Source organism: Daucus carota, chromosome 4, assembly GCF_001625215.2.
Source record: "Daucus carota subsp. sativus chromosome 4, DH1 v3.0, whole genome shotgun sequence".
NCBI classification, from domain to species: Eukaryota; Viridiplantae; Streptophyta; class Magnoliopsida; order Apiales; family Apiaceae; genus Daucus; species Daucus carota.
Window position 1 is genome coordinate 1,520,994 of NC_030384.2, and position 72,089 is coordinate 1,593,082.

The 72,089-nt window shown below is 37.4% G+C and overlaps 3 protein-coding genes, 1 long non-coding RNA gene and 1 other non-coding gene across 5 annotated transcripts; 2 read left to right on the forward strand and 3 right to left on the reverse strand.

Moving 5' to 3' along the window:
• Positions 1 to 35,277: 35,277 nt before the first annotated feature.
• Positions 35,278 to 35,384, reverse strand: LOC135152472 (small nucleolar RNA R71). Its single transcript, XR_010291650.1, has one exon. It is a non-coding gene; the product is annotated as a small nucleolar RNA R71 (small nucleolar RNA).
• Positions 35,385 to 36,468: 1,084 nt separating this feature from the next.
• Positions 36,469 to 37,503, forward strand: LOC135152057 (uncharacterized). Its single transcript, XM_064091527.1, has one exon. The coding sequence runs from the start codon at positions 36,469 to 36,471 to the stop codon at positions 37,501 to 37,503; it is 1,035 nt and encodes a 344-aa protein (XP_063947597.1).
• A 9,455-nt stretch (positions 37,504 to 46,958) lies between these two features.
• On the reverse strand, positions 46,959 to 48,406 carry LOC135152058 (uncharacterized). The gene is made up of 2 exons (XM_064091529.1): positions 47,098 to 48,406; positions 46,959 to 47,002 (listed from the first exon to the last, which is right to left on the reverse strand). Exons 1-2 carry the CDS (start codon positions 48,404 to 48,406, stop codon positions 46,959 to 46,961), a joined length of 1,353 nt encoding a protein of 450 aa, XP_063947599.1.
• A 304-nt stretch (positions 48,407 to 48,710) lies between these two features.
• Positions 48,711 to 49,340, reverse strand: LOC135152003 (uncharacterized). Its single transcript, XR_010291058.1, has 2 exons — positions 49,294 to 49,340; positions 48,711 to 48,898 (listed from the first exon to the last, which is right to left on the reverse strand). It is a non-coding gene; the product is annotated as an uncharacterized LOC135152003 (long non-coding RNA).
• Positions 49,341 to 67,411: 18,071 nt separating this feature from the next.
• On the forward strand, positions 67,412 to 68,795 carry LOC135152059 (uncharacterized). The gene is made up of 3 exons (XM_064091530.1): positions 67,412 to 67,673; positions 67,760 to 67,904; positions 68,144 to 68,795. Exons 1-3 carry the CDS (start codon positions 67,412 to 67,414, stop codon positions 68,793 to 68,795), a joined length of 1,059 nt encoding a protein of 352 aa, XP_063947600.1.
• Positions 68,796 to 72,089: the final 3,294 nt, after the last annotated feature.

A 72,089-nucleotide genomic window follows, 5' to 3' on the forward strand; every position in this document is an offset into this window, starting at 1 on the left:
TGTTCACGAAAACTGGCTGGAACTAGAGGAATTAGTGGTGGCACGTCCTTCAACTAGTGCAACTTTCTGATGAATGATCCTGCCAGTTGAATCAAATTACTTGCCATATCCAAAAGTACGACCCTTGCTTTTAAAATGCAGCCAAAAGTTACTGTAGGTTAGTTGCCTCTCTCGACTTCAGTCAGCAGGGATTATTCCAGTCATGGGCCTGGACGCTTCCACTGTCAGCACCCAACAGCACTGACAACTCAACTGGCACCGCTGGCCTGAAAAGACAATTTGATTAACATTCTTGGAGACCCAACACTTGATGTGGTTCCACAAACTTAAAGAACTGATTTCTACAGGTGTAACAACAAGCCTCTGGACTAGACCTTGGTCAACTTGACTGAACTTCCTTCCGTAACAACAGCCTTAAGAAACCTAGTGTTTAGGGCTTTGGAACATAAGTCTCCTTCATAACACGAGGAGGACTAGCAAGTCTTTGGCCCTGGCATACGTTTTTGTGTGTGTGTTGTCGTGGGTGACGTCCTTCAATTTTTAGCATGCAAATTCTTAAAAATGGCAAATAGTATGAAAGCACAAAGCATACATTTACACACACACAAATTTATGGCATGCATCAAATACAGGAGGCAACAGGAATATCAGTCAAAGAGTAGACACTCACAATTCTACTCTAACATTATTAACAGATTGAAGTTCTCAGAGAATGGGCATATATTGTTCTGTTCGTCTAGTTCACAGTTATTAGGCTTGTTGAAGCTTAGTTTCTTTCAGAGTTGGACACCTAAACCAGCTTTAGGCAAACCTAGAATTGCCTTCACTTTGATTGTTTCAGGTTTGTCAGAATCTCTCTCTCTTCTCATTACTGCTCGTTCATTTTAGTTAGGCTTCCTGTTTTGAGTTCATAGTTAAATACAACGAGTTTGCTACAAGGTTCAGCTACTGAGGTATTAAACAAGGGTGAGGGAATCTTTCAAAACAAAAGGAATTCTCTCTCCTCAGCACTCTTCTTAAAGGGTAATGTTACTAGCCTTAACCGACAGATTTGTTATAGTCAAAGCCTATTCCAACAGTTCTCTTGATCTCTTGTTTATCATTAAGCTCTGTGGACGATAGTGAAGGCATAGCCTTAAAGGCTTTACACTTAACTTTCGTCTTCGATCACGTGAAGTCTTAAGGCAATCTCACCTTTTCTCTGAACTCTGACTCTACACTTTGTAATCCATAAATCCATATCAGTTGTTCAATTTTAGGTTTTAATACTTCCATCTCATTCTTTGTATAAGCATGATATCCCAAGACTAAAGTATCAATTTGTAAGATTGGCAAGCTTTTCAACCTTCTTAATATAGGCTCATCTCTTCAGTCCTAATTACATAACAGTTTTAGGGCTGTAGATCACCCTGAAACTTGCCAGCAGGAGGAGTGTGAAGATGACCAGCATTGCCATAAAGCAACATGTCCCTGAGCTGCTCCTCTTTCATCACTATCTGATCATCCCAGCTTTTGCCTTCTTCGCCAGATAAGATTCTTTTGAAAGCTTTGACCCCAAAGTACCCTGAGCTTTCTCACTGAAGGCAGCATACTCTGTTTCAGCCTCATCGTACGAATCCTTCTCTTCCCTGGAACGCTTGGGCCTGCTTGCACTCAGTTGCAAGTGTCCCGGTTTCACACACATTGAAACATTTAACTGTGCGTCGATCGCCACCATCCCAGTCTTGTACCGCCTTTGCTTGTAGAAGATTGAATAACCACCCGCCTTCTGAAACTTACGTAGCAAGTAGTTTGGTATTGGTAGGAAGGGGTTCTTCTCCCGGAATCTCATGTTTCCAAACTTCTTGCAACAGTGAAAGATTATATTCGAACATGTCTGAGCTCGCATTGTATGAGAACTCATCATCACCACTGTAAGAACAGTGCTAGCCCCATGCAGGTACAACAAATGTTCCTGAATGCTTAGAAGGAACAACAGACATCCTTCTTTTTCTTCCGTGTAGGTAATGCAACAACTGAGCTCTTGGTGGTTCTGTGTTTACCCCAGCCATATCTCTGCTTTGTCTTGAACCTGTTCAGTTCAACAATTTTTTTCGTTTTCCAAACTCCGATAGATCCTTTCCAGAGATATCTCTTCAGATCTATGCTTTCCCTGATTTGCAGTGATTCTGGTTTCCAGATGGTTCAGAAGGTTTAAGAGAAACCATAATTGACCTCTTTATTGTCGTGAGAATTTCCCATGCAGATTTAAGTTGTTAGCATATTATTAAGTCTGATGAAACATCTGAAAGCCCTTCTCCGGGATTTGAACCAAACGGTTCATACTGAGCCATCCAGTCTCTTTCTTGTTCTCTCTTACTTCTTCTTGAGCCTTCATTGATGATCGCTAGCGTATCCCAGATTTGCGTTCGATTCGGACAATTACAACAGTTATTGTACATGAACGGATCTAAGATTCAACTAAGATAGTTGGGAGATTCATCTAGTTCATCTAGTGTCACTCTCTTCATCCGGTGTACTCAGAAAGTTCTTTCGGAACATTTTATGAAGGCATAACACACCATCCTCTTCGGGCTATTATAAGCTCATCGAGTTAGAAACACCCTTGTTTCAATATCCCGATATATTTCCTGTTCGCAGTGCGGAGGGAATGTAACGTTGCCTCTTCCATAGGCCGAAGTGTTCCCCCCCCTTTGCTGAACGGTGGGATGTTATGCTACGTAATCTTTTTGGTTACTCATGTATAAGGATTTAAGTGAATAGTGGTTTGGATGATAGATTGTGGATTACAGAAGAGAAAATTTTAAATCAGAATTAAATTTGGGAATAAAATTAATTCGAATATAAAAATAGTTGAACGTTACAGAGTGGTTATAGAGTCTAATAGTGTATTTGTGATTGACACTCTGATAAACCAGTTGTAGGGTCACAGATACGAGTTGAAGAAGGGGGGTTTGATACAAATCGATCCAAATTATCGCGGAAGGAATCTGATTGAATGTAACTTGTTATCAATTACGAATTAATTAATATACAATGTTGAAGTCCGTTTAGATAATTAATTATGGTGTCTTTTAAAGGAGTTCGACAATCTAATCTTCTTCTATCCCAGATTGTCAACAATATATAATATACAGACAATGTGAAAACATGCATTCAAGATTCTCAAATAATTGTTTTATATACAGACTTGGACTTATCAACAATCAAACGTCAGCCACCATATCCATTGCCTCCACTCAATCCTGAAATTCCTGAAACCCCTAATGAGCCTGTTGTTACTTACAATCCAACCTCCATAATATTCAAGAAGAAGAAAGATTCTGAGGCTGCAGCTATACCACTTGAAGATATTGGAAATTCTCATCAAAGAGAATTACTCGAGCAGTTGGTGCTGTTAAGTGGTCTGTGGTTAAAGAAGAAAAAAGTGTGCTCAAGAAACTGATAGATCTTCTGGAGATAAGGAAAGCTGTAGAGACTGTTCACAACACTTCGAGAGTTCGTGCTCTTCCATCAAGGGTCATCATGAAAATTGAAGGAATGGAACTTAATATCACTTTCAAGAAAATTGAAGAAGATGGTCCACTTACAGACTTTGGAGAAGATGAAGAAGAATCTTGAGCAACCACCATCAGAGAATACATTAGAGCAAGTGGCACTGAGTACTATAACTGCCAGGATTGAAGAAATTGAAAACAAGCTCACTCAGAAGAAAGAAAAAGATGGTGCAAAGAGAAGAGCTGGGCAGTACCTGATCAATTCAAGAGCCAAGAAACAAAGAACAATTAGTTCAGTCTAGAGGAACAATGGCTACTTGTATTTACTTTTGAATTCTGGAAATTGTAAGATATAATCCAGATGGTACTTAGTATTATTTCCTGTTTTTAAATTAGTGTGCTTTTTCATTGTGTTAGTTGAGTTATCCTCTTAAAGGATTTGCTTGTCGAACTCTAACAAACAAATAGGGGGATGTTAGGTCCAGATACGATTGTAGAAGGGGGGGGAATACAATCGATACCAAATTATCGCGGAAGTGAATCTGATTGAATGTAACTTGTTAATCAGATTATAATTAATTAATATAACAATGTTTGAAGTCGTTATATAATTAATATGGTTCAGTTTTAATGTCCACTAAAGTTCGTAGAATAAATTCGACAGGGTATATTCTAGATTTAGTGATTAAAACAACCGGGTTATCAAGCACAGAAAACTGTGGATATAACGATCAAGCAAGTTACGAACAACTTGAAAGCTTTACAAATGCTTTGAATTACAAAGTGATGAACACTTAAAAATGAAGAAACTAAGCCATATATATAGGCAAAGCTTTGTACTTGTAAGACAAAGGAAAGACAAGACATTACAAGTGTTGGAAAGACAAAACAAGAAGGGCAAGAACAAAACTAGCTTGGGCAAGACAAATGTATGACAAGGGAAGACAATTCCAGATTGACTAACAAGCCTAAAACAAGCCAGAAAGACAATTTATATAAGGGCAAGACAATTCAGGAAGGGTAAGACAAAGCATCCACTCGGCAGGACAATTGAGATTGTCTTGGCTTGGAAGTGTCTGGCAGCCACATAAACTTTTCGGTTAGGACAATCTGTTTTGTCTTGCAGACATCCATTAACTTTCGAGTAAGACAAAGAATTGTCTTGGCAGTGGAGTTCATTAGCAAACGGTAAGACAAAACAGTTTGTCTTGCTGTTGCTCGGGTAGGACCATTGTATTGCCTTGCTGGAAGTTTAATCAAACGCCAGGCAATCCATTTGTCTTGGTAGTTTTGAATTACCCGGCCAGACAATCTTAGATTGTATGCTGAGTTAATCTAGGTGATTAAAAATATAATTTGTTTTTATATTTAATAGGAAATTATCCACTTAATTAAGTTAATTATATATATTCATAAATTAAATTACTTCGAGAGTGAATTAATTTAATAAATAAATTACATAATTAATATAATTATTTGAGAAGTGAAATAATAGTCCATTAAATATTTAAACACCCAATCTTCAGTAGAATAGCTTCCTGTCTTCTTTAACCTTTAATAACTTCTTCTTGATACGAACTACCACTTCTGCTTGACTTCAAATATTTAATTTGAATAACTGATACACAGATGTACTGTCTGGTTCATCTGTATCTAGTTAAATCAAATATTCTTTGTCAAATAAACATTAAGAATTTGGTTTGTTCGTCGAGTCTTCGTCTTGTAAGTACTTCTTCATTAAATGGAATCTTCTAATAAAATAAAGTATAGAAACTTTATATCTTCTGAACTCCTGGACGTGCCACAAAAGATTATTTGTGCACTGAGGCTTGAACATATTAATGAACTTCTTTCAGTGGTGTGCAGCAGCATCCTGGAATTTATCAGACATATAATTCCCATAAATCATTTGACGTTCTTCGTACGGATTCCGATGACTTGCTATTTACTAAGCTTTCTTATCTGAGTTGAGTTGTACCTCTTTAAATACAAATAGGCTGAACATATGCCTTTCAATCTCCCCCTATTTGTTTGTTAACATAACATGCAAATTTCCTAGAGGATAACTCAACTAACAGATTAGACAAAGATTTAAACAAAGGAATGTAAATAGCAAAGTTTATGGCTTTGCATTAAACATTAAACCCTGATCATTAATAGATTACAAAAGGATGTTCCTTGAACATATCTAACAAATATCCTAATCAATCTATTCACTCAGAACGAGTGACTTCTCCTTCTTCAGTATCAGAACAGTGAATGATTGGAGTAGAATGCTCATTCTGAGTAGGCTCTTCAGCTGCAGTGGATTCTCCATGCTTCTTTCTTTCACGAGCCAATGAAAGATGATATTGAACTTCTATGTCCACAGGGTCTTCGATGAAATCTGCTGGCTGAGATTGGTTGATATACTTCATCTTTCTGAAGTATTGTTGAATGTTTCTTCTTGTGCAGTAGTTCACAATCTCAGTATCAGCATTAGCTTTGGCTTTCGTAGCGAAGCCCTTGGTACGTAGAATAGTCGAAACAAGAACCATCTGATTAACATCATACTTAAGAAGATGTTTATAGTCCAGGTAGAAGGTTCCAAAGTTGCTCTCATGCACAGTAAGGATTTCTGACAACTTGTGGGCTGTTATGAATAGCACAATCCATAAGCCTGTCACGAAGGAGTTCATTCAGATTTGAGCTGCGTCTGATCTTGTTACGAATCACCCAGATTTCAGTTAGAGATAGAAACTTGAATAGACCAATTGAAACCCTGAATGTTCCGTTTCTCTGAGTAGAAATAATGATCTCCCATTCATTGAGAAGATTCTTGACACCAACAGTTATGTATTCTAACTCGAGAGCAAGAGCACGCATAAACATATCCTCATTAAGGTTAGCCTCTCTCAGGTCATAGATGAAAGATTTGAACTTACCATCATTGAAAGGTTCCCTTTGAGGTCCAGAGAAGATTTGTCTAGCAATATCCCACCTTTCACCAACTTTTCTGGAGATATCTTCTCTCTTCTCCTTGCACTTTGCATCCCATAGCTTCTGTTTCTCCAGCTTGACCAACTCATCAGTTGTCCTCTTCTCATCTACCAGTTTCTGTAATTCCTGAAGCCTTGCTTTGCTAGCTTCATGTTGAGCTTTAAACATCCTGACCCTTTCCAAGTGCTCAGGGTCCACAGAGTGATCTTCATTGAAGAGAAAGCTTTCCTCGAAATGACCTTCTTCTTCAGCTTCAAATAGGCAGCATCAAATGCATCATCATCATTAACATCTTCAGGAATGTTGTCATAATCCTGATTAGTGAAGATGTTCTCAGATTTAGGCATTTTGCCTTTAGACTTGTCATAACTTTTGTCAGCTGCTGAAGAATCTTTTCCACTTGGTCCATCTGCACCCTTATCACTCCTATCAGTATCTCCATCCTTATTACTCCTATCAGCAGCATCAGCATTGCTGTGATCATCTTTGTCTTCCTCATCTTCCTTATCCTTCTCCCCCTTAGTTGAGGGATCCTCTGGAGTAGACTGAGATGTAGACTGATTAATTTTCAAGTGTTGAACAACTTGAGCCAGTGTTTGCTCCAAGTTGTCAAGCTTTGTCATACAGAGCTCCTGGTTCTTGTCAAACTTGTCCATCCTAGAGTGAATACCCTTTACATGATCGTCCAATTCTTTTTCAGAGAAGTAAAGGAAGGATCAGCAACTTTCTCCTGTAGAGTTACCAGCTCTCCACTTTTGAATCTAGCATTCTCAGCATTCAACCTTTCAATTTCAGCTTTCAGAGCAGACATTTGTTCCTGTAACAGATCTGTGTTGGTGTGTGCACTCACGTCACGAAGACTCAAAGATTTGTCACTATCCTCGCGTGCATGTGTTTCGCTCGGTGTTTGCCTGATTTCACTCGTATTTCTCACACCGTCACCTGTACCTGTATAAACAACCATAGTTCCCTGAGATGGAACTGTAGGATGTGAAGGAACAAATTGTCCTTCTGATGCCTGTGAAGGCATATGTACTTGCAGGTTGCCAAGTAGATACTGATCCAAAAAGAAAGAGTGATCAGAAAAGTTTTCATATGACATGTTTCGAAAATCTGTGCTCTCTCTAAGTGAAGAATCATAAGACAAAGGTTCAGTGTTTACTAGCGTGAGTGCTAGTTGTGTGCTTGACTCTTTACAGGATACCGCGGTCGGACGGCCAATTTCAATAAATGCATTCTGTGGAGAGAATGAATCTAGAGACTGTATATTTACCATTTCAGTGTCCAAATCCTTTTGGGAGGAAATGGATGCGGCTGCAGTTGTCTCTGGTTCTGCCACCCTTTGCTTCTTATGAGACAGAGCTGCGGGTTCTCTCGGAATTGCACTCCCACTCCGTTTCCGGGCTACCTTTCGAACAACTGGTGTATGAGTAGTGTCGGTTGATGTGTTTGATGAAGAATCAAATTTTGAAATTGAAACGTCAGCTTGGTTATGAACCTGGGTGTTTTCAGGTTCATTGCTGGGAGTCTGGAAATCAAATCCAATGTCACAATCAAAATCTGCAATATCAATATTAAAGATATCAGTGAGATTAGAAAGTACCTGAGCTACCTGTAAGTCAGTCCTGAAGTCTTGTAGCTCTGGATTGATAGCAGAATCAGCAGGCAGGGGCTGAGAGGTAGATTGTGGTTGGGGAATGTTATGTGTATGTGCAGGTGAAGGTGTTGGTTCAGACTGAGAGGGAAAGATGGAGGCTTGTTGGTCAGGAAAGAAGTTGTAATGTGGAGGAGATTGGTTTTGAGATTGGTGAGGAGAGTTGTACGATGATTGGTGAGGAGAGTTGTAAGGAGGGTTGTAGGGAGAGTAATGTGAGGATTGGCTGGAGGATTTGTAGTCTTGGAGGAGTTGAAGTGGTTGAAGGTTTTGGGGAGGTGATTGTTGTTGCTGTTGGTCTTCTTGAATGTCTGGTTGAGCCTGTTGTTGTTGTTGAGGTTGATATTGTTGCTGTTGTAGAGGTTCAGGAACTTGAACAGGCTGAAATGGAGCACTGAATTGCTCTAACATGAAAGGAGTCACTACCAGTGGCACATTGTCATGCTTTTTCTTGTTTACCAGCCTGGTCTGGATCTTAGCACAAGTTCTCTGAATAGGAACAACAGGAGAATCGACGTACAAGTTCCTATCAGCTTCATTCATCTTGTCATTCAGAAATAACATCAGAATCCTCGGATAGAAGCATTCAACTTTTTCATTCTGATGAATTGATCGTTGTGTAACAGACCCCATCTTTCTGATAATCTCCCTCAGCAATATCTTCCCAAAGTTGACCCGTCTGTTATAAGCTATGCTTAATCCAGAGATTTGCAGCATCGAAGATATATTGCCAAAATTCTTTCGATTAGTGGGAGCAAACACCTTTGCCAGGGTGTCGAAGAAAACATCCCATTCAACCTTCAGATTTCCCTTTGACATCTTAGGGAGAAAGATCTGAGCTTGATAGTTAATATCCTGAAAGAATTGTCTGATTTCATCATCTGTAGGGTCTTGCTCAAAATTTTCCCTTGGAAATCCCAGGATTCTGTTCACATCATCAACAGTGATGACAATCCTCTTTCCGTTGGGTAGATCCCCTATCAGCTTGTAGTTTTCCAGTGTCATAGAGTTGACAACATTGGAATAGTAGTCGAACAGTGGTTGCACTTGGACTGGAATATCTGCTGACAGTGCAGTACTGGCTAGACATTGTCTCGAAAGAAATCTGACCCAAGTCCTGAATCTATCAGAGCAGTCATCAGGGTTCAGGCTTGCACAATAGTTGGTCTCAGCAATCACAAATTCTCCGGCCATATTTTATTATTAAAAATTGAATTAAGCGAGAATTTTTCAAATGAAATTTTAATTCTCAAATTTCTCGCAAATTTCAACTGATAATTAATAATCAATTGATTAATTAATTAATAATTCGAAATATTAGAATAATATCGAATTAAAATTTAATTAATTTTATATGGCACTAATCAACATAAATTCCAAAAAGCTATTAATAATCCACAAAAAGCCAAACAGCCCCTTAAGCTCCAAAAACCCAATTTCAATTAATCAACAAGCCAAACACAGCCTTAACTCCAACTAATTCCAAATCAGGCCAAGAACCCTAATTTCAGTTTGATTAAATCGGCCTTAAACAATCAAGCACAGGGTCGATTAAAACCAGCAACTCACAGCAAAATCACAGATTAAAGGTCAATTAACCACAGCAATTCGAGAGGATTAAGCGAAATGAGTCCGAGTTCTTGAGGAAAAAAATGGCAGAGCTTCGTCTTGTAAATAGGCGAAAACGACGTAGCCAGCAAGCTTTAGAGCCTGAAATCGACAGAAAACCAACAAGTTTTTGGCAAAACTTGAAAACCAGATCAGTTCGTGCGTGTATATCGTGTGTATAGAAGATGAAGAACTGGGCAAGACAATAGAAATTGTCTTGAAGAAGTGTGTGTGGTTAAGTAAGCAAGATAACCGGGGTTTGTCTTACAGACATCTCAATGTCTCGGGAAGACAATTTTAAATTGTCTTGCCGAGACTGAGATGAGCCATCAGCAAAAAAAGGTATAAAGGGACTCGGGTAAGACAATTCTTGATTGTCTTACCGAGCGTCCAAGAGAGGTAGTGCACGAAGGTGTAAGACAATTGGATTGTCTTACGGATTGACTCGGGCAAGACAATCAAACAATTGTCGCGCCGAGTCAGCCACACGCGTAAGAAAATTAAATTGTCTTACCGAACAGCCAACACACCACACATAGTAAGACACACGAATTGTCTTGCCGAAATTAGTAATTATATAATATAATAATATGATTTTTGATTGTTTTTCAAGATAAAACATTTTAGCAATTAAAATCAAAAATCTATAATAAAACAATACTATATATTACACAAATATTTTGTAAATTTCAAATTTAATTAAATATAAATACTTATGAATTTAACATTAATTCAATAAAATGAATTAACTTAAACTCAAATATTTATGCTTACTTATTTTTGAAAAATACAAAATAAATACAAATGATTATCTAAATGCTTAGAGAATATTACAGGGGAGTATATGAGCACTTAGAAAATTACAGATTAATATACAAGCATGCATAACTACTCAAAATATTATCAGATAATATACAGAAAGTCATGTAAAATCTAATAACACATATATAATTACACAGAAAATTCACAAAAATATATAAAAACATATAATACATATGAAAAATATATACAAGAGAACTATGTCATATTTAACATCCCTAACTCACAAACCAGCTTAGAGAAAGTGGATTCATCCAGTGGTTTAGTGAAGATGTCAGCAATTTGCTCAATCGTGGGTACAAAATGTAACACCACAGTACCATTCATGACATGTTCTCGAATGAAATGATACCTGATATCAATGTGCTTGGTTCTTGAATGTTGAACCAGATTGTTGGAAATGGCTATGGCACTTGTATTATCACAAAATATAGGAAATTTGTTTACTACAACACCATAATCATTCAGTTGATTCTTGCTCCACAAGATCTGAGCACAGCAGCTTCCAGCAGCTATATACCCAGCTTCAGCAGTAGAAGTGGACACGGAGTGCTGCTTCTTGCTATACCAGGAAACCAACCGACGTCCTAGAAATTGACAGCTTCCAGACGTACTCTTCCTATCAATCCTGCATCCTGCATAATCAGAATCTGTATAGCCGGTTAAGTCAAAACCAGTATTCTTAGGGTACCAAATACCTAATCCAGGTGTACCCTTAAGATATCTAAAGATTCTTTTGACGACTATAAGATGTGATTCTTTAGGATCAGCTTGGAACCTAGCACACAAACATGTTGCAAACATGATATCTGGTCTACTTGCAGTACGATAAGTAAGGAGCTAATCATACCTCGATAACTTGTGATATCAACTTTCTTACCAGATTTATCCTGGTCAAGCTTTGTGGCAGTGGCCATGGGTGTCTTTGCCGGTGAAGAGTCCTCTAGATTGTACTTTCGAATAAGATCTCTAACATACTTGGATTGGCAAATGAATATTCCATCTTCCTTTTGGCTTACTTGAAGACCAAGGAAGTAGTACAGCTCACCCATCATACTCATCTCATATGTACTCTGCATTAACTTAGCAAATCTCTTGCACAAGTTATCGTTAGTAGAACCAAATATTAATATCATCAACATATATTTGTACAAATATCATATCCTTATCATGCAATTTGTAAAAGAGAGTTTTGTTTATGACACCTCTAGTAAAATTGTTTACAATTAAAAACTCAGAGAGAGTGTCATACCATGTCCTTAGTGACTGCTTGAGTCCATAGACAGCTTTGAATAAGAAGTATATAAAATCAGCAAACTCTGGATTTTCAAAGCCAGGGAGTTGTTCCAGGTATACTTCTTCTTCCAGCTTTCCATTCAGAAATGCACTTTTCACATCCATTTGATAAACCTTGAAGTTGGAGTGTACAGCAAATGCAAGAAATATTCTGATGGCTTCAAGACGAGCAACTGGAGCATAGGTTTCATCGTAATCAATTTCTTCTTCTTGTGAATAACCTTTTGCAACCAGTCTGGCTTTGTTTCTCACAACAATGCCATCACCATCTAACTTGTTACGGAAGATCCATCTAGATCCAATTATAGATTTTCCTTTTGGCCTTGGAACCAGGGCCCAGACTTCTTGTCTCTCAAATTGATTGAGTTCTTCTTGCATGGCAAGAACCTAATCAGGATCAGCAAGTACTTCATCTATTTTCTTTAGTTCTAATTGTGATAGAAAACCAGAGAATAGACATTCATTTGTCGTAGCACTTCTAGTCTTGACACCAGCATCAGGATCTCCACTAATTAAATCAAAGGGATGATCTCTGCTCCAAATCCTTTCCCTTGGAAGTTGTGTCCTTGCTGATTCAGCAGTATTATCATTAAGCTGAAGTGTATGACTAGTTGATCCACCAGCTCCCCCTGAGTTATTGCCAGGTTGACTTGATGATCCACCACTAGCACTAGTGGAATCTCCAGTGTTTCCACCATTTCCTCCACCATTGCCTAGATCATCACCATCATTGTTGTCATCTCCTGTTGCAACCTCAGGTGGCATATCATCATCTGAATCAGAATCTGGATAGTTGTCAAACTTCAGAGACTCAGATGGATCAGCAGATTGTAGACTTGGAAGTTTAGTGTCATCAAATGTAACATTGACACTAACTTTCACTGACAGAGTATCAATTACAAAAACTCTATAAGCAATTTTGGTATAACCAACAAAGATTGCTTCATATGCCTTTGGTTCAAACTTACTTAAATTCTCTTCACCATCTTTAAGAACAAAGCATTTGGCCCCAAAGACATGAAGATGTTTGACATATGGTTTCTTGTTGTTATACAGTTGAAAGGGAGTTTTCATGTGATCCTTATTGATCAAAGTTCTACTGGGTGTAACAGGCAGTGCTCACAGCTTCAGCCCAAAAGTACAGAGGAAGCTTTGCTTCAGCAATCATTGTTCTAGCAGCTTCAATCAGTGTACGATTCTTCCTTTCGACGACTCCATTCTGTTGTGGAGTCCTTGGTGCTGAGTACTGTCTGTTGATTCCCTTGTCAGAGTAAAAGTTGATTAAGGTTTGATTCTTGAACTCGGTCCCATTATCTGACCTTATTGCTTTTACAGGAACACCCTTTTCCAATTCCACTAGCTTGATATGATCAATTACTGTCAGGGGAGTTTCATCCTTGGAAGCTAGGAAGTAAACCCAAGTAAACTTTGAGAAGTCATCCACAATGACCAAAGCATATCTTCCTCCATCAATTGACATAATATTCACTGGGCCAAATAAATCCATGTGCAACAGGTGCAATGGTTCAGTGATACTATTGATGGTCGTGCTTTTGTGAGATGCTCTCTTCGCTTTTCCTTTCTGACAAGCTTCACAGAGATCATCAGATGTAAATTCCAGGGAAGGCAAACCTCTCACCAAATCTCTCTTGACCAGAGAGTTTATAGTTTTGAAGTTGAGGTGTGAGAGTTTCTTATGCCATAACTGACTATCTTCAGCAGATGCTTTTGCATAGAAATAGTGAAATTCATTTCCTGGTCCAGTAGATAGATCAGCTACGAATATGTTGCCTTTCTTGATGCCACATAGTGAAGGACGTTTATCCTTGGTATGTTTGATTATACATATTTCCTTTTCAAAGTGAACATAATAACCCTTGTCACAAAACTGGCTGACACTAAGGAGATTATGTTGCAGTCCTTCAACTAGTGCAATTTCCTCTATGATGATCCTTCCAACTTTGTACTTGCCATATCCAACAGTACGACCCTTGCTATTATCAGCAAAAGTTACTGTAGGTCCAGTTGCCTCTCTCACTTCAGTCAGCAGGGATCTATTGCCAGTCATGTGCCTTGACGCTCCACTGTCAAGCACCCAAACAACTCGAACAACTCAACTGGCACCCTGCAAAAGACAAGTTGATTAAACATTCTTTGGGACCCACACTTGATTGGGTCCAGCAAACTTAAAGAACTGATTTCTATCAGGTGTAACAACAGAGCCTCTTGGACTGATACTTGGTTCAGACTTGACTGAACTTACTTCCTTAACAACAGCCTTATAAACCTTAGTTTTAGGCTTTGGAACATAAGTCTCCTTCATAACACGAGGAGGACTAACAGTCTTTGCCCTAGCATACTTTTTGTTTGTGTGTTGTCTTGGTGACGTGTCTTCATTTTTAGCATGCAAATTCTTAAAATATGCAAACATAGTATTGAAAGCACAAAGCATACAATTATCAACACCACAAAATTTATGGCATGCATCAAATACAGGAGCAACAGGAATATCAGTCACAATAGTAGGAACATCAACAGATTCTACTCTAACATTATTAACAGATTTGAAGTTCTCAGTAGAATGGCATATATTGTTTCTGTTCTTACTATTCACAAAGTTATTAGGCTTGTTGAACTTAGTTCTTTCAGAGTTGACACCTAAACCAGCTTTAGGCAACCTGAAATTGCCTTTCACTTTGATTGGTTTCAGGTTTGTCAGAATCTCATCTCTCTTCTCATTACTCTCTTTCATTTTAAGGTCTTCCTGTTTGAGTTCATATTTAATGACAACAGGAGTTTCTAACAGAGGTTCAGCTACTGAGGATTTAAACAAAGGGTGAGGGGAATCTTTCAAAACAAAAGGAATTCCTCTCTCCTCAGCACTCTTCTTAAAGGGAGTAATGTTACTAGCCTTACCTACAGATTTGTTATAGTCAAAGCCTATTCCAACAGTTCTCTTGATCTCTTGTTTATCATTAAGCTCTGTGACTATAGTGGAGGCATCCTTAAAGGCTTTACACTTAACTTTCTCTTCGTCTAGCTGAAGTCTTAAGGCAATCTCACCTTTCTCTAGAACTCTGACTCTAGCACTTTGTAATCCTAAATCCATAGTCAGTTGTTCAATTTTAGGTTTTAATACTTCCATCTCATTCATTTTATAAGCATGAATATCCAAGACTAAAGTATCAATTTTAAGATTGGCAGCTTTCAACTTCTTAATAGCATCATCTCTTTCAAGTCCTAATTACATAAACAGTTTAGGGCATGTAGGATCTACCTGAAAGCTTCCAGCAGGAGGAGGTGAAGATGATCCAGCATTAGCCATGAAAGCAACATTCCCTAGCTGCTCCTCTTCATCACTATCTGTATCATCCCAGCTTTTGCCTTCTGCCAGATAAGATTTACTTTTGAAGCTTTGACCTCCAGAAGTACCCTGATGCTTTCTCACTAAGGCATCATACTTCTGTTTCAGCTCATCGTACGAATCCTTTCTCTTTCCTTGAACCTTGGGCTGCTTGCACTCAGTTGCAAAGTGTCCCGGTTCACCACAGTTGAAACATTTAAACTTGCTTCGATCCACCATCCCAGTCTTGTATCCTCCTTTGCTTGTAGAAGATGAATAACCGCCCTTCTGAAACTTACTAGCAGTAGGTTTGTATTTGTAGGAAGGGTTCTTCCGGAATCTCATGTTTCCAAACTTCTTGGCAAACAGTGATAGAGATTGATATTCTAACAGTTCTAGCTCTTCCATTGTATAGAACTCATCATCACCACTGTAAGAAGCAGTCTGACCCATCTCAGGTACAACAAATTCCTGAATGGCCTTAGAAGGAACAACAACATCCTTCTTTTCTTCCGGTGTAGGTAATTCAACAACTAGAGCTCTTGAGTGGTTCTGTGTTTTACCCCATCCATATCTCTGCTTTGTCTGAACCTGTTCCAGTTCATCAGTTTTCAGAACTCCGTAGAGTCTTTCCAGAGATATCTCATTCAGATCTATGCTTTCCCTGATTGCAGTGATTCTGTGTTCCAGATGTTCAGGAAGGGTTAAGAGAAACTCATATTGACCTCTTTATTGTCGTAGTATTTCCCATGCAGATTTAAGTTGTTAATCAGATTATTAAGTCTGATGAATACATCTGAAATCCCTTCTCCGGGATTGGAACCAAACTGTTCATACTGAGCCATCAGTATCTCTTTCTTGTTCTCTCTTACTTCTTCTGAGCCTTCATTGATGATCTCTAGCGTATCCCAGATTTGCTTCGCATTCGTACAATTAACAACATTATTGTACATGACAGGATCTAAGGATTCAACTAAGATCAGTTGGAGAGTATCATCTAGGTTCATCTGTTCACTCTCTTCATCCGTGTACTCAGAAAGTTCTTTCGGAACAGTTTTATGAGGCATTAACACACCATCCTCTTCGTGTGCTATTATAAGCTTCATCGGAGTAGAAACACCCTTGTTCAATATCCCGATATATTTCCTGTTCGCAGTGCGGAGGAATAGTAACGTGTGCCTCTTCCATAGGCCGAAGTGTTCTTTGCTGAACGGTGGGATTTTAATGCTACTAATCTTTTGTGTACTCATTTTTAAGGATTTAAAGTGAATAGTGTTTGGATGAGATTTGGATTACAGAAAGAAAAATATTTTAAATCAGAATTAATTTTTGGAATAAAATTAATTCGAATAAAAAATATTTGAAACGTTACAGAGTGTGTATAGGATCTAATACGGTGTATTTGTATTAACAGCTCTGATACCAATTGTTAGGTCCAGATACGATTGTAGAAGGGGGGGTTGAATACAATCGATACCAAATTATCGCGGAAGTGAATCTGATTGAATGTAACTTGTTAATCAGATTATAATTAATTAATATAACAATGTTTGAAGTCGTTATATAATTAATATGGTTCAGTTTTAATGTCCACTAAAGTTCGTAGAATAAATTCGACAGGGTATATTCTAGATTTAATGATTAAAACAACCGGGTTATCAAAGCACAGAAAACTGTGGATATAACGATCAAGCAAGTTACGAACAACTTGAAAGCTTTACAAATGCTTTGAATTACAAAGTGATGAACACTTAGAAATGAAGAAACTAAGCCATATATATAGGCAAAGCTTTGTACTTGTAAGACAAAGGAAAGACAAGACAATTAAAAGTGTTGGAAAGACAAAACAAGAAGGGCAAGACAAACTAGCTTGGGCAAGACAAATGTATGACAAGGGAAGACAATTCCAGATTGCCTAACAAGCCTAAAACAAGCCAGGAAGACAATTTATATAAGGGGCAAGATAATTCAGGAAGGGTAAGACAAAGCATCCACTCGGCAGGACAATTGAGATTGTCTTGGCTTTGGAATTGTCTTGGCAGCCACATAAACTTTTCGGTAGGACAATCTGTTTTGTCTTGCAGACATCCACTAACGTTCGGTAAGACAAAGAATTGTCTTGGCAGTGGAGTTCATTAGCAAACGGTAAGACAAAACAGTTTGTCTTGTTGTTGCTCGGTAGGACAATTGTATTGCCTTGCTGGAAGTTTAATCAAACGGCCAGGCAATCCATTTGTCTTGGCAGTTTGAATTACTCGGCAAGACAATCTTAGATTGTCTTGCTGAGTTAATATAGGTGATTAAAAATGTAATTTGTTGTTTATATTTAATAGGAAATTATCCACTTAATTAAGTTAATTATATATATTCATAAATTAAATTAATTCGAGAGTGAATTAATTTAATAAATAAAATACATAATTAATATAATTATTTGAGAAGTGAAATAATAGTCCATTAAATATTTAAACACCCAATCTTCAGTAGAATAGCTTCCTGTCTTCTTTAAACTTTAATAACTTCTTCTTGATCTGACGAACGAACGAACTACCACTTCTGCTTGACTTCAAATATTTAATTTGAATAACTGATACACAGATGTACTGTCTGGTTCATCTGTATCTAGTTAAATCAAATATTGTTTGTCAAATAAACATTAAGAATTTAGTTTGTTCGTCGAGTCTTCGTCTTGTAAGTACTTCTTCATTAAATGGAATCTTCTGATAAAATAAAGTATAGAAACTTTATATCTTCTGAACTCCTGGACGTGCCACAAAAGATTATTTGTGCACTGAGGCTTGAACATATTAATGAACTTCTTTCAGTGGTATGCAGCAGCATCTTGGAATTTATCAGACATATAATTCCCATAAATCATTTGACGTTCTTCGTACGGATTCCGATGACTTGCTATTTACTGAGCTTTCTTATCTGAGTTGAGTTGTACCTCTTTAAATACAAATAGGCTGAACATATGCCTTTTAGGGGAGACTGTAAAGCATAATGTAACCTAAATGTAATTACGATAACTCAACACAACAAAAGGACAGGAAACAATACGTAAGTATAATACAGGAATCTACAGGTTGGAGATCCGATATGAACAGACAAAGACAATCAAGATATCTGAGACGAACATTCGTCCACTGGAAGAAGTTCATTAATATGTTCAAGCCTCAGTGATGAATAAAGCTCAATCAGTTTTTTTATCAAAGATTGCCTAACGATCAAGTATCAAAGACCAGAAGATTCCAGTATATCTATTTTGATTATTTATAATCAAATTTATTGAAGCAACATCTAACCCGGAATGATTGATCAAGTATATTATCAAGCAAAAGATTCAAGGAATTATTTCAGTTCGAGTCGTTCGTGAACCAGACCAGTGCACAGGACGTCAGGACGTACGAAAGTATTCAGTGGATTCGATCAACGGATTAATTGATCAAGTCAATCAAGCTATTCCAGTTACATCATCAAAGAATTGAATTTATATTTATATATATATATACACAATTAATTGGAAGTTACTTGAAACTATAATAATTCAAGTAATTCATAAAACAATTAATAATATTTATATATATACACATATCTATATTATAAATTTAAGTGTGTAAGTTTGACTTGAGTCAAACTTGCGCCTACAGGTACACTGTATGACACCTTGGCGCAAGTTCAACCTACTGGACTTATTTTCTAAGTCCCAGTACTCTCCATGCACTGTGTAGCGCAAGCTTTGACTAAAAGTCAAAACTTGAACTTACACTTAGAAACTTTCCTAAGTCACAGGGCACTCTGATGCACTGTATGGAGAATGGCGCAACCATGGTCAAGCGCAAGTCTTGACCTGGTCAATAGGCGCAAGGTTTGACTAATTTCCTCACTTGGAATTTATTCTAAGTCACTCTACATTGGACAGTGGAGAAATGGCGCAACCTTTGACCCGGCGCAAAGTTTGACTTCATCTATGTGCAATGGTGGCACAAGTTTAAACACTTGAATGTTTTCTATGTCATATACATACATACACAGTGGAGCAAGGTTTGACCCAGGCGCAACTATTGTCTCTCAAATGAGGCGCAAGTATATATATATATATATATATATATATATATATATATATATATATATATATATATATATATATATATATATATATATATATATATATACTTGGCGCAACTTTGGTTATTGAGTTAGTTTTTGGGCAATTTCTATTTAACTAACGACAGTTAAATATGAATTCGTCCAGGACGAACTCAATTCGTCCAGGACGAACTCGTTAACCATGGTTAGATGTTGGAAGCCTATAAATAGAGCTTTGTAGTTTCATTTGAAACTAACTACATACTTTGGAAGTGCACACACTATACACATTCTTGATACACTAGTCTCTGTGGGAATGAACTTAATTCAAATTCTATATTGCTTGTGACCATGCACGGTTGCGTGATTTTGTGCGAACAAGTTTTTGGCGCCGCTGTCGGGGACTCGGTGTTATATTTTAGTTTATGTGCTTGTCATTAGTGGTCGTTAAAGTTCACTGACTTGGATTCTTTTCTCACTTTTATTTCGTTTGTGTGTGTTTCAGGTATTTGAGTGACGTGTATGCGAACACGTTCTCAGGCCCGTAAAGAAGCATTGGCAAAAGCGGAAACAATAGTGAGTACTACTGAAAGGCATATGTTCAGCCTATTTGTATTTAAAGAGGTACAACTCAATTCAGATAAGAAAGCTCAGTAAATAGCAAGTCAACGGAATCCGTACGAAGAAAGTCAAATGATTTATGGGAATTATATGTCAGATAAATTCCAGGATGCTGCTGCACACCACTGAAAGAAGTTCATTAATATGTTCAAGCCTCAGTGCACAAATAATCTTTTGTAGCACGTCCAGGAGTTCAGAAGATATAAAGTTTCTATACTTTATTTTATCAGAAGATTCCATTTAATGAAGAAGTACTTACAAGACGAAGACTCGACGAACAAATCAAATTCTTAATGTTTATTTGACAAAGAATATTTGATTTAACTAGATACAGATGAACCAGACAGTGCATCTGTGTATCAGTTATTCAAATTGAATATTTGAAGTCAAGCAGAGTTGGTGGTTCGTTCGTTCGACTGATCAAGACGGAGTTATTAATGTTTAAAGAAGACGGGAAGCAATTCTACTGAAGAATGGGTGATTAAATATTTAATAGATTATTATTTCACTTCTCAAATAATTAAATTAATTATGTAATTTATTTGTTAAATTAATTCACTCTCGAATTAATTTAATTTATGAATTTATATGATTAAATTAATTAAGTGGATAATTTTCTATTTAAATATAATCTACAAATTACATTCAATCATCCACTCAAGCTCAGCAAGACAATCTGAGATTGTCTTACCGTTTTTCTGCTGAAAGGAATGAATGACTGCAAGACAATTAACATTGTCTTACCGAAGATTCAAGTAGCAGCAAGACAATCCCTTAGAGATTGTCCTACCGAAGTAATTGCCTTCAAGACAATTATTAATTGTCTGACCGATGGAAGGCTTCCAAGACAATTCTTAATTGTCTGACCGAATGGTACTCAGCAAGACAATTCTGGATTGTCTGCCCGATTATGCACAGCCAAGACAATCTTGATTGTCTGACCGAGGAAATGCCTGCAAGACAATTCCTGAGTCTTTCAAGACAATCTTTGATTGTCTGACCGAAGGTGCACTGCCAAGACAATTGGATTGTCTGGCCGAAAGAACAATCCTGCCAAGGCAATATAATTGTCTGACCGAGCTCTGAATTGTCTTGCTAGCTCTAAAATTGTCTTTCTGCTGTGTCTTGTGCTTGCAAGGCAATCTAAAATTGTCTTGCCCTTTCCACTTTGTCTTTGCTACTTACAATTGTCTTGTCTTTCAATTGTCTTACAAGTACAAATGCTTTGCCTATAAATATGGCATTGCATCCTTCATTTTTAGTGTTCATCACTTTGTAAATCAAAGCATTTGTAAAGCTTTCAAGTTGTTCGTAACTTGCTTGATCGTTATATCCACAGTTTTCTGTGCTTTGATAACCCGGTTGTTTTAATCACTAAATCTAGAATATACCCTGTCGAATTTATTCTACGAACTTTAGTGGACATTAAAACTGAACCATTTTAATTATATAACGACGTCAAACATTGTTATATTAATTAATTATAATCTGATTAACAAATCATATTCAATCAGATTCACTTCCGCGACGATTTGGTACTGATTGTATTCAACCCCCCCTTCTACAATCATATCTGGACCTAACAATTGGTATCAGAGCGGTTGATACCATTTTCCGTATCAGATCCTATACACACTCTGTAACGTTCAAATATTTTTTTTCGAATTAATTTTATTCCAAAAATTAATTTTGATTTAAAATATTTTTCTTTCAAAAATCCAAATCTCATCCAAACACTATTCACTTCAAATCCTTAAACATGAGTACACAAAAGATCAGTAGCATTAAAATCCCACCGTTCAGCAAGGAACACTTTGGCCTATGGAAAAGGCACATGTTCCTATTCCTCCGCACTGCGAACAGAAAATACATAGGGATTTTGGACAAAGGGGTTACTACTCCGATGAATGTCATATTAGCACACGAAGAGGATGGTGTGTTAATACCTCATCAGATCATTCCGAAAGAACTTTCTGAGTACACAGATGAAGAGAGTGAACAGATGAACTTAGATGACGCTCTTCAACTAATATTGGTGGAATCTCTAGATCCAGTAATGTACAATGCTGTTGTTAATTGTACGAACGCCAAGCAAATCTGGGATACATTAGAGATTATCAATGAAGGCTCAGAGGAAGTTAGGGAAAACAAGAAAGAGATACTGATGGCTCAGTATGAACAGTTTGGTTCCCATCCCGGTGAAGGGATTTCAGAAGTATTTATCAGACTTAATAATTTGATAAATAATTTAAATCTGAATGGGAAATTCTACGACAAGAAAGAGGTCAACATGAAGTTTCTCTTAACCCTTCCTGAACATCTGGAACACAGAATCACTGCCATCAGGGAAAGCAGAGATCTGAATGAGATTTCTCTGAAAAGACTCTACGGAGTTTTGAAAACTTATGAACTGGAGCAAGTTCAGAGTAAACAGAGATATGGCTGGGGTAAAACACAGAACCATTCGAGAGCTCTAGTTGTTGAGTCACCTGTACTGGAAGAAAAGAAGAAGGATGTTGTTGTTCCTTCTAAGTCTACTCAGGAATTTGTTGTACCTGAGATGGGTCAGACTGCTTCTTCCAGTGGTGACGAAGAGGTCTATACAATGGAAGAGCTTGAACAGTTAGAAGATCAATCTCTATCCCTGTTTGCCAAGAAGTTTGGAAACATGAGATTCCGGAAGAACCCTTCCTATAAATACAAACCTACTGTTAGTAAGTTTCAGAAGGGAGGCTATTCATCTTCAACAAGCAAAGGAGGATACAAGACTGGGATGGTGGACAGAAGTAAATTTAAATGTTTCAACTGTGGTGAACCTGGACACTTTGCAACTGAATGCAAGCAGCCCAAGGTTCAAGGAAAGAAAAAGGATTCGTATGATGAGCTGAAGCAGAAGTATGATGCCTTAGTAAGAAAGCATCATGGTACTTCTGGAAGTCAAAGCTTCAAGAGCAAATCATATCTAGCAGAAGGGAAAAGCTGGGATGATACAGATAGTGATGAAGAAGAGCAGATTGGGAATGTTGCTCTCATGGCTACTGCTGGATCATCTTCACCTCCTCCTGCTGGAAGCTTTCAGGTAGATCCTACATGCCCTAAACTGTTTATGCAATTAGGACTTGAAAGAGATGATGCTATTAAAAAGATGAAAGCTGCTAATCTTAAAATTGATACTTTAGTCTTAGAAATTCATGCTTATAAGATGAATGAGATGAAAGTATTAAAGCCTAAAATAGAACAATTGACTATGGATTTAGGATTACAATGTGCTAAAGTCAAAGTTCTAGAGAAAGGTGAGATTGCTTTAAGACTTCAGCTAGACGAAGAGAAAGTTAAGTGTAAAGCCTTTAAGGATGCCTCCACTATAGTCAAAGAACTTAATGATAAACAAGAGATCAAGAGAACTGTTGGAATAGGTTTTGACTATAACAAATCTGTAGGTAAGGCTAGTAACATTACTCCTTTCAAGAAGAGTGCTGAGGAAAGAGGGATTCCTTTTGTTTTGAAAGATTCCCTTAAACCTTTGTTTAAAACCTCAGAAGCTGAACCTCTTTTAGAGACTCCTGTTGTCATTAGATATGAACTAAAACAGGAAGACCTTAAAATGAAAGAGAGTAATGAGATGAGAGATGAGATTCTGACAAACCTGAAACCAATAAAAGTGAAAGGCAATGTTAGGTTGCCTAAAGCTGGTTTAGGTGTCAACTCTGAAAGAACTAAGTTCAACAAGCCTAATAACTTTGTGAATAGTAAGAACAGAAACAATAGATGCCATTCTACTGAGAATTTTAAAACTGTTAACAAAAGTAGAGTAGAATCTGTTGATGTTCCTATTATTATGACTGATACTCCTGTTGTTCCTGCGTTTGATGCATGTCATAAATATTGTAGTGTTGATAATTGTATGACTTGTGCTTTCCATTTGATGTCTGCTTATTTTAAAAATTTGCATGCTAAAAATGAAAACACATCGCCTAGACAACACACAAACAACAAGCATGCTAGATCAAAGACTACTAGTCCTACTCGTGTTAGGAAGGAGACTTATGTTCCAAAGCCTAAAACTAAGGTTTATAAGGCTGTTGTTAAGGAAGTAAGTTCAGTCAAGTCTGAACCAAGTATCAGTCCAAGAGGCTCTGTTGTTACACCTGATAGAAATCAGTTTTTTAAGTTTGCTGGACCCAATCAAGTGTGGGTCCCAAAGAATGTTTAATCTAATTGTCTTTTGCAGGGTGCCAGTGGAATTGTTCGTGTCACCTGGGTGCTTGACAGTGGAGCGTCAATGCACATGACTGGCAATAGATCCCTGCTGGAAGACATAAGAGAAGGAGCTGGCCCTACAGTCAGTTTTGCTGATAATAGCAAAGGTCGTACTGTGGGATATGGCAAGTGTAAAATTGGAAGGATCATCATAGAAGATATTGCAATAGTTGAAGGACTTCAACATAATCTCCTGAGTGTCAGTCAATTCTGTGACAAAGGTTATTATGTTCATTTTGAAAAGGAGATATGTATCATTAAACATATCAAGGATAAGCGTCCTTCACTATGTGGCATAAGGAAAGGCAATATATTCGTAGCTGATTTGTCTTCAGGACCAGGAAACGAAGTTCACTGTTTCTACGCCAAAGCGTCTGCTGAAGATAGTTGGTTATGGCATAAGAGGCTCTCACACCTCAACTTCAAAACCATGAACTCTCTAGTCAAGAGAGATCTAGTGAGAGGGTTGCCTTCCCTGGAATTCTCAACTGATGATCTTTGTGAAGCTTGTCAGAAAGGAAAAGCGAAGAGAGCATCTCACAAAGGCAAAACCATCAATACCATTACAGATCCACTTCATTTGTTGCATATGGATTTGTTTGGCCCTGTGAATGTTGCATCCATTGATGGAGGAAGATATGCCTTGGTTATTGTGGATGACTTCTCAAAATTTACATGGGTTTACTTCCTGGCTTCTAAGGATGAAACTCCCCTGACAGTAATTGATCATATCAAGTTGGTTGAGTTGGAAAAAGGTGTTCCTGTAAAAGCTGTAAGATCAGACAATGGAACTGAGTTCAAAAATCAAACTCTAATCAACTTTTACTCTGAAAAGGGAATTAGAAGGCAGTATTCAGCACCAAGGACTCCTCAGCAGAATGGAGTCGTCGAAAGAAAGAATCGTACACTGATCGAAGCTGCAAGGACTATGATTGCTGAAGCAAAGCTTCCTCTGTACTTTTGGGCTGAAGCTGTGTCTACTGCCTGCTATACCCAGAATAGAACTTTGATCAACAAGGATCATATGAAAACTCCATTTCATCTGTATAACAACAAGAAACCTTATGTCAAACATCTTCATGTCTTTGGAGCCAAGTGTTATGTTCTCAAGGATGGTGAAGAGAACTTGAACAAGTTTGAGCCAAAGGCATCTGAAGCAATTTTTGTTGGTTATACAAATAATGCTTATAGAGTTTTTCTAATTGATACTCTGTCAGTGAAGGTTAGTGTCAATGTTACATTTGATGACACTAAACTTCCAAGTCTACAATCTGCTGATCCATCTGAATCTCTGAAGTTTGACAACTATCCAGATTCTGATTCAGATGATGATATACCACCTGAGGTTGCAACAGGAGATGACAACAATGATGGTAATGATCCAGGCAATGGTGGAGGAAATGGTGGAAACACTGGAGATTCCACTAGTGCCAGTGGTGGATCATCAAGTCAACCTGGCAACAACTCAGGGGGAGCAGATGGATCAACTAGTCACACATTTCAGCTCAATGATAATACTGCTGAATCATCAAGGACACATCTTCCAAGGGAAAGGATTTGGAGCAGAGATCATCCCTTTGATTTAATTATTGGTGATCCTGATGTTGGTGTAAGGACTAGAAGTGCTACGACAAATGAATGTCTATTCTCTGGGTTTCTATCACAACTAAAACCAAAGAAAATAGAAGAAGCACTTGCTGATCCTGATTGGGTTCTTGCCATGCAAGAAGAACTCAATCAATTTGAGAGACAAGAAGTCTGGGCCCTGGTTCCAAGACCAAAAGGAAAATCTACCATTGGAGCTAGATGGGTCTTCCGTAACAAGTTAGATGGTGATGGCATTGTTGTAAGAAACAAAGCCAGACTGGTTGCAAAAGGTTATTCACAAGAAGAAGGAATTGATTAAGATGAAACCTATGCTCCAGTTGCTCGTCTTGAAGCCATCAGAATATTTCTTGCATTTGCTGCACACTCCAACTTCAAGGTATATCAAATGGATGTGAAAAGTGCATTTCTGAATGGAAAGCTAGAAGAAGAAGTATATCTGGAACAGCCCCCTGGCTTTGAAAATCCAGAGTTTGCTGATTTTGTATACTTCCTATTCAAAGCTGTCTATGGACTCAAGCAGTCACCAAGGACATGGTATGACACTCTCTCTGAGTTTTTAATTGAAAACAATTTTACTAGAGGTGTCATAGACAAAACTCTCTTTTACAAATTGCATGATAAGGATATGATATTTGTACAAATATATGTTGATGATATTATATTTGGTTCTACTAACGATAACTTATGCAAGAGATTTGCTAAGTTGATGCAGAGTAACTATGAGATGTGTATGATGGGTGAGCTGTCCTACTTCCTTGGTCTTCAAGTAAGCCAAAAGGAAGATGGAATATTCATTTGCCAATCCAAGTATGTCAGAGATCTTCTTCGAAAGTTCAATCTAGAAGACTCTTCACCGGCAAAGACACCCATGGCCACTGCCACAAAGCTTGACCAGGATAAATCTGGTAAGAAAGTTGATATCACAAGCTATCGAGGTATGATTGGCTCTCTACTTTATCTTACTGCAAGTAGACCAGATATCATGTTTGCAACATGTTTGTGTGCTAGGTTCCAAGCTGATCCTAAAGAATCACATCTTATAGCCGTCAAAAGAATCTTTAGATATCTTAAGGGTACACCTGGATTGGGTATATGGTACCCTAAGAATACTGGTTTTGACTTAACCGGCTATACAGATTCTGATTATGCAGGATGCAGGATTGATAGGAAGAGTACGTCTGGAAGCTGTCAATTTCTAGGACGTCGGTTGGTTTCCTGGTATAGCAAGAAGCAGCACTCCGTGTCTACTTCTACTGCTGAAGCTGAGTATATAGCTGTTGGAAGCTGCTGTGCTCAGATCTTGTGGATCAAGAACCAACTAAATGATTATGGTGTTGTAGTAAACAAAATTCCCATATTTTGTGATAATACAAGTGCCATAGCCATTTCCAACAATCCGGTTCAACATTCAAGAACCAAGCACATTGATATCAGGTATCATTTCATTCGCGAACATGTCATGATTGGTACAGTGGTGTTACATTTTGTACCCACGACTGAGCAAATTGCTGACATCTTCACAAAACCACTGGATGAATCCACTTTCTCTAAGCTGGTTTGTGAGTTAGGGATGTTAAATATGACATAGTTCTCTTGTATATATTTTTCATATGCATTATATGTTTTTATATATTTTTATATGATTTTCTGTATGTTATCTAATAATATTCTGAGTAATTATGCATGTTTGTATATTAGTCTGTAATTTTCTAAGTGCTCATACACTCCCCTGTAATATTCCCCAAGCATTTAGATAATTATTTGTAATTATTTTGTATTTTTCAAAATTAATTAAGCATAAATATTTGATTTTAAGTTAATTCATTTTTTTTTAATTAAAGTTAAAGTCATAAGTATTTATATTTAATTAAAGTTGAAATTTACAAAATATTTGTGTAATTTATAGTATTGTTTTTATTATAGATTTTTGATTTTAATTGCAAAAAGTTTTATCTTTTAAATTAATCAAAAATCGTATTATTATTATTATTATTTGTTTTCCTTTTAGACAATTACATTGTCTACTGATTGGCTCGGCAAGACAATCTCAAATTGTCTTGCTGAACCGGTTTCTCAGTTTATTTCTATTAAATCAAACAAAAAAAACTCGGCAAGACAATTATTTTGTCTTACCGAGCCTATCCCTTTATTCGCCTTTTTGTATCTAATTGTCTTACAGACACGTGACTTGTCTGCTTAGATAAATCTCGGCAAGACATTCTTACATTGTCTTACCGAGACTTAATTCACGTTTGTCTTGCTGTTTGTATATATTTGTCTCAAGACAATTCGAGCAAGACAATCTCGTTTGTCTTGCCCGTTGCCTTCATCTTCTCCATCACGCATATACACACACTACACACACACATTCGACCTCGTTTTTCAAGTTTTAGAGATAAAAACTTGCTCGGTTTCGTGTTTCAAGCCTTTGTTGCTTGCTGTGTTACTCGACTTTCGTTGAATTGTGTCGAAGCTCTGCCAAAATCGTACTGGGTTTGAGTGTTCTTGAGTTACTCGATCGTCTTGGCTGATTTGATTCTGGGTTTGATCGACTTACTGGACCATATATCTGTATTCGGCTGTTGAACCCGTAAATCGAAAGCATCCGTGGTTGATTTAGGGTTCTTGGAGTGATTTGGGGCTTTTCAAATTTAAGGGCTTGTTTGGCTGTTTATATTTGGAGTTATTTGGACTTAACTTTAAGGCTGCGTTTGGCGAAGTGGACTTCATTTCACTTAGTGCCATTTTAGTTAATTACCTTTTAATTCGATAATATTTTAATATTTCGAATTATTAATTAATTAATCAAGTTTAATTATTAGTTGAAATTTGCGAGATATTTGAGAATTCACATTTAATTTGAAAAATTCTCGCTTAATTCAATTTTTAATTATTAAAAATGGCCGGAGAGTTTGTGATTGCTGAGACTAACTACTGTGCCAGCCTCAACCCTGATGATTGCTCTGATAGATTCCGGACTTGGGTCAGATTCCTTTCGAGACAGAGTTTAGTCAGTACGGCACTGACTGCAGATATTCCGATTAAGCTGCAACCTCTTTTTGACTTCTACTAGGGGATCTGCCTAATAGGAAACGCATTGTAATCACTGTCGATGATGTGAACCGGATCTTAGGACTTCCAAGGGACAATTTTGAGCCAGATCCCTCAGAGGATGAATTGAAACAGTTCTTTCAGGATATTCACTATCAAGGTCAGATTTTTCTCCCGAAGATGTCAAAGGGAAATCTGAAAGCTGAATGGGATGTGTTCTTTGACACCCTTGCCAAGGTGTTTGCTCCCACTAATCGTAAGAACTTTGGGAATATATCTTCAATGCTGCAAATCTTTGGATTCAGCATAGCTTATAACCGTCGAATCAATTTTGGGAAGATATTGCTGAGGGAGATTATCAGAAAGATGGGGTCTGTTACACAGAGATCAATTCAGAGGAATGAGAAAGTTGAATGCTTCTACCCCAGGTTTCTGATGTTATTCATGAATGATAAAATGGATGATGCTGATAGGCACATGTACGTAGATTCTCCGGTTGTTCCTATTCAGAGGACTTGTGCCAAGATCCAAACTCGGCTGGTCAACAAGAAAAAGCATGACAATGTATCACTGGTGGTGACTCCATTCATGCTCGAGCAATTCAGTGTTCCTTTTCAGCCTGTACAAGTTCCAGAACCACTGCAACAGCAACAATATCAACCACAACAACAACAACAAGCTCAACAACAAGAACAACCGCAACAACCATCACCTCCTCAAAACTATCAACCACTTCAACTCCTCCAAGACTACCAATCATCCAGCCAATCCTCACATTACTCTCCCTACAACCCTCCTTACAATTCACCACAACAATCACCTCACCAATCATCATACAATTCTCCTCACCAATCTCAACACCAATCCCCTCCACAATACAACTTCTTCCCAGACCAACAAGCCTCCATTCTTCCCTCTCAATCTGAACCAACACCTTCACCTACACATACACATACCATTCCTCAACCACAATCAACCTCTCAGCCACTGCCTGCTGATTCTGCTATCAATCCTGGCCTACAGGACTTCAGGGCTGATTTACAGGTAGCTCAGGTACTTTCTAATCTCACTGATACCTTTAATATTGATATTGCAGATTATGATTGTGATATTGGATTTGATTTCCAGACTCCCAGCATTGAACCTGAAAACACCCAGGTTCATATCCAAGCTGATGTTTCCGCTTCAACTACTGATTCTTCATCAAACACTTCAAACAACACTACTTCAACCCCTGTTGTTAGAAAGGTAGCCCGGAAACGGAGTGGGAGTGCACTTTTACGAGATCCCGCAGCTCTGTCTCATAAGAAGCAAAGGGTGGCAGAACCAGAGACAACTGCAGCTGCATCCATTTCCTCCCAAAAGGATTTGGACACTGAAACGGTAAATATACAGTCTCTAGATTCATTCTCTCCACAGAATGCATTTATTGAAATTGGCCGTCCGACCGCGGTATCCTGTAAAGAGTCAGGCACACAACTAGCACTCACGCTAGTAAACACTGAACCTGTGTCTTTTGATTCTTCACTTAGAGAGAGCACAGAATTTCAAAACATGGTATATGAAAATCTTTCTGATCACTCTTTCTTTTTGGATCAGGATCTACTTGGCAACCTGCAAGTACATCCGCCTTCACAGGCATTCGGAGGACAATTTGTTTCTTCACCTCCTACAGTTCCATCTCAGGGAACTATGGTTGTATATACAGGTACTGGTGACGGTGTGATAAACACGAGTGAAATCAGGCAAACACCGAGCGAAACACATGCACGAGAGGATAGTGATAAATCTTTGAGTGTTCGTGAGGTGAGTGCACACACCAACACTGATCTGTTACAGGAACAAATGGCTGCTCTGAGAGCTGAGATAGAAAGGTTGAATGCTGAGAATGCCAGATTCAGAAGTGGAGAGCTGGTGACTCTACAAGAAAAGGTTGTTGATCCTTCACTTTCTTCTCTCAAACAGGAATTAGATGCTCATGTCAAGGGCATTCACTCTAGGATGGACAAATTTGATACAACTCAGGAGCTCTGTCTGACGAAGCTTGACAACTTGGAGCAAACTTTGGCTCAAGTTGTTCAACACTTAAAGATCAATCCGTCAACATCTCAGTCTACTCTAGAGGATCCCTCAACTAAGGGGGAGAAGGATAAGGATGACAAAGATAAGGATGACAGCAATGCTGATGCTGCTGATAGGGGTGTTAAGGGTGGTGATACTGATAGGAGTGATAAGGGTGGAGAAGGAGCAAGTAAAAAGGATTCTTCTGCAGCTAGCAAATCAAAAGGCAAAATGCCTGAAACTGAGAACATCTTCACTAATCAGGATTATGACAACATTCCTGAAGATGTTGATGATGATGATGCATTTGATTCTGCTTATTTTGAAGCTGAGGAAGAAGGTCGTTTCGAGGAAGGCTTTCTTTTCAATGAAGATCAGTCTGTGGACCCTGAGCACATGGAAAAGGTCAAGATGTTTAAAGCTCAACATGAAGCTAGCAAAGCAAAGCTTCAGGAACTGCAGAAACTGGTGGATGAAAAGAGGACAACTGATGAGTTGGTCAAGCTGGAGAAACAAAAACTTTGGGATGCTAAGTGCAAGGAAAAGAGAGAGGATATCTCCAGGAAAGTTGGTGAAAGCTGGGATATTGGAAGACAAATCCTCTCTGGACCTCAAAGGGAACCTTTCAATGATGGTAAGTTCAAATCCTTCATTTATGACCTGAGAGAGGCTAACCCTAATGAAGATATGTTTATGCGTGCTCTTGCTCTCGAGTTAGAATATATAACTATTGGTGTCAAGAATCTTCTCAATGAATGGGAGATCATTATTTCTACTCAGAGAAACGGAACATTCAGGGTTTCAATTGATTTATTCAAGTTTCTATCTCTAACTGAAATCTGGGTGATTCGTAACAAGATCAGACGCAGCTCGAATCTGAATGAACTCCTACGTGACAGACTTATGGATTGTGCTATTCATAACAGTCCACAAGTTGTCAGAAAGCCTTACTGTGTCAAGTTCATTCACGAGAGAAAGTTTGGAACCTTCTACCTGGACCACCAACATCTTCTTAAGTATGATGTTAGTCAGTTGGTTCTTGTATCAACAATCCTACGTACCAAGGGCTTCGCTACTAAGGCCAAAGCTGATGCTGATACTGAGATTGTAAACTACTGCACAAGGAGAAATATTCAACAATACTTCAGGAAGATGAAGTATATCAATCAATCTCAGCCAGCAGATTTCATCGAAGACCCTGTGGATATAGAGGTTCAATATTATCTTTCATTGGCTCGTGAAAGAAAGAAGCGTGGAGAATCCACTGCAGCTGAAGAGCCTACTCAGAATGAGCCTTCTACTCCAATTATTCACTGTTCAGATGCTGAAGAAGGAGAAGTCACTCGTTCTGAGTGACTAGATTGATTAGGATATTTGTTAGATATGTTCAAGGAACATCCTTTTGTAATCTATTATGAATATGGTTTAATGTTCAATGCAAGCCATAAACTTTTGCTATTTACATTCCATTGTTTAAATCTTTGTCTTATCTGTTAGTTGAGTTATCCTCTAGGAAATTTGCATGTTATGTTAACAAACAAATAGGCGCAACCATGGTCAAGCGCAAGTCTTGACCTGGTCAATAGGCGCAAGGTTTGACTAATTTCCTCACTTGGAATTTATTCTAAGTCACTCTACATTGGACAGTGGAGAAATGGCGCAACCTTTGACCCGGCGCAAAGTTTGACTTCATCTATGTGCAATGGTGGCACAAGTTTAAACACTTGAATGTTTTCTATGTCATATACATACATACACAGTGGAGCAAGGTTTGACCCAGGCGCAACTATTGTCTCTCAAATGAGGCGCAAGTATATATATATATATATATATATATATATATATATATATATATATATATATATATATATATATATACTTGGCGCAACTTTGGTTATTGAGTTAGTTTTTGGGCAATTTCTATTTAACTAACGACAGTTAAATATGAATTCGTCCAGGACGAACTCAATTCGTCCAGGACGAACTCGTTAACCATGGTTAGATGTTGGAAGCCTATAAATAGAGCTTTGTAGTTTCATTTGAAACTAACTACATACTTTGGAAGTGCACACACTATACACATTCTTGATACACTAGTCTCTGTGGGAATGAACTTAATTCAAATTCTATATTGCTTGTGACCATGCACGGTTGTGTGATTTTGTGCGAACAAGTTTTTGGCGCCGCTGTCGGGGACTCGGTGTTATATTTTAGTTTATGTGCTTGTCATTAGTGGTCGTTAAAGTTCACTGACTTGGATTCTTTTCTCACTTTTATTTCGTTTGTGTGTGTTTCAGGTATTTGAGTGACGTGTATGCGAACACGTTCTCAGGCCCGTAAAGAAGCATTGGCAAAAGCGGAAACAATAGTGAGTACTACTGAAAGGCATATGTTCAGCCTATTTGTATTTAAAGAGGTAAAACTCAATTCAGATAAGAAAGCTCAGTAAATAGCAAGTCAACGGAATCCGTACGAAGAAAGTCAAATGATTTATGGGAATTATATGTCAGATAAATTCCAGGATGCTGCTGCACACCACTGAAAGAAGTTCATTAATATGTTCAAGCCTCAGTGCACAAATAATCTTTTGTAGCACGTCCAGGAGTTCAGAAGATATAAAGTTTCTATACTTTATTTTATCAGAAGATTCCATTTAATGAAGAAGTACTTACAAGACGAAGACTCGACGAACAAATCAAATTCTTAATGTTTATTTGACAAAGAATATTTGATTTAACTAGATATAGATGAACCAGACAGTGCATCTGTGTATCAGTTATTCAAATTGAATATTTGAAGTCAAGCAGAGTTGGTGGTTCGTTCGTTCGACTGATCAAGACGGAGTTATTAATGTTTAAAGAAGACGGGAAGCAATTCTACTGAAGAATGGGTGATTAAATATTTAATAGATTATTATTTCACTTCTCAAATAATTAAATTAATTATGTAATTTATTTGTTAAATTAATTCACTCTCGAATTAATTTAATTTATGAATTTATATGATTAAATTAATTAAGTGGATAATTTTCTATTTAAATATAATCTACAAATTACATTCAATCATCCACTCAAGCTCAGCAAGACAATCTGAGATTGTCTTACCGTTTTTCTGCTGAAAGGAATGAATGACTGCAAGACAATTAACATTGTCTTACCGAAGATTCAAGTAGCAGCAAGACAATCCCTTAGAGATTGTCCTACCGAAGTAATTGCCTTCAAGACAATTATGAATTGTCTGACCGATGGAAGGCTTCCAAGACAATTCTTAATTGTCTGACCGAATGGTACTCAGCAAGACAATTCTGGATTGTCTGCCCGATTATGCACAGCCAAGACAATCTTGATTGTCTGACCGAGGAAATGCCTGCAAGAAAATTCCTGAGTCTTTCAAGACAATCTTTGATTGTCTGACCGAAGGTGCACTGCCAAGACAATTGGATTGTCTGGCCGAAAGAACAATCCTGCCAAGGCAATATAATTGTCTGACCGAGCTCTGAATTGTCTTGCTAGCTCTAAAATTGTCTTTCTGCTGTGTCTTGTGCTTGCAAGGCAATCTAAAATTGTCTTGCCCTTTCCACTTTGTCTTTGCTACTTACAATTGTCTTGTCTTTCAATTGTCTTACAAGTACAAATGCTTTGCCTATAAATATGGCATTGCATCCTTCATTTTTAGTGTTCATCACTTTGTAAATCAAAGCATTTGTAAGGCTTTCAAGTTGTTCGTAACTTGCTTGATCGTTATATCCACAGTTTTCTGTGCTTTGATAACCCGGTTGTTTTAATCACTAAATCTAGAATATACCCTGTCGAATTTATTCTACGAACTTTAGTGGACATTAAAACTGAACCATTTTAATTATATAAAGACGTCAAACATTGTTATATTAATTAATTATAATCTGATTAACAAATCATATTCAATCAGATTCACTTCCGCGACGATTTGGTACTGATTGTATTCAACCCCCCCTTCTACAATCATATCTGGACCTAACAACTACGATGGGTGATCAACCACCAGTTGCGAATGATACTAAGGCTCTTAAGGCTTTCTCTGAGCCTAAAATCAATGACATTTAGTCGAGCAATTCAGGCCACCACTTTCGAGATCAAACCGAGCACTATTCAGATGGTACAGAACTCAGTGCAGTTTGGGGGTTCTCCGACTGAGGATCCTAATATGCATATTCGGGACTTCATTGAGATCTGTGACACTTTCAAGTTCAATGGTGTTACTGACGACGCCATCAAATTGAGGTTGTTCCCATTTTCTCTGAGGGATATAAAGCAAAGGGATGGTTGCATTCTCTTCTTGCAGAATCTATTACTACATGGGAGGAGCTGGCTCAGAAATTTCTTACTAAGTTCTTCCTTATGGCCAAAACATCTGCAATCAGGAATGCTATCACTCAATTCTCTCAGTTGTCTGGTGAAACTTTATGTGAAGCTTGGGAACACTACAAAGAGATGCTTCGAAAGTGCCCATATCATGGGATGCCTGATTGGATGGTTATTAATTACTTCTGTAATGGCTTGGGACCTCAATCGAGGCCAATGCTCGATGCAGCATCAGGTGGAGCTCCATGGGCTAAGAGCTATGATGAGGCTTATGAGTTGATCGAAATGATGGCTGCGAATGAATATCAGAATCCTACTCAGCATCTTCATCAGGGCAAAGTAGCAGGGATTCTGGATGTTGATGCTACTTCAGCCATAGCTGCTCAGCTTAAGGCTCTTACTATGAAGGTGGATTCTTTGGCAAATCTAGGAAATGAGCAGCCACCTTCAGTTTGCGAGCTATGTGCGGGTACTCATGCCACTAATCAGTGTGCCATATCTAGCGAGTCAGCTCAGTTTGTGAGCAATTTTCAGAGATCTCAGCAGCCAGCTCCGGCTACTTGTCACCCGAATAATCGGAATCATCCGAATTTCAGCTGGAGCAACAATCAGAACTTCTTGCCACAACCGCAACAACAGTTTCAACAGCAAGGAGCTAGACCTTTCAACCCTTCTAGTTTTCAACAACAAATTGCACCGATATATCAATTCCATCCATCCAGATTCCAGCAACAAAATCATGGGGTGGCTGGAAAGTCTTCCAACAAAAGATCTGAATGGGAAGAGTTGAAACTAATGATTAAAAGCCAAGCGGTGTCAATCAAAACTTTGGAGAACCAGATTGGGCAGATTGCTAACGCGTTGATTAACAGATCACAAGGAATTCTTCCTAGTGATACCGAGGCCAATCCGGGTAAGAAAGAGGTGAAGGAACAGGTACAGGCAGTCACTTTGAGGTCCAGAAAGGTTACGAAGGATAAAGATTCAGCAACATAGCATAACAAGGAAGATAGTGAAAAAACTGTTGTTGACACTGACAAGAATGAAATCAACGAGGAAGCAAGCAAGGAATCAGCCGAGAAGTCTAGTCCTTAAGCTGATCTTGGGGTCAAGAAAGTATATCCCACTCCCCCTTTCCTGAAGAGACTTCAGAAGCATAAGCTCGACAAACAGTTCGCTAAATTTCTAGAGGTTTTCAAGAAATTACAAATCAACATACCTTTTGCGGAGGCTCTAGAAAAAATGCCGAGTTATGCTAAATTCATGAAAGGTATTCTATCGCGGAAACTCAAGCTTGAGGAAGTGGAGACTGTAGCTTTGACCGAGGAGTGTAGTGCGGTGTTGCAGCAGAAATTGCCCACGAAGCTGAAGGATCCGGGAAGTTTCACAATCCCGTGTACTATTGGGCAATTGTCATTCGACAAGTGTTTATGTGACTTGGGAGCTAGCATCAATCTGATGCCATTGTCTGTTTTCATGCAACTTGGTCTTCCGGAGCTGAAACCTACTATAATGTCTTGGCAACTGGCTGGTCGTTCGATTACATATCCAAGGGGGATAGTTGAAGATGTGTTGGTAAAGGTGGATAAGCTAACCTTCCTTGCTCATTTTGTTATTCTCGACTTTGAGGAAGATAAGAAGATTCTCATCATCTTGGGAAGACCATTCCTCACGACAGGGCGGATGTTGATCGATGTTCAAAAGGGTGAACTCACAATGAGAGTTCAAGATCAAATGGTCACTTTCAACGTGTTCAATGCTATAAAACTTCCATCGTACGAGGAGGAATGCTTTAAAGTTGATGTGGTTGAAGCTGCAGCACATTCGAAAATTGACAACATGCTGAAAACTGAAATCTTGGAAAGGGTTCTATCAGGTGGCTCTGAATTCGGAGATGAGGAGGAAGAAGAACACCTGAAATTCTTAAATGCTTCTCCTTGGAGAAGAAGGATAAATCTTCCAATTGAATCTCTTGGGTTATCGGAGTTAAAAGATTCTCATGAACGGCTGAAACCATCCATTGTCGAAGCTCCTAAACCTGAGCTCAAGCAACTTCCCGAACACCTAAGGTATGCCTTTCTTAGAGAAGCTTCTACATTACCTATAAATATTGCATCTAACCTTTCAGGTATCGAGGAAGAAAAGCTTTTGAGAATTCTTAGGGAATTCAAATCAGCCATTGGATGGACTATCACAGATATCAAGGGAATCAGCCCTTCTTATTGTCAACACAAAATTCTGATCGAGGAGGGTAGTAAACCCACTGTTGAGCATTAAAGAAGACTCAATCCAATCATGAAAGAAGTAGTAAAGAAGGAGATTCTTAAGTGGCTTGATGCTGACATTATTTATCCAATCTCAGATAGTTCTTGGGTGAGCCCCGTTCAGTGTGTGCCTGAGAAAGGAGGCATGACCGTGGTAGCTAATGAGAAGAATGAGCTCATTCTGACTCGAATAGTCACAGGTTGGAGAATATGCATGGATTATTGGAAGCTCAATAAAGCCACCCGAAAAGATCAATTCCGTCGTCTTTGTTTTGGACTTTGTGGTGCACCAACAACTTTTCAGAGATATGCATGATGGCTATTTTCACCAAGATGATTGGTACCAATGTTGAGGTATTCATGGACGACTTTTCTGTTTTCAGTTCTTCTTATGATGAATGCTTGAGCAACTTGACGATGGTGCTAAAAAGATGTGTGGAAACCAATCTCGTTCTTAATTGGGAAAAATGCCACTTCATGGTTCAAGAGGGCATCATTCTTGGGCACAAGGTTTCGAGCAAGGGTCTTGAGGTAGATGAAGCGAAGGTGGAGACAATTGAAAATCTTCCTCCACCAATCTCGGCCAAGGGGATTCGGAGTTATCTTGGTCATGCGGGTTTCTATCGACGATTCATCAAGGATTTCTCTAAAATCACCAAGCCCTTGTGCAACTTGTTAGAGAAAGGTGTGTAGGAACAATCGGACCTTGGCCTGCATTTTATGATACTAAAAAGTTCGAACAGAATATTAATCTTAATCGCTACGGCGCAAGCGATTCAAATCCACATCTTCTACTGTATTCCCTGATTCTCCTTGGACGAAGTGTGGCCTTCGATCTCCCAAGGCGTGCCTCTCCTTAAAGCTCCGAAAACCCAGAACCCTAGCTGTCTCCTTGAGAAAAACGTCTGCCTCTCTCAAACTCTAGGATGAATTCGTTTTGGTGTGTATTTCAGCTTTAGGAGTACGAGAATATATATAGGCTATAGTAGGGATTATGGACCATTAGGTCAAGCCTTCTAATGACATTCCGGGCCAGGCCCAATGTCATTAAATATTAATTCAATCCACTAAAGAATTAATATTTGCACTACCTTTCCTAATTCTGTAAATTAATTATTTAATTCGGCTCCCATATTAATTGCTTATAAATTCCCCATGTTTAAGATATCGCATGTCCATTAATTAAATTAATTTCTGACAATTAATTTAATTAATATCTTTTATCCTTTATCATCCACTCAACCTTATAATTATGCAAGAACATATCTGCCTACAGGACTAAAGCATAATTATCTTTATGAGCTTTCAAGAGGACATCATCACTCGAATATATTTTTCGGACATGGTTTCCTTTTATAGTCAATATCCCACTCTGTATATAATGTCATTGCCCAATACATAAATTCGTAATTTAAAATAAATTACTTAACTTATGAGTCAAGGCATGTGCATTAAATACAAGTGTCAATCACTATATCCGGATTAAGAACCTAAGCGATAATAACATCATAGAATCTTAGTTCTTTATTGTCAGAGTAAAAGAAACAATTATTCTACTATTTTGATCACGTTAAATATACACAAAGTATATAAGTATTATTCAATAGTCAAGATAAACTATTTCCAAATAATACTTCAGTCGTTCCAATGGTTTGTATAACACCATTTAGACTGTGAACCTTTATTATATTATATAAGGAGTTTGACAATCTAACCTTCTGCTATCCCATTTGATACTAGATTGTCTACAATATATAATATACAGACAATGTGAAAACATGCATTCAAGTTTCTCAAATAATTGTTATATACTTCAAACGAATATTTCAGATGAACCCTAACAGGATGTGCCATTCAAATTTGATGAAGAGTGCTTAGCTGTGTTCGAAACTCTAAAGAAGAAATTAACTACAGCCCCTGTTATTACTGCACCTGATTGGAATGAGCCATTCGAGATGATGTGTGATGCTAGTGACTTCTGCTGAGCACCATTGAGAGTCTTACTAGCATAGTAAATCACATGAAAGATGTTATTCTTTCTCTGACCAAGCACGGCTCCCTGGGACCAAGGTGTTGGTTGTAGGAACAGTCGGACCTTGGTCCTGCGTTTTATGATATTAATTAATAATTCGAACAGAATATTAACCTTAATCGCTACGGCGCAAGCGATTCAAATCCACGTCTTCTACTGTATTCCCTGATTCTCATTGGACGAAGTGTGGCCTTCGATCTCCCAAGGTGCCTCTCCTTAAAGCTCCGAAAACCCAAAACCCTAGCTGTCTCCTTGAGAAAAACGTGCGCCTCTCTCAAACTCTAGGATGAATTCGTTTTGGTGTGTTTTTCAGCTTTAGGAGAACGAGAATATATATAGGCTACAGTAGGGATCATGGATCATTAGGTCAGGCCTTCCAATGACATTCCGGGCCAGGCCCAATGTCATTAAATATTAATTCAATCCACTAAAGAATTAATATTTGCACTACCTTTCCTAATTCCGTAAATTAATTATTTAATTCGGCTCCCATATTAATTGCTTATAAATTCCCCATGTTTAAGATTTCGCATGTCCATTAATTAAATTAATTTCTGACAATTAATTTAATTAATATCTTTTATCCTTGATCATCCACTCAACCTTATACTTATGCAAGAACAAATCTGCCTGCAGGACTAAAGCATAATTATCTTTATGAGCTTTCAAGAGGACATCATCACCCGAATATATTTTTCGGACACGGTTTCCTTCTATAGTCAATATCCCACTCTATATATAATGTCATTGCCCAATACATAAATTCGTAATTTAAAAAAAATTACTTAATTTATGAGTCAAGGTATGTGCATTAAATACAAGTGTCAATCACTATATCCGGATTAAGAACTTAAGCATTAATAACATCATATAATCTTAGTTCTTTATTGTCAGAATTAAAGAAACAATTATTCTACTATTTTGATCACGTTCAATATACACAAAGTATATAAGTATTATTCAATAGTCAAGATAAACTATTTCCAAATAATACTTCAGTCGTTCCAGTGGTTTGTCTAACACCACCTCGACTGGGAACCTTTATTATATTATATAAGGAGTCTGACAATCTAATCTTCTGCTATCCCATTTGATACTAGATTGTCTACAATATATAATATACAAACAATGTGAAAACATGCATTCAATATTCTCAAATAATTGTTACATACTTCAAACGAATATTTCAGTATAACCCTAACAATCTCCCACTTATACTTAAGATATTCTTTGAGTATATCAGTGTCTATTACAAGCAATCCACTACCAACTATAATAACTATGTGACCAAGTATCTGACTCCAATCGCTTCCACGTGCTCCTCAAAAGCCTTAGCTGGTAAGCTCTTCGTGAAAGGATCTGCCCTGTTATCCTTCGATGCTATGTCAGCCACAATGATATCTCCTCGCTTAACGAACTGTCGTATGAGGTGATACTTACGCTCTATGTGTTTCGCTGCCTTATGGGCCCGTGGTTCCTTGGTATTCGCCACTGCACCAGTGTTATCACAATAAATCGTGATTTGCTGTGGCAGATTAGGAACCACATCCAAATCCAGCAGGAAGGTTCGGAACCATATAGCCTCTTTGGCTGCCTCAGAGGCTGCCACATATTCGGCTTCCATGGTTGAGTCTGCGATGCATTTTTGCTTCACACTCCTCCATATTACGGCTCCACCTCCCAAAGTAAAAACACATCCCGAGGTGAACTTTCTCTTATCCTTATCTGTCTGGAAATCCGAATCGGTATATCCCAGAGGCAATAAATCAGAGGACTTGTAAACCAACATATACTCCTTAGTCCTTCGCAGGTACTTGAGTATTGCTTTTACAGCACTCCAATGTTCCTGTCCTGGGTTTGACTGGTATCTGCTAACCATGCCCACGGCAAAGCAGATATCAAGCCTCATACATAATATTGCATACATCAGGCTCCCACTGTGACGCCCCCGGCTCGGGATGACCTCAGCAACCCGGCCCGGGGATGCCAAACAAACTAACTAACTCAATATATGCTTACACAATCTTAACAACACTTAATAATATAAATCTCTTACAACGTCTTCAAGTTTGTAACAAAAGATTACATCATAAGCTCCTAACACAAACACAAACATAATACACTAGCATCTTCCTTTACTTGCTACATGCCTCTCGTTGCCACTAAAACCTTAGTTCATCACATTCTTATCCTTTCCAGAACATCCTTCTCCAAAATTCTTTCCTGAGAAAGTTAGTGACATAAAAGAGTGAGCTCATAAAGCTCAGTAAGCATATATTGTACGATTCAACTGAGGTTTATCCAAAAACTAAAACAATCTTTCGATAAAATAATCATCAAGAATTTATCAATATCATCAAAGGTTCATCACAGCAAAATAGTTCACATAAGATTAAAACCGAGTATTCAAACATGATTAGTTATCAATTCATCAAGTTGGGATCCCGACCAGCTAAACAATCGGTTTAGCTTTACTTCCAAAAAGGAAGGCATCATCATCAGTTCATCAAATATCAATGCAAGAATACTCGTTTTTCATCAGTAAAACATGATTTTCAAAATCAAATCATCATTTAAATATTAAACATTAACAGCGAATAAGTACAGTATATACTTACAGTGCACAATGTCCTAATTTAAGTCTCAAGTCCAAGAACTTCGTTCCCTAAAATATTCACACGTTTATTTTATTATTATCGAGTCATGCTTATAATAAATCTCCAATTACTACTAATCAAATCAAATAAATCAATAATCAATAATTAAATAATAACTAATAAAACTATGAAAATACTAAGTAAGGAGACTTACTAGATTTAGCCAGGAGCTTCCTATTTAGTAAGCTTAGACATGTATGTGTTTATATAAGGAAAGTCACTACTTTCCTTTTTCTCCCTCTCGATATGGTATGGTGAATATAGGTTTGAGAAAATAAAATAGGTTGTTAGGGTGGTGCTTGCCTTGGCGCCAAGCTGTGTTTGCCTTGCTTCTCTAATTTTCTTAGATTAGATACTAGGTCATTGGTTATATTCACAAGAATATAGCATATTGCTATCAATGTGGTACAAAAATAATGATTAAAAGAAAAGAACTTCAAAGAAGCTAGCAAGATGCCTAGGTGCACAAGGGATGCATGTCTTGTTGAAATCTCCAAATTTTATTAATTAATGCCTTGCCTCTTGCTATATATATCCATCCTTGCTCCTTTCTTTTGAAGATGTGGGTTGGGAGATTTCTATCCCATTTACAAATTACTATGTACCACATTGAAAAGATAAAGCAACTCCCCTCCATCCCATGTCTATATAAATCCCACTCACCTTACTCTTTACTTAAGAAAGTTTCTAGCTTTCTCTTGGCTCCGTTATAACCAATTAAATTCAGTTTAAAATTTTAATTAATATAGTTTCATACGAAGAGAAATAGATAAATTTCTCAAAATCATGTGGAAGATACATTGCTGAGACATAAGAGATGTAAGCATCTCTTTCTCTAAATTAATACTATGAACCCAAGTTAGTTGTTTAACTTGGACTATAATTAGTCCCACATCGAGGAGGTATAGAAGGTACATCATGTCCTCCTTTATATAATTCAAGGCTATAGAGCCAATCCTTGCAAATAACCCGGCTACAACTTGTAGTTTGGTTTGTGGATAATTATATTTTATCCCACATCGAGATAGTTTTAAATAGATCTCTTTCTCAACTCTATATAAAGCCAACAAGTCTCACTTCTTAAGTGATTAAAGGGAACTCACCCTTTCCATAATAGAAGTTGAGCATAGAACTCGCAAGTTCTGCATATGAACTCACAAAGTTCTATATAATTAAAATATTAAAATATAAGTAAAACATATTCCTTCACTTGGCTTTACTTAGCCTGATAAGAAAAATAAGTTCATAAATATGACATGGAAGGCTAAAATTCCACTTCTTATAAATATGGAAGTAAAGATGAAAATTAATCATCAAGTTACACATTGACAAGCTATAAAACTCAAGATTGGTATTGACAACTTGTCCCACATCGAGAAGATGTGAGTACAAGGCTCTTGCCTCCACCATATAGTGAGGTTGAGCACATGCACAATAATTAAAAATTGGGATTGGCTACTTGCCTAGGCCCATCTAACATCTAAACCAAAACTTTTGGGTCGAAAAGTCCAAAATTTTATTTTTGAGATTGGACGCAATTTTACGAGATGGAAGAAAATATAATAATATTCTTCAAAATACATATAATTTATGTATTTTCAAATAAAATTAAGTAGGGATATTACATCCTTCCCCCCTTAAAAGAATTTCGTCCTCGAAATTTAAAATTTAATTATACCTGATTTATCGAATAAGTGGGGATATTTCGCCTTCATCATTTCCTCGGGTTTCCAAGTTTCTTCTTCTATATTATGATTTCTCCAAATCACTTTCACTAGTGGTATGACCTTTGTTCTTAACTTCTGCTCGCGGCGATCTACTATTTCTACTGGGAGTTCTTCGTACTGCATATTTTCCTGAATTTCTATCGGTTCATAATCTATAATATGTGATGGATCCGAGATATACTTTCGCAGATATGACACATGAAACACATTGTGAATATGTCCTAAACTTGGTGGTAGTGCTAACTCGTATGCCACTTCTCCAATTCTTCTAAGAACCTCGAATGGTCCGATATAACGAGGACTTAACTTTCCTTTCTTCCCGAACCTCATAACACCTTTCCATGGAGAAATTTTAAGAAATACAAAATCTCCCTCCTTAAACATCACATCTCGGCGATCTTTATCTGCATAACTCTTTTGTCTACTCTGGGCTGTTAAGATCCTTTGTTGTATCAATTTCACTTTTTCTGTAGTAACACGAATTAACTCAGGCCCCAACAATCTTCTTTCTCCAACTTCATCCCAACATAGCGGTGTTCTACATCGACGTCCATAAAGAGCTTCATATGGAGCCATTCCAATTGTCGCTTGATAACTATTATTATACGCAAATTCTATTAAAGGCAAATGTTCTTCCCAACTTCCTTTAAAATCCAACACACAAGCTCTTAACATGTCTTCTAAGATTTGAATTGTACGTTCCGATTGCCCATCAGTTTGAGGGTGAAATGTCGTGCTCATGCTTAGTTTTGTACCCATCTCTTCTTGAAAACTATTCCAAAATCTTGAAGTAAATCTGGGATCTCTGTCAGACACAATTGAAACAGGTACTCCATGCAGTCTAACTATTTCTCGTATATACAACTTTGCTAACTTCTCTAAAGGTGATGATTCTGATATAGCCAGAAAGTGGGCACTCTTTGTTAGTCTATCCACGATAACCCAGATGACATCATTTCCTCTTTGTGTCCTTGGCAATCCTAATACAAAATCCATAGTGATGTGTTCCCATTTCCATTCAGGGACAGGTAGCGATTGTAATAATCCTCCTGGCCTTTGATGCTCCGCTTTCACTTGTTGACAAACTAAACATCTTGCCACCCATTCTGCAATTTCTCTCTTCATCTTAGGCCACCAAAAATGTTGTTTTAAATCCTTATACATCTTCGTAGATCCAGGATGTACCGAAAAAGATGATGAATGTGCATCGGACAATATTTCTTTCTTAATCTCTATATCAGATGGTACACATATTCGATTGCGGAACCTCACGATGTCGTCGTTTCCTTTCCTAAAATCCTTTTTACCTAGTTCTGAATTAGAATTATTCAAAATTTCCTTTAGGCGTTCATCTTGTCTTTGACTTGCCTTTATCTTTTCTAATAACATCGGTTTGACCTTAATTTGACATAATAAGCTCTCATCCTTCTTTTGCATACCAAATTCCATTCCAAGTCTTTCTTCTTGAACATCTAGTGATTCTACTATGACACTCGCACAATTCCCGCCTTCCTTCCTACTTAACGCATCAGCTACAACATTCGCCTTACCAGGGTGATATAAAATTTCACAATCATAATCCTTTAACAACTCCAGCCATCTTCTCTGCCTCATATTTAAATCTTTTTGTGAAAAGAGGTACTTTAAACTTTGATGATCTGTAAAAATTTTACACTTTCCTCCATACAAGTAATGCCTCCAGATTTTAAGCGCGAAAACTACTGCAGCCAATTCTAAATCATGGGTGGGGTAATTCTTCTCATGATTTCTTAATTTTCGAGATGCATAAGCAATTACCTTATCACGTTGCATTAACACACATCCTAATCCTTTCCTTGACGCATCACTATAAATAACAAAATCTTCAGTTCCATCTGGTAATCCAAGTACTGGAGCAGACGTTAGTCTTTTCTTTAATTCAATAAAGCTTCTCTCACATTCCTCCGACCAAACAAACTTAACGTCTTTCCTTGTGAGATTTGTTAATGGTCCAGCTATCTTAGAGAAATTTTGAACAAACTTCCTATAATACCCGGCCAAACCTAAGAAACTTCGAATCTCTGTCACTGTCCTTGGCCTTTCCCAATTCATGATCACCTCAATCTTTGAAGGATCAACCGAAATCCCTTCTTCTGAAACTACATGTCCAAGAAAACTTACTCTCCTTAACCAAAACTCACATTTTGAAAACTTAGCATACAACTGCTCCTTCCTCAAAGTTTCTAAAACTATCCTTAAATGTTCTTCATGTTCCTTCTCAGTTCTTGAGTAAATAAGAATATCGTCGATAAACACAATTACAAACTTATCTAAATAATTCCTAAATACTCGATTCATCAAATCCATAAATACCGCAGGTGCATTTGTCACCCCAAACGGCATTACTACAAACTCATAATGACCATATCTAGTCCTAAATGCCGTCAATGGAATGCTTTCTTTCTTTACTCTCAATTGATGATAACCCGAGCGCAAATCTATCTTCGAAAAGTAAGTGGCTCCTTGTAATTGATCGAAAAGATCGTCTATTCGTGGAAGTGGGTATTTATTCTTTACCGTTAACTTATTTAGTTCTCTATAATCAATACATAATCGTAGAGAACCATCCTTCTTCTTTACAAATAACACTGGTGCTCCCCAAGAAGAAACACTTGGTCTAATATACTTTTTATCCAACAACTCTTGTAGTTGTATCTTGAGTTCCGCTAACTCGGTTGGTGCCATCCTATACGGTGCTTTCGATACTGGTTGTGCCTCCGGAACCAATTCAATACCAAACTCAACCTCTCTTTCGGGTGGCAATCCTGGCAAATCCTCGGGGAAAACATCTAGAAACTCTCTAACCACATGGGTATTCTCAAGTTTATTTTTAACTTCCTCCTCACCAATCACATAAGCTAAAAATCCTTCACATCCTTTTCTTAACATCTTATAAGCCTTCAGAACTGATATCATGACACTAGATTTTTCTGACCTGTCTCCTTTAAAATAAACTTTCTTTTTATCTGGCCTCCTTAAACATATTCGCTTTTTACTACAATCCAAATTGGCTTTATACTTTGTCAACCAATCCATTCCCAAAATCACTCCAAAATCCTTCAATTCTAAAGGTAACAAGTCTATTAGAAAAGTATGCCCGCTAACTATAAGGGTGCAATCTTTATAAACTTTGTTCACAAACAAATTCCTACCATTAAGGAGTTTTACTAGTAGGGCATTATCTAAACTTTGCGCAGGAGTATTCAACTTATCCACATACTTCAAATCCACAAAAGAATGAGTTGATCCAGAATCAAATAGAACATGAACATCTTGAGAACAAAGTTGGAGCGTACCTGACACCACCTCATTCGATATTTCAGCATCCTGAGTCGTCATTGCGTAGGTTCTTGCCACTGCCCTAGGTGCTGATTGCTGAAAAGGTCTTGATGTGGTAGTCCTATTTTCTTTAGTTTCAACTCCTTGCTTGACTCCTTTTTGTGGGCAGTCCCTTGATACATGTCCCGATTTTCCGCAGCTATAGCAAGAAATCACTTTCGGCTTTGGGCATTGAGTCGCTATATGCCCCTTCTCTCCACAATTATAGCACAACCCATCTGCTCGGTAACAAATGTCACCACCATGCTTCAGTCCACACTTCTTACACTCCGGTATAGTGGTCTTCCTATCATTTCCCCGGAAACTCTCTTTCTTTGTCTTTTGAAACTTCTTGTCATCCTTCTTATATCCTAAGTTACCGCCGAATTCTGTGTCTCTTCCTCTTTTCTTGTTGTTGAAAAATTGAGTGCGAGCTTCATACTCCCTTTCTGCAATCCTAGCTTTTCCAACCAATTTATCAAATTGCTCTAATTCCAACAAAGAAACCCTTTCTCTAATTTGAGGTTTCAGTCCCTCCTGAAATCTCTGACATTTTCTAGCTTCAGTATTAACCTGATGAGGGGCAAACCTAGAAAGCTCCAAAAACTTAGACAAATATTCTAACACAGACATTCCTTCTTGCTTCAATCCTAAAAACTTCATCTCCATCTCATTTTTCATACACGTAGGAAAATATTTATCAAAGAACAACTCCTTAAACCTCGTCCAAGTCATCGTTGAGCAATCTTCTGTCTGTTTAACGGTGTCCCACCAAAATACAGCTTCCCCCCTTAAAGAGTGTGTTGCGAATTTCACCTTTTGTTCATCCAAGCATTCAGAAATTTCTATCACTTTCTCCATTTCCTTTATCCATGTATTCGCAACATGTGGATCCAAATCTCCTTTAAATATCGGGGGGTCAGCATCCTTAAATGTCTTGTAAGTACACCTTCGTTTATTCTCACCTTCTCGCTCCGGATTATCTTGTTCTTCCACACGATCAGTGTTTACCTTAGTTGTATTCGTATTTTCTTGATCTCCCCTAATAGTCTTCAACATATTCCTCATTTCCTCCAAAACCAACATCATCTCAGGACTAATTTGAACGCTAGGTCCAGCGCCACTACTATTTTCTTCATTCATCGTCACCTAAAAATCATATAATATATATTAGAACTTATTCTAATCCACAAATCATACGAGAACTATAGTAGGCACACATAGTTTACACCACATATTCACAACTAAGGTCCACATATTCCTTAGACCTATCCTTCTAACTTAAGATCACACTAGTCTAGAATCTTGAACCCATTTCCGCCGATACTCGAACCTGGCTCTGATACCACTTGTGACGCCCCCGGCTCGGGATGACCTCAGCAACCCGGCCCGGGGATGCCAAACAAACTAACTAACTCAATATATGCTTACACAATCTTAACAACACTTAATAATATAAAGCTCTTACAACGTCTTCAAGTTTGTAACAAAAGATTACATCATAAGCTCCTAACACAAACACAAACATAATACACTAGCATCTTCCTTTACTTGCTACATGCCTCTCGTTGCCACTAAAACCTTAGTTCATCACATTCTTATCCTTTCCAGAACATCCTTCTCCAAAATTCTTTCCTGAGAAAGTTAGTGACATAAAAGAGTGAGCTCATAAAGCTCAGTAAGCATATATTGTACGATTCAACTGAGGTTTATCCAAAAACTAAAACAATCTTTCGATAAAATAATCATCAAGAATTTATCAATATCATCAAAGGTTCATCACAGCAAAATAGTTCCCATAAGATTAAAACCGAGTATTCAAACATGATTAGTTATCAATTCATCAAGTTGGGATCCCGACCAGCTAAACAATCGGTTTAGCTTTACTTCCAAAAAGGAAGGCATCATCATCAGTTCATCAAATATCAATGCAAGAATACTCGTTTTTCATCAGTAAAACATGATTTTCAAAATCAAATCATCATTTAAATATTAAACATTAACAGCGAATAAGTACAGTATATACTTACAGTGCACAATGTCCTAATTTAAGTCTCAAGTCCAAGAACTTCGTTCCCTAAAATATTCACACGTTTATTTTATTATTATCGAGTAATGCTTATAATAAATCTCCAATTACTACTAATCAAATCAAATAAATCAATAATCAATAATTAAATAATAACTAATAAAACTATGAAAATACTAAGTAAGGAGACTTACTAGATTTAGCCAAGAGCTTCCTATTTAGTAAGCTTAGACATGTATGTGTTTATATAAGGAAAGTCACTACTTTCCTTTTTCTCCATCTCGATATGGTATGGTGAATATAGGTTTGAGAAAATAAAATAGGTTGTTAGGGTGGTGCTTGCCTTGGCGCCAAGCTGTGTTTGCCTTGCTTCTCTAATTTTCTTAGATTAGATACTAGGTCATTGGTTATATTCACAAGAATATAGCATATTGCTATCAATGTGGTACAAAAATAATGATTAAAAGAAAAGAACTTCAAAGAAGCTAGCAAGATGCCTAGGTGCACAAGGGATGCATGTCTTGTTGAAATCTCCAAATTTTATTAATTAATGCCTTGCCTCTTGCTATATATATCCATCCTTGCTCCTTTCTTTTGAAGATGTGGGTTGGGAGATTTCTATCCCATTTACAAATTACTATGTACCACATTGAAAAGATAAAGCAACTCCCCTCCATCCCATGTCTATATAAATCCCACTCACCTTACTCTTTACTTAAGAAAGTTTCTAGCTTTCTCTTGGCTCCGTTATAGCCAATTAAATTCAGTTTAAAATTTTAATTAATATAGTTTCATACGAAGAGAAATAGATAAATTTCTCAAAATCATGTGGAAGATACATTGCTGAGACATAAGAGTTGTAAGCATCTCTTTCTCTAAATTAATACTATGAACCCAAGTTAGTTGTTTAACTTGGACTATAATTAGTCCCACATCGAGGAGGTATAGAAGGTACATCATGTCCTCCTTTATATAATTCAAGGCTATAGAGCCAATCCTTGCAAATAACCCGGCTACAACTTGTAGTTTGGTTTGTGGATAATTATATTTTATCCCACATTGAGATAGTTTTAAATAGATCTCTTTCTCAACTCTATATAAAGCCAACAAGTCTCACTTCTTAAGTGATTAAAGGGAACTCACCCTTTCCATAATAGAAGTTGAGCATAGAACTCGCAAGTTCTGCATATGAACTCACAAAGTTCTATATAATTAAAATATTAAAATATAAGTAAAACATATTCCTTCACTTGGCTTTACTTAGCCTGATAAGAAAAATAAGTTCATAAATATGACATGAAAGGCTAAAATTTCACTTCTTATAAATATGGAAGTAAAGATGAAAATTAATCATCAAGTTACACATTGACAAGCTATAAAACTCAAGATTGGTATTGGCAACTTGTCCCACATCGAGAAGATGTGAGTACAAGGCTCTTGCCTCCACCATATAGTGAGGTTGAGCACATGCACAATAATTAAAAATTGGGATTGGCTACTTGCCTAGGCCCATCTAACATCTAAACCAAAACTTTTGGGTCGAAAAGTCCAAAATTTTATTTTTGAGATTGGACGCAATTTTACGAGATGGAAGAAAATATAATAATATTCTTCAAAATACATATAATTTATGTATTTTCAAATAAAATTAAGTAGGGATATTACACCCACATGCCGAAGCATAAGGAACTTCCTTCATGTTCTCTATCTCCTTAGGTGTCGAAGGACACTGCCTCTTTGATAGGGTAACTCCATGTCTGAAGGGTAAATTACCCTTCTTGGAGTCTTGTATGTTAAAACGAGCTAATACGTCATCTATGTAGGGCTCCTGAGATAAAGCCAACATCCTTTTCTTGCGATCCCTTATAAGTTTGATCCCAAGGATGTATGCTGCTTCACCTAAGTCCTTCATTTCAAATTGTTTGAACAACCATGCCTTTATTGCAGACAACATCTTAACATTGTTTCCAATGAGTAAAATGTCATCAACATAAAGCACTAGAAAAACCACTGCATTTCCCTCACATCTCTTATACACGCATGCTTCGCTTGGACATTGATCAAATCCATACGACTGGACTGCCTGATCAAAGCGAATGTTCCAATACCTAGAAGCTTGTTTAAGTCCATAAATAGACCTCTTCAGCTTACATACAAGATGCTCTTGGCCTTCTTTAATGAATCCCTCTGGTTGCTGCATATAGATGGTTTCCTCAAGATTTCCATTAAGGAAAGCTGTCTTGACATCCATTTGCCAAATCTCATAATCGAGATGAGCTGCTATAGATAAAAGAATACGAATTGACTTAAGCATGACTACCGGCGAAAAGGTTTCCTCATAATCGATACCTTCTTTCTGAGTATACCTTTTCGCAACAAGTCTTGCTTTCCAAGCTTTCACCTTTTTGTCTGATCCCCTCTTTTTCTTGTAGACCCACATACATCCAATAGGTTTTACACCTTTGGGTGGTTCCACGAGCTCCCAGACCTGATTAGAATACATTGATTCCATCTCAGAATCCATTGCCTTTTGCCAAAGACTTGCATCTTTGTCTTGTATTGCCTCTTCGTATGTCCGGGGATCATCATCATGTTCACCAGAGACCAAGTCCGAAGGCTCTCCCAAAATCATGAATCTGTCGGGCTGTCGAACAACCCTCCCACTACGACGAGGAACTGGTGCGGTATTAGTGACCGGTTGCACAGTCTGCTGTGGTTGTTCTACTTGTACTACAGGTTCATTATTCGTCCCTCCCACTAATTCCTCTAAAACGATACTACTCATGGGTTTGTGATTCATTATATAGTCTTCCTCTAAGAATCTTGCATTGGTGCTAACAGTGACATCCCGATTCTTAGGACTATAAAATAAATAACCTTTTGTTCCCATGGGGTAGCCTACAAACAGCTTTACTTCTGTACGAGATTCTAGCTTAGTCGCGTTCTTGTTCAACACATGTGCTGGACAACCCCATATCCGAATGTGTCTCAGACTCGGTTTGTCCCCGGTCCACAATTCTAAAGGGGTTTTAGGAACCGATTTAGAAGGTACTAAGTTCAGAAGATAAGCTGTTGTCTCTAAGGCATGTCCCCAAAATGACTTGGGTAAATCCGAATAACTCATCATCGATCTAACACTCTCTAAAAGAGTCCGGTTCCTTCTCTCTGCTACACCGTTCTGCTGGGGTGTGCCTGGCGCAGTCAACTGGGATTCTATCCCATTCTCTGATAAATATTCTCTGAATTCCCCAAGCAAGTATTCTCCACCACGATCAGATTGTAGTGACTTGATACTTTTATTATGTCGCTTCTCCGTTTTAGCTTTGTACTCTTTGAATTTATCAAAGCACTCAAACTTACGGCGCAACAAATAAACGTACCCATATCTAGAATAATCGTCAATAAAAGTGACGAAATACTCATAACCACCTCTTGCTTGGATATTCATAGGTCCACATAAATCAGAGTGAACCAATCCTAACACTTCTTTGGCTCTATTCCCCTTTGCCTTGAAAGGCCTATTGGTCATTTTACCTTCCAAGCAGGATTCACAAACTGGAAATGGCTCCACTGCCAATGAGCCTAAAGGCCCGTTTACTACCAGTCTTTGAATCCTCCTCAAGTTAATATGACCTAATCTCAAGTGCCAAAGATATGTTTGGTTCAAACTAGAAGGTTTCTTTCTTTTATTAGAGGTAGAAGATGTGTTGTTCAATACCCTATGTTGTAGTTACAGTGCGGGTTGACTAGGATTAACTATATACAAATTGTTTTGCAATGTACCAGAACATATAATCCGTTTATTCATCATAATAGAAACATTACGATCCAAACGAACATTATAACCATCCATAGCAAGTTTAGAAACCGAAATCAAATTCCTTCTAAAAGAAGGTACATAAAGACAATTGTTCAAAACCAAAATCCTATCAGAACCAAAAGATAAATGAATAACTCCTACTGCAACTACTGCTACTTTCGTAGCATCTCCCATGAACACGTAGATCTCACCATCTCTAAGCATTCTGGATTGCTGGAACCCCTGCATAGAGTTACAAACATGATCAGTGGCTCCAGTATCTACACACCAAGTGCTCGTAGATATAGCCGCTATAAATGTTTCTGTAACTAGAGAAAGAGACATACCAGTATTGTTTGTCTTCTTATGAAGAGGACAATCCTTTTTCCAGTGACCCGACTGCTTGCACCGGTAGCACTTCCCCTTAGGCTTTTTCACACCACCTTGAACTCCCACTGCCTTCACAGCTTGCTGTGTCTGAGCCTTTTTCTTCTTCTTATTGCATTTCGGCTTGAGGAAGAACCTTTCTCAGCCACATTCACTTGAACACTCTAGCGAAATAATCCTTCAGCTGCCTGAAGTTCTGTCAGCAGTTCCGCAAGACTATACTGCCTCTTGTTCATGTTGTAATTCAAGCGGAATTGCTCAAAACTCTTGGGCAAGCTCATCAGGACAATGTCAATCTCGGTTTCCCCATCAAGCTCAGCACCAAGGATCTCTATCTCATTCAGATGTGACATCATCTTGAGAACATGATCCCTTACAGGTGTACCTTCAGCCATCTGAGTGTTCATTAAAGCCTTCATGGCTACCTGCCTAGCAGCCCTATTCTGATCTCCAAAAAGTTCTTTAAGATTAAAGAGCATATCCGAAGCAGTGGCCATAGCCTGATGCTGATGTTGCAAAACACCCGACATTGCTGCCAGAATGTAACATCGCGACATCTCATCAGCCTTTATCCACCGCTTATAATACTCTTTCTCCTCATCAGGAGCATCAGCAGCAGGCTGCTCAGGCTTGGGTTCATAAGTGCAAAATTTGTACTCCTCAGCAGTCAACACAATGTCCAAATTATGTTTCCATTCAATATAGTTAGGTCCGGTAAGTTTGTTATCCTTAAGTATGGTGAACAGTGGATTAAGCCCATTCTATCCTGAGAATCATGCATGAAAAAATCACATTACACATAAAGAAGGGTGCATTAAAATTAAGACCTATTGATTCCTCTAACAATTATTAAAATTAAATGCACTAACGTTTAAACACCATAAGTTTCTGGTACGTCACGATGGGTGACATGTATACCACCTAAATTTGTTTAAACGTTACTTCAATCCTATTACTAAACAATAAGCCATGTTGGGGTGGTCTATATTATTTTTCATAGCTAAGTGTATCCCATCATCAAATCTTAAATTATCCGAAACCTATGGAACTTGGTACGCCACGATGGGCGGCATGTATACCTTCAAATATTCTTTGAATAGAATACTTCAATTCAATATTCGTGTCTAGTTTGACTTCTAGGCAGTGGAGGAGTCACATCGGTCTCACTTAATACCCATAAGCCTTAGAAATCGCCCCAAATCAGAGATAAAGAAAATTCGTATCTATTCGTATTAATTTAAGAAGTTTCTTCCAGCAATATCTATAACATTCTAGACACCATAAATTACATGCCACGATGGGTGATGTGACATCCCCAAAATCCGGGGGTCTGGATTTGGTGCCACTAAAACAAAATCATTTAAAAACCTGTATTTGCGGAAGAAGGTAAAACAGATATTTAAATATCTGAAAAGTTTTAAAAGAGATTTAAATCAAAATCACTTTAACCCCCCTAAAAATAGGATCGCTAATAGGTTAAGGTACTGAAATCAGAAACCAAAACTTAAAATCTTATTACAACTTAAACTACATTATCAGTTAAACCTCGATAAGAAGAGTAACTGATAACCAAATAAATAATTCTATTTACAACTGAACTGAAATGAATCAATTCTAACCAGAACCTTGCAGATATCTCACCGGCAATGTCGCCTATCATCAATCTTACGCGCAGCTTATACATGTTACCTTCTTAATCCCTAGCTGAAATGGTTAGAAATAATAGCAAGGGTGAGCGAAAATGCTCAGCAAGATAGTGTGAAAGCCAAGAGCCACAAGATATAATTTTCTTGGATTAAATCAGAGTATTTGAAATAAAGCAAACTTTTGAAGTAAATTATAACAGTTGTAACTCAAAATTTAATCAAACATATAAATCAATATGCCTGGAAAATCACAAAATAAATTTGATAGTAAACATAAGCTATCATAAGCTTAAACAGTAATGACCATTTTTTTTGGATTGGAATCTCAACTAATGGCACACTAACACAGCTGATCAGGAAATCCTGTGATAGCGACGAATCATGCTTCGTAGAAACAGATCCAAACAATAGGTACCAAATAGAAGGCAACACATTGGCCTTTGGCAGAAATGGTATTATACATATATCATATAATACCTAGCCCTTCACTGGACCGTCGTCCCGGCCTCTTACGCATACATCCAATCAAAACAAGATATTTTTGCTGGTCTCTCTGGCTGGACTAATCACTAGCCCCTTACGCCATACAATCATCATTTCAAAACTTTTCTGAAAACTCTTTCATTTTCAATTTCAAAATACTGTCAAAATCAATTTCATTAAAGTCTGAGTACAGTTTTAAAATTCACCGCAATGTGGCTCAAAGGAATCAAAACAACCATTTTCGCTATTTAAAAATCCAGGGTTTATGTCTGGAACAGAAGACCAGGCATATATTGTAGTATCAAAATATGACTACTATACAGTCATCAATAGTTCCAAACTGTAAAAGAACTCAGACAATAATTTTCAGAAAACTGATTAAAATAATCAGAATACTTTTCAAATAAAGTAGTCACTGTTCATATAACTGTAAAAAGTATCGAACTAAAATATTTGATAATTTAAATCACAGTATAAAGGTATGAATGCTTGCGGAAAATACAAGTCATGCATAAATAGACAACTGCATTATCAAAAGAGAGAGTTAAATTATTTGCTCTTTAAATAAAAGAGAAGAGTAGGAATACTTGCCTTTGACAGAAACACAAGTGACAACACAGTCACTCTACTCGAGATTCCTATACTGGCCTCAACTTCTAACTCTGCAATAACTACATTTGACTGGACTATCTTACGGCACAGTATCGCCTTATCAAACTATTTCTGACTTGACTAGCAACACAGTCTGCTTGCCTCTGAAAGTCGTTGCTGCACGCGTCTCGATAGACTATATATGACAGTACACAATACTTCAGTTGACGAATAATTCAAAGCGTCGTCTAACTTGCAGAATCGAAATCATATGACTACCCTTCGTAATATTAATATATTATATACAAATAATATATACACATAGTATCAGACAGTTAAACAAATAATCACCTTAGCACGTAACACATAATTTACATGTTTCAATATTTATATAAATATAAATGTAATCCAATAATCATGTGTATAATCTTATATCTGATTATATACAAACAACTCAGATCAATGATATACCCCTGGATAAAATCTGAATCCAAAATATTAAACCACTCATGTTATTCTGAATTACAGGTCAAATTGTAATTCAATCATATCTCGAATCAATACAGGATTTAATCAAAATAATATAATAAAATAATATATTTGGACAACACGTCTTTTTAAAAGCAAGAAATCTCAAAATCAATAACACAACAATCTCTTTCAAAAATATAAATATATATCGAAACAATTAAAGTTCGGAAATAAATCCCGACAATAAACACGTATTATAGTAATATAATTTGCAACTCCAATCACAATCCAAATACTCAAATTCGAATAAATATTCGAAAATAAAATCTAGATACAGAGTCACTAAATCAATGAGCAGAATTAAATGTGACTAATCACTCAACACATGCCTTTGTATTCATAACAATTTCAAAACTAGATAAATCTATAATTCAAACAATTCAACTCAACCAACTACCTGTATTTACTAATCAGAATATAAAAACGAAATTTACATTAATCACTTATTCATTATTAATAGTATTAAAATTAGTAATTATCATTATTATCATCAAAAGAATTGATAATAATAATATTATTAATAATCCTAATATCAATCAATAATTAATATTTAATCAATATGTATATCATTTCTAATTTCCGAAAAGCTTTGTAGCCCCCATCAAAATCAATCCACTGACCAGTGGCCACTGCTAGTCTTCCAGCCATGTTGTCGACGACCACTATGCCATTCTATATTCACGTTCCATACAAACTCAAGCATGTCTATACCAATTCCATCCCTCACGATTCACCTCCCTAATCAAACAATCCTTTTTACCTCTGCTGCAATCCAACTTAACACCTCAGTCCTAAACCAACCAATACAATTATATACAATCCCAACTTCACAATACCCAGTATCACCCCCCTTTCTCTATTCCCGTATACACCCAACATCAATCATCTTCTATCTCCATTCGACCGCCTCCCCTGCAGAATCCAATCCCCGCTGCAAAACACCCACAACCCTTATTCTTTACACACACAATTGTCTTGTACATCACAACACCACCCTCCTCACACCACTGTAACTTCTATCACCCTTGCGCACCTTCGATTCATCTTACACCACTTCACCTGGTCTCGACCCAGGAACACAATAGCTCAAACTCAACCAGCAACAACACCAGACATAATTACAAACATAAGTATATACATTTCTCCTATCTATCCAGCCCCATACTTTCGCCCTTCTCCTTAATACCAACAGCCTGTTTTCCCTCCAGGTTCGATCATCCACCACCACCGCTTCTAACCCTAACTACCCAACTCTGAACTACCAATCCATCTCCGATTCAAACTCAAACATGGCAGGCACACCACCACGCCGCCCTGCAACGCCGTACACCGCCACACAAGAACCCCAGTCCTGTTCCGTCACACCCAACCCCGGAAATACCAACAACCACCTCTATTTTCAATCACAACTGATCTCTGTACTCTCCCTCAGGCCTCACGCCAGCGACGCCGCTCTCCCTCTATCTCTCTGCAGTGTTGCAGCTGCAACTCGCCGGCCAAAATCCGGCCAGCCAACAAACAACCCCGACAGCTGATTATACAACCCCTCCTTCAACTGTTGGTACCCAACAACTATAAGTTGATATCGTCATCTGAAGCCGCCACCATCTCTGATCAGAACCACCGCCACCGAGACACCCACATCTCTCATCTCAAAACCCACATCTTAACCCAATACATAAACACACAACAAAGCCACACACAAATACATACAGATACTGATATATACGCACATATAAGTAGCGTGAATTAATCTATCCTCGCCTCTGATTTTTCCCAAGTCTGAAAAACCCTAATCACCCAATTCAATCTCCACCGCCTCTGTTTCTGCGTATGAATCTGATACGTGCACCCTGTTTTTATCTTAACCTGGTAGCAGCTGTGTGTACGACTTGTGTGTTATGTTTTAACTAAACATAAACAAAAAGCAATTATAATTAAAACAGAACACACCATACTTCCTAAATAAAAAAATTCTTTTAATAATAAAAGAATTTAAGAGCCCCAAAACTTATTCCAAATTTTAAAAATAAAATTTTAGAAAAATTCTACAAATCTCGATCACACAATATTTACAAAAATTAATATTTTAAAAAATCAAGTCTTTTTCACTATTTTCACAAATAAAGTTCGAAATCAATTTTAATTGCAAATAATTAAAATAAACATTTGCACACCTTCAAATATTTTTGAAACCTACAGAAATGTAAAAATACCAAAATTTGAATATTTTGGTGATTTAAATCAGACAAAATCTTTGGGCATAAATAAAACGAATTTTGATTTCGAATATCAAAATAAACCTTTTGATTTATCAAAATATTAAAATAATTCGAAACGGTAAATCCACACCTCAGACAGAAATTAAATAATTAAATTGCACATAAATAATTAATGCATGGACAATTAATCACATAATTGTATCAACTCACAAAATTGTTTTGAAAATCTAATCGTTTGGAATAAAATATAAAATTTTATTCCTCCTCTTTTATAAAATTAATAACAATTAATAAATTATATCAAAAATATCCGAGTCGTTACAGACTTCCCCCCTTATAAGGATTCTGTCCTCGGAATCCGCGAAGAAAGAGAAAGATCATAACTTTGCTTGCAACTCGTCTCGTGATCCGCTTTTGTAGCTGTAGTCTTATACAAAATCTTGAAATGCATTGGCAAGATTAGCTCTTTCACCTCAGTGGAATACCCTTAAAATTGATTGAAACAAAGAATCTTAGATTGTTAAGATATATCAGATTTTAGATATCAAAGCAACGGTTAGTTGTAGGAGTTTGCAAAATCTTATTTGAAATTAAGAATTACCGAGAGATCAATATGATGCAGAGAACTTATTGTTGCGTATCTCAAGGAAGATACTACTAAAGGTAATTAGCCTTCTTGTAATGCACAACACACAAGTGATGGCGTCCCATCAAACTTCTATCACACAGACAGATAGTCCTTGTGTCCCCTATATGTAGGGTTGTTCATCCCAGTTGGAGTGGAATATTTTGAAAGAAAATTCAAAATCAATAAACAATGATTGTCTTTTTTATGAATGAGACAGTCTAATTCAGAACTGAAGATATAGCAAAGGTGTTATTTTCGATGAGAAAAATAATTAATAATGATACTGTAAGTACAAGTATCATTGCGTAATTATAAGAGAGAAGATAAAATCTTCATCAAACATTTTTTTATAAAAAGATGTCAAAGTCAAATAGATTCCAAATGTGCTAGTTTGATGAAAACACTAGTCAAAATTGACACAATAAACATAAGCATCATTTGATGATAACTTAAGCAAATGAGAATTTGGTACTTCATGAATTACCTCTATGAAAGAGATATCAAAATACTTCACTGAGGAGGAAAATAATCAAAATATAATGAACAAATGAGGAAGGTATTGCCAAGAATCTCACACGTGCCTCCTTGATTGATTCCTCTGGCTGTTTCGATTCTAACAATTCTTCTCGATATTCTAATATTATGGCCGATTCATATTCGACTCTAAAAATTCCATCACCGCCGTCCACTTTAGTAAAAAGTCTTATCCAGCTTGGCACGGTCAGAAGCCATCATTGTAGAGCGTTGACGTTCTAGCCTACTCCTAGCACTATATCGAGTAGTCTAACAAGAAATCTATATAAGCTCTCAAACCGAGAACTATACACTTGGATTCTCGCTCTGACCCAACAAATCTCATACTCATTCTACATGTATCTATAAGAACAATAGATGATCCTCTAACCAATACTCTAAGAAGTGGTAGAGATGACAACAAACATTCAAAACTAGACAAGTTTCTCCACGAGTCTAGCTGACACTGGTTACTCAGAAAGTCAACCTCAAGCTCTAAAAGATTGGAAATTAAAAATGTTCCATCATATTTCCCTTAAATCAAAACTCACTAGTTCTCAAACTGGAAGCTAGGATATCCCAAAATGATTATTCTGAATCATTACTCCAACCTCAATCTCAGTTCCATCAACAAAGACTATAACCAATAGTCTTGATTTACCTCTATATGAGGTTCCACTAAACACAATCTTATCACCATCTACTTCTGATTTCAATAACTTATAACCTATAGCTCTGATACCAACTGTGACATCCCTCAGATCCGGAGGTCTGGATCTGGTGCCACTAAAACAAAATCATTTAAAACCTGTATTTGCGGAAGAAGGTAAAACAGATATTTAAATATCTGAAAAGTTTTAAAATAGATTTAAATCAAAATCACTTTAACCCCCCTACAAACAGGATCGCTAATAGGTTACAGTACTGAAATCAGAAACCAAAACTTAAAATCTTATTACAACTTAAACTACATTATCAGTTAAACCTCGATAAGAAGAGTAACTGATAACCAAATAAATAATTCTATTTACAACTAAACTGAAATGAATCAATTCTAACCAGAACCACCTTGCAGATATCTCACTAGCAATGTCGCCTATCATCAATCTTACGCGCAGCTTATACATGTTACCTTCTTAATCCCTAGCTGAAATGGTTAGAAATAATAGCAAGGGTGAGCGAAAATGCTCAGCAAGATAGTGTGAAAGGCAAGAGCCACAAGATATAATTTTCTTGGATTAAATCAGAGTATTTGAAATAAAGCAAACTTTTGAAGTAAATTATAACAGTTGTAACTAAAAATTTAATCAAACATATAAATCAATATGCTTGGAAAATCACAAAATAAATTTGACAGTAAACATAAGCTATCATAAGCTTAAACAGTAAGGACCATTTTTTTTGGATTGGAATCTCAACTAACGGCACACTAACACAGCTGATCAGGAAATCCTATGAGAGCGACGAATCATGCTTCGTAGAAACAGATCCAAACAATAGGTACCAAATAGAAGGCAACACATTGGCCTTTGGCAGAAATGGTATTATACATATTTCATATAATACCTAGCCCTTCACTGGACCGCCGTCCCGGCCTCTTACGCATACATTCAATCAAAACAAAATATTTTTGCTGGTCTCTCTGGCTGGACTAATCACTAGCCCCTTACGCCATACAATCATCCTTTCAAAACTTTTCTGAAAACTCTTTCATTTTCAATTTCAAAATACTGTCAAAATCAATTTCATTAAAGTCTGAGTACAGTTTTAAAATTCACCGCAATGTGGCTCAAAGGAATCAAAACAACCATTTTCGCTATTTAAAAATCCAGGGTTTATGTCTGGAACAGAAGACCAGGCATATATTGTAGTATCAAAATATGACTACTATACAGTCATCAATAGTTCCAAACTGTAAAAGAACTCAGACAATAATTTTCAGAAAACTGATTAAAATAATCAGAATACTTTTCAAATAAAGTAGTCACTGTTCATATAACTGTAAAAAGTATCGAACTAAAATATTTGATAATTTAAATCTCAGTATAAAGGTATGAATGCTTGCGGAAAATACAAGTCATGCATAAATACACAACTGCATTATCAAAAGAGAGAGTTAAAATATTTGTTCTTTAAATAAAAGAGAAGAGTAGGAATACTTGCCTTTGACAGAAACACAAGCGACAACACAGTCACTCTACTCGAGATTCCTATACTGGCCTCAACTTCTAACTCTGCAATAACTACATTTGACTGGACTATCTTACGGCACAGTATCGCCTTATCAAACTATTTCTGACTTGACTAGCAACACAGTCTGCTTGCCTCTGAAAGTCGTTGCTGCACGCGTCTCGATAGACTATATATGACAGTACACAATACTTCAGTTGACGAATAATTCAAAGCGTCGTCTAACTTGCAGAATCGAAATCATATGACTACCCTTCGTAATAGTAATATATTATATACAAATAATATATACACATAGTATCAGACAGTTAAACAAATAATCACCTTAGCACGTAACACGTAATTTACATGCTTTAATATTTATATAAATATAAATGTAATCCAATAATCATGTGTATAATCTTATATCTGATTATATACAAACAACTCAGATCAATGATATACCCCTGGATAAAATCTGAATCCAAACTATTAAACCACTCAAGTTATTCTGAATTACAGGTCAAATTGTAATTCAATCATATCTCGAATCAATACAGGATTTAATCAGAATAATATAATAAAATAATAAATTTGGACAACACGTCTTTTTAAAAGCAAGAAATCTCAAAATCAATAACACAACAATCTCTGTCAAAAATATAAATATATATCGAAACAATTAAAGTTCGGAAATAAATCCCGACAATAAACACGTATTATAGTAATATAATTTGCAACTCCAATCACAATCCAAATACTCAAATTCGAATAAATATTCGAAAATAAAATCTAGATACAGAGTCACTAAATCAATGGGCAGAATTAAATGTGACTAATCACTCAACACATGCCTTTGTATTCATAACAATATCAAAACTAGATAAATCTATAATTCAAACAATTCAACTCAACCAACTACCTGTATTTACTAATCAGAATATAAAAACGCAATTTACATTAATCACTTATTCATTATTAATAGTATTAAAATTATTAATTATCATTATTATCATCAAAAGAATTGATAATAATAATATTATTAATAATCCTAATATCAATCAATAATTAATATTTAATCAATATTTATATCATTTCTAATTTCCGAAAAGCTTTGTAGCCCCCATCAAAATCAATCCACTAACCAGTGGCCACTGCTAGTCTTCCAGCCATGTTGTCGACGACCACTATGCCATTCTAAATTCACGTTCCATACAAACTCAAGCATGTCTATACCAATTCCATCCCACTCGATTCACCAGCCTCCCTAATCAAACAACCCTTTTTACCTCTGCTGCAATCCAACTTAACACCTCAGTCCTAAACCAACCAATACAATTATATACAATCCCAACTTCACAATACCCAGTATCACCCCCCTTTCTCTATTCCCGTATACACCCAACATCAATCATATTCTATCTCCATTCGACCGCCTCCCCTGCAGAATCCAATCCCCGCTGCAAAACACCCACAACCCTTATTCTTTACACACACAATTGTCTGGTACATCACAACACCACCCTCCTCACACCACTGTAACTTCTATCACCCTTGCGCACCTTCGATTCATCTTACACCACTTCAACTGGTCTCGACCCAAGAACACAATAGCTCAAACTCAGCCAGCAACAACACCAGACATAATTACAAACATAAGTATATACATTTCTCCAATTTATCCAGCCCCATACTTTCGCCCTTCTCCTTAATACCAACAGCCTGTTTTCCCTCCAGGTTCGATCATCCACCACCACCGCTTCTAACCCCAACTACCCAACTCTGAACTACCAACCCATCTCCGATTCAAACTCAAACATGGCAACCACACCACCACGCCGCCCTGCAACGCCGTACACCGCCACACAAGAACCCCAGTCCTGTTCCGTCACACCCAACCCCGGAAATACAAACAACCACCTCTATTTTCAATCACAACTGATCTCTGTACTCTCCCTCAGGCCTCACGCCAGCGACGCCGCTCTCCCTCTCTCTCTCTGCAGTGTTGCAGCTGCAACTCGCCGGCCAAAATCCGGCCAGCCAACAAACAACCCCGACTGCTGATTATACAACCCCTCCTTCAACTGTTGGTACCCAGCAACCATAAGTTGATATCGTCATCTGAAGCCGCCACCATCTCTGATCAGAACCACCTCCTCCGAGACACCCACATCTCTCATCTCAAAACCCACATCTTAACCCAATACATAAACACACAACAAAGCCACACACAAATACATACAGATACTGATATATACGCACATATAAGTAGCGTGAATTAATCTATCCTCGCCTCTGATTTTTCCCAAGTCTGAAAAACCCTAATCGCCCAATTCAATCTCCACCGCCTCTGTTTCTGCGTATGAATCTGATACGTGTACCCTGTTTTTATCTTAACCTGGTAGCAGCTGTGTGTACGACTTGTGTGTTATGTTTTAACTAAACATAAACAAAAAGCAATTATAATTAAAACAAAACACACCATACTTCCTAAATAAATAAAAAATTCTTTTAATAATAAAAGAATTTATGAGCCCCAAAACTTATTCCAAATTTTAAAAATAAAATTTTAGAAAAATTCTACAAATCTCGATCACACAAAATTTACAAAAATTAATATTTTGAAAAATCAAGTCTTTTTCACTATTTTCACAAATAAAGTTCGAAATCAATTTTAATTGCAAATAATTAAAATAAACATTTGCACACCTTCAAATATTTTTGAAACCTACAGAAATGTAAAAATACCAAAATTTGAATATTTTGGTGATTTAAATCAGACAAAATCTTTGGGAATAAATAAAATGAATTTTGATTTCGAATATCAAAATAAACCTTTTGATTTATCAAAATATTAAAATAATTCGAAACGGTAAATCCACACCTCAGACAGAAAGTAAATAATTAAATTGCACATAAATAATTAATGCATGGACAATTAATCACATAATTGTATCAACTCACAAAATTGTTTTGAAAATCCAATCGTTTGGAATAAAATATAAAATTTTATTCCTCCTCTCTTATAAAATTAATAACAACTAATAAATTATATCAAAAATATCCGAGTCGTTACAGGTGACGTATACATAATTTATATTCGTCTTTATGTTAAATTACATACAAACAATGATGGAGACCATGGGATTTAATATCATATTAACTACCTCTCCCACTTAGAATTTACTTTGAGGATTTTAATCTTGATGCATCGCCCTATGTTAATTCTTCGAAGTCCACATGCATACTATCATGGTTATAGCAACATAAAGAACACATAATATGGCAGCATACTAGCATGATTAAAGCATTAATTAAAAACATCCCTATGTCCATGTCATTCTAGCATGCGAAGGGTTAGTATCACATGGCATAACAACACAAACAAGAAACACATAATAATAATAATCAAGAATCATAATAAAACGCATCCACTATTATGGCCCCGGAAAAATCAGCTTCGAAATCAGCTTCCAGAAAACTTCGAGAGCCCGTTTGGAGGCCTAAACGGCTTCAGATCGCCTCGAAAAATTCCAAAAACAGCCTTTGAAATCACCTCAACCGGGCTTGCCCGGGTTGTAGCTAGCTCCGTCTCGTTCTGCCGTTTCCGAAAAGTGCTCGTTCGCCCAAATCAGACATCGTATGCAAAAGTTACGGCCAAAACAGTGCAGCACCCCCGAAACCCTAATCGCAGCAGCGGAAGATCTCTGTTTCTTGCAGCCCCGTTGATCAAACAATTACATACAAATTGTACAGACGAACCAGCCAATTCTATTACATCAGATCATAATCTAAAACAATTACAAATTGAATTACAAGATTAAACTATCACGATCAACCCTCGTGATTTACAACAGCCACGATAAACCACGTGGAAACCAAACATAACAGAATAATTAAAACACGACCATAATAGTGGACAACGACCTGCATCACAGAATCACTATATACATGCATATATAATCATGACATGGACTACATATCATAAATCGCAGAACCGTAACCTGGCTCTGATGCCATTGTAGGAACAATCGGACCTTGGTCCTGCGTTTTATGATATTAATTAATAGTTCGAACAGAATATTAACCTTAATCGCTACGGCGTAAGCGATTCAAATCCACGTCTTCTACTGTATTCCCTGATTCTCATGTCCATTAATTAAATTAATTTCTGACAATTAATTTAATTAATATCTTTTATCCTTGATCATCCACTCAACCTTATAATTATGCAAGAACAAATCTGCCTGCAGGACTAAAGCATAATTATCTTTATGAGCTTTCAAGAGGACATCATCACCCGAATATATTTTTCGTACATGGTTTCCTTCTATAGTCAATATCCCACTCTGTATATAATGTCATTGCCCAATACATAAATTCGTAATTTAAAATAAATTACTTAATTTATGAGTCAAGGCATGTGCATTAAATACAAGTGTCAATCACTATATCCGGATTAAGAACTTAAGCATTAATAACATCATAGAATCTTAGTTCTTTATTGTCAGAATTAAAGAAACAATTATTCTACTATTTTGATCCCGTTCAATATACACAAAGTATATAAGTATTATTCAATAGTCAAGATAAACTATTTCCAAATAATACTTCAGTCGTTCCAGTGGTTTGTCTAACACCACCTCGACTGTGAACTTTTATTATATTATATAAGGAGTCTGACAATCTAATCTTCTGCTATCCCATTTGATACTAGATTGTCTACAATATATAATATACAAACAATGTGAAAACATGCATTCAATATTCTCAAATAATTGTTATATACTTCAAACGAATATTTCAGTATAACCCTAACATTGGTTTACACTGACATGCTGCCATTCGGTATCTGGTATCGAAGAAAGACTCGAAACCTCGGTTGATTCGATGGGTTCTTTTGCTTCAAGAATTCGAGTTGAAAATTTAGGATAGAAAAGGTACGGAAAATCAGGTAGCCAATCATCTATCTCGTTTGGAAGATCAAGCGTGAGCATCCAAGGACACCACTTTGATCAACGAGTCTTTCCCTGATGAAAAACTATTTGGGGTCCAAGAAGAAGAGCCATGGTTCGAAGATATAGTGAATTATCTTGTGAGTAATGTCATCCCCCCAGACTTGTCTAATGCTCAAAACAAAAAGTTTCTTCATGAGGCGAAGTGGTATCGGTGGGATGAACCATTCTTGTTTCGACAAGGTTCAGATCAAATTATCCAGAAGGTGCATTCCATACAGTCAGATCGAAGGAATTTTTCAAGCTTACCACGACTCTACTTATGGAGAACACTATGGGGGACAGAAGACAGTTGCTCATATTCTGCATGCGGGTTTCTTTTGGCCAACGCTCATCTCTCGAAGGGATGAAATGCCCCTCAATGTACTTCTTGAGATTGAAATCTTCGATGTGTGGGGTATAGACTTCATGGGACCCTTTATCTCGTCTTGAAACAACCTCTACATTCTTCTTGCTGTGGATTACGTGTCTAAATGGTTGAAGTCAAGGCTTTACCAACCAACACAGCTGCAGTAGTCATCAGTTTTCTTCAGAAGAACATATTCACTCGCTTTGATACTCCTCGAGTTATAATTAGTGATGAGGAATCACACTTTTGCAATCGCAAGTTCACATCGCTAATGGAATGGTTTTGTAACACCCCAGTCCCACATCGAGTCGTGTGGAGACTTTAGTTCAGTTTATAAGCATAAGTGTTACTACTAATTGTACCAACAAATCATGATCTTTTGGGGGCCTTTGGTGGGCTTGTGGATTACCCAAGTTGCTGCAGTTGGGCCAGTTTATTTCGGCTTATTTTCGGACTCAGGATTCGGGTTTTGACCCGATTTTTGAAAAAGGCTCGGGATTTGACCCGGGTTGTCACAGGTTTGGTATCAATCATAGAGTTGCCATTGCTTATCACCCTCAAACGAATGGGCAAGCTGAGGTATCTAATCGTGAAATCAAGCGAATCTTTGAGAAAGTGGTGAGTCCTTCGAGGAAAAATTGGGCATTGAAGCTTGTTGAGGCCGTCTGGGCCTATAGAACAGCTTACAAAACTCCATTGGGGATGTCTCCTTTTCAGTTGGTCTATGGAAAAGCATGTCATTTGCCTGCAGAGTTAGAGCATAAAGCATATTGGGCTCTAAAGAAATTGAACTTTGATATGACAGCTATTGGTGAGAAACGAATGCTTCAAATCAATGAACTTGACGAGTTCAGGTTTCTGGCGTACGAAAACAGTAAGCTTTACAAGGAAAAAGTCAAGAGATGGCATGATAGGAAGTTGGTGCAAAAAGAGTTCTTCATTGGCCAACAAGTTCTACTTTATAATTCTCGTCTCAGACTATTTCCGAGGAAGTTGAAATCTAGGTGGTCTGGTCCTTTCACAATTAAGACGGTGTTTCCACACGGAGCAATTGAAATATTTGAGACAACACCGGATGAAGCATTTAAAGTGAATGGTCAGAGATTGAAGCCATATTTTGGAGAAACGGTGAATCGCGAATCGGTAAGCCTCGTTCTTTCTATCATTTAATTTAAGGGACTTCACGTCAAGCTATGACGTTGAACAAGCGTTTCGTGGGAGGCAACCCACGCCATTTTCGAGTTTTTACTTATAAAAAAAAGGGGAGTTTGAAAATTTTGGGTGAATACACCCTGACGGAATGGGGCGGGCGCGCCAACACGGGGCGGTCGCGCCAAATTGTCAGGGAAGCCAAGCAAAAACAGCCCAAAATCCTGCCCTTTCCGCGTGCCTGCGCCATGGGCGGCGCACCCGTGCGAGCGTGGCGCGGCCGTGCCACGGGAAGCGCACCCTCGCGAAAGACGCAACCCTGTTTTATAAAAAAAAAAAAATCCCTTCGTTTTTTAGAGCAAACCCAGCACTTTTCTTGAATTCCCAGCCTTTTTTAAACCTCTTCTAACCCTAAATTAAACCCTCAAATTTCCCCCCATCCATTCACCATCTCATCTTTTTCAATTACAATTATACATACATATACATACAGCTACATATACCCATCTAACCCCAATCTCATCTCTTTTTACCAAATCTCTCTACTACCACTTACCACCACACACACCTTCAATTCCATGGCACCCGAGCTAGGAGATCCGAGAGTAGTAGTTTACAGGCCCCATCCACAGATTCATCGAGTATGGGTTTCAGGGTTAACAAGTTCACAACTCCGGAGGCGCAAGAGCAGTTTACTCGGCTTATGGGTAAGCCAGTTGCTAAGGAGAGGGGTTTCTTGCCTTCACCGGGTGATGGTGGGCTGGTGGAGATGATTAGAGTTTGGGTGGGAGTCGTTTGTGAGGCACCAAAGGCGTGCCATTGAGTATTGTGCTGGAGTTGTATGTCAATGCTCGAGCGGATAAGATTGGGTATTCGGTGGTTCGGGGTTTGACTGTGGATTATACTTTGGATGCGGTCTGCCGGATTAATGGGGGTACAGAGAGGCATCCAATTCAGGATGATTATCAATGATTGGGTGCTCAGGGACAAGAAGCATATGGATTTGGACAAGAAGCTCAGTGAGTAAGTTATGTACTGCGGTGGGTGTTCATTGGTCGGCTGAGGAGCAGTTGCAGATGCCGAGTGCTGCTATTGATCATGCTATTATAGAGCGGTTACCTGAGTGGGATGGTGGCATACCCCACCCTAGGGGGTTGGGATATAGGGCTGGAGATGCGATGGGAGGACGTCCCGGGCCACCACCTTTAGCTTCACCAGATCGAACTAGAGCTGGTACTTCTCGGGTAGTGGAGCGCTCTGGTATTGGAGGAAGTGGTTTTAGTGATTCGCAGTATAGGAGGCTCACTCGGCGTATGGACACTATGCATGATATGCATCGCTGTTTTGCTCAGGATTTGACACAGGCTTTGGGGATTGCTTTTTGTGCTACGGGACATTGAGTGGCCTGTGTTCGGTGCTGACATGGTCTATCCTCCACCAGACTCTTCACCTGATGAGGGTGAGGAGAGTGCTGGTTCTGACTCCTTCTAGGTACATTCTATCCTTATTATCACCTTCAATGAGGACATTAAAGATTTTAAGTTTGGGGGTGGTAATCTAAGGATTAGTAGTAGTGTGTGTTCATATAGGTTGTATGATGCATATAGTTTAGCATTGGATCTCATATTGTTTGCATATTAGTACATGTTTTTTATATATATGCTATTGTTTAGTATGTGTTAGTTGTTTCATATAGTTGCATTTGCATGAATCTTGAAGTTGTGTTCCAAGTTGATTTCCTATGATGAGTTTATATGCATAATTTCTTGGCTAGTAGTCTTTATTGTAGGAACAATCGGACCTTAGCCATGCGTTTTATGATACTAATTAAAAGTTCGAACAAAATATTAACCTTAATCGCTATGGCGCAAGCGATTCAAATCCACGTCTTCTACTGTATTCCCTGATTCTCCTTGGACGAAGTGTGGCCTTTGATCTCCCAAGGTGTGCCTCTCCTTAAAGCTCCAAAAACCCAAAACCTTAGCTGTCTCCTTGAGAAAAACGTCTGCCTCTCTCAAACTCTAGGATGAATTCGTTTTGGTGTGTCCTTCAGCTTTAGGAGAACGAGAATATATATAGGCTACAGTAGGGATCATGGACCATTAGGTGAGGCCTTCCAATGACATTCCGGGCCAGGCCCAATGTCATTAAATATTAATTCAATCCACTAAAGAATTAATATTTGCACTACCTTTCCTAATTCCGTAAATCAATTTTTTAATTCGGTTCCCATATTAATTGCTTATAAATTCCCCATGTTTAAGATATCGTATGTCCATTAATTAATTAATTTCTGACAATTAATTTAATCATATCTTTTATCCTTGATCATCCACTCAACCTTATAATTATGCAAGAACAAATCTGCCTGCAGGACTAAAGCATAATTATCTTTATGAGCTTTCAAGAGTACATCATCACCCGAATATATTTTTCGGACACGGTTTCCTTCTATAGTCAATATCTCACTCTGTATATAATGTCATTGCCCAATACATAAATTCGTAATTTAAAACAAATTACTTAATTTATGAGTCAAGGCATGTGCATTAAATACAAGTGTCAATCACTATATCCGGATTAAGAACTTAAGCATTAATAACATCATAGAATCTTAGTTCATTATTGTCAGAATTAAAGAAACAACTATTCTACTATTTTGATCCCGTTCAATATACTTAAAGTATATAAGTATTATTCAATAGTCAAGATAAACTATTTCCAAATAATACTTCAATCGTTCCAATGGTTTGTCTAACACCATTTAGACTGTGAACCTTTATTATATTATATAAGAAGTTTGACAATCTAATCATCTGTTATCCCATTTGATACTAGATTGTCTACATATATAATATACAGACAATGTGAAAACATGCATTCAAGATTCTCTAATAATTGTTATATACTTCAAACGAATATTTCTGTATAACCCTAACATTTATCATATGTGATGCCTTGTTACTTGGAAACTACTTGTGTGGAAATGGTAATTTCACTTATGCTCTAGAGATAAGACTTAGACTAACTTATTTCTTGAGTCCTCGTGTCGACTCGGGTGTAGAGTTTGGATTATGCCCTTTTTTAACTTAGAGTTTGTAAATCTTAATTTGGGGGAGTTAAGGGATGAATATGCCTTTCTAAAAAAAAAAGAAAAATAAAGAATAAAAATTATCAGGTACTCCTTTGAGATCAATGGGTAGATGCAATGTCATGTGAAAGGGACGATCCATGTACTTGTGCTGGTATTAAGTGCAATGTATTAGAATAAGCAATTCTTGGTGACTTTTCACAACCCTTGATTACTGGAGAATC

Coding starts and splice junctions, on each gene's coding strand:
- LOC135152057 (XM_064091527.1), top strand. CDS start 36,469: ATGCCGAGTTATGCTAAATTCATGAAAGGTATTCTATCGCGGAAACTC.
- LOC135152058 (XM_064091529.1), bottom strand. CDS start 48,406: ATGAATGAAGAAAATAGTAGTGGCGCTGGACCTAGCGTTCAAATTAGT. Junction 47,003..47,097: donor ACTAGTAAAACTCCTTAATG/GTAGGAATTTGT, acceptor TTAGAATTGAAG/GATTTTGGAGTGATTTTGGG.
- LOC135152059 (XM_064091530.1), top strand. CDS start 67,412: ATGAGGCGAAGTGGTATCGGTGGGATGAACCATTCTTGTTTCGACAAG. Junction 67,674..67,759: donor TGAAATCTTCGATGTGTGGG/GTATAGACTTCA, acceptor AAATGGTTGAAG/TCAAGGCTTTACCAACCAAC. Junction 67,905..68,143: donor TTCACATCGCTAATGGAATG/GTTTTGTAACAC, acceptor GGGTTGTCACAG/GTTTGGTATCAATCATAGAG.